Source organism: Corapipo altera, unplaced genomic scaffold (genome assembly GCF_003945725.1).
Source record: "Corapipo altera isolate COAL_440 unplaced genomic scaffold, ASM394572v1 0, whole genome shotgun sequence".
Lineage (NCBI taxonomy): Eukaryota > Metazoa > Chordata > Aves > Passeriformes > Pipridae > Corapipo > Corapipo altera.
The window spans coordinates 56,133,678-56,205,766 of record NW_020884872.1 but is presented as its reverse complement, the minus strand read 5'-3'; the positions used below and the strand labels follow the sequence as shown (position 1 = coordinate 56,205,766).

The following is a 72,089-nucleotide window of genomic DNA, read 5'->3' as shown; positions in this document are numbered from 1 at the left end:
CTCCTTCAAGTCCCAGCAGGCTTCTTCACCAGCTGCTAGTCTGAACATCCCCTCCATTGATGGTCCTTCCACAGATGATATAGTGAGGAGATCCTGCAGGAAACATGGGCAGGGCTGGGTGAGTGGTGGCTTGGTTGGTGACCTTTCTCAGAGACGCAAGCACGTCTGGATGGGGAGGCACGCTCTGCCTTTGCTGGGCTGAGATCTACTTGTTGCTCCAAGTAGATGCCGTTAGAGGAACACTCACAGTAAGGACTAGGTCTACACCTGTTAATCCTGGCTCTGCTAAGGGTTGTCTTCCTGGAGCTGCCTTCTAAAGAAGTGACACAGGTTGGACAAAATGACAGAGAATATAGTGATCAGGACAAAATCCCAGTTACTGGAATATTTAAGGCACAGGAAGGAGGAGGGATTGTGTCCTATAGTACTAATTCTAATTATTGCTCTTTGTGATGATTATCTAGGAAACAGGGAAACGTATGCATAAAAAACAGCAAAGAAATAAATTGACTGAAATTCTTTGACACTATAAATGGAATTAGTAAGCACTGCATTTGCTCCTGAGAATCTGGAGACATGAAACATGAGACAAAAACATTTGTTCTGTCCACGGAAAACATAGCTGGGATAGGGGCTGTTCTTGTCTCTGAACACAATTGCTGAACTATTTAACATCTGGCCTTTCTACTCCAGCAAGAGACTCTCTCAAAGCTCATCTTGTCTGCTTTTAGAGTCTTTTCTTTCATTCTTTCTTAAGCAGACTTGCATTTGCTCCTATATATTATTTAGTGAAAATACTATGCTTTTGTAACATACCTGTGGGTGAAACAGACTCTGTAGGCACAGTTTGCACCCTGTATTTGGAACAATTGGCATGAAGAAAGAAAATAGGCTGCAATACAGAGGGTATAAGCATGGAAAGCAATAAAAGGAATATAGAGTTTCCTGTATTTGCCCATGAATTACTGTATTCTATGCCATAGAAAACCTGAAGGAAATTATCAATAAAACTGTGCCCTAGTTGCATCCTTTTTTCTGGCTTTATTTCTTTTTTTCCCCTTCTCTTCTGGGTTCTTTTTTTTTTTTTTTTAGAAGCAGCCTTCTTCTGTAGCATGTGAGAGAGTGATGCAATCAAGACTCCATCGCATCATATTTCAAATACTCAGTTGCTCACTGAATGGTAGAATCTCCACTCTTGCTTCCTGTATCTATATTTTAGTTTACTTAAAATAAATTATATTAGTATGAAAGTCTGGTCAGATGAAACAGATTTGTGTCACAGCTACCTATCAACTCTTAGAGAAGATGAGCAGTAGCAAAGGCAGAAGAAACACGAAAAGATCAAGCAACAGTTCACTCGACCCACTGGTGTGTCTAAAAATACCAACTACGTTGATCTGAAAGTACAGTGCAATATGTGAAGGAAGATTTTCCCAAAATGGTGAACAAACAGAATAAGGAGCCACACACCAATATAACTTATTTTAAAAAATGAAGAACTTGGACAGAAGGATGACTGTCGGGCAACAGCACACACTTTAGGGTGTGCAAACAGTCCCCTGAAGGGCCAAAATCCAGTGCACATTTTTATTCCCATCTAGGGAGCTTCCTGCCATTTTTGTACTTATAGACTGGTTTTAGAGAAGACCACACGTGAAGGTACACTGTACGATTTATCACATGTGTGATGTTGCATGTCTACTGTTAGATTACTCTGCGACAAATGCTGTAAATAAGCCTTGGCTTTTGAGTTAACCTTGAGCCTGATGACAGTGATCTGGATGATGGGATCAAGTGTACCCTCATGAGATTTGCCGATGATGCCAAACTGAGCAGGGAAATGGGCATTTTGGAAGGGAAAGCCATCCTGCAGGAAGACCTGGACAGACTGGAAGGAAGAGTGGGTTAGCAGGAACGTCATGAAATTCAACAAAGACAAGTATAAGACCGTGCACCAGGGAAAGTATATTCCAGGAGTGCAGCACAGGCTGGGATCTACCTGGCTAGAGAGCAGTTCTGTGGAAAGGGACCTCAGGGTGCTGGTGGACAAGCAGGTCAATAGGATTGAGCAGTTGCTGCTGTGGCAATGGAAGCCATGATGAGGAGAATGTCACTCGTGGAAGTTCAAATGGAGACTCTATCTGGACTCCGTGCATCATCAACGGCATCACCGGCAGAGATAAAGAAGGCATTGTCCTGCTCTACTCAGCACTTGTCAGGCCACACCTGGAATACTGTGTTCAGTTTTGGTCCCTGCTACGCAAAATAGATGTGGACAGGCTGGAGAGGGCCCAGAGAAGGACCACTGAGGTGATCTGGGAAGCCTGACATGTGAGGAGAGGCTGAGAGAACCGGGTTTGTTCAGCCTTGAGAAAAGAAGGCTTAGTGGAGACATTATCACCATGTTTCAATATTTAAAGAATGGCTACAGAGAAGATAGAAAATCCTTTTTTACAAGGAGTCACATAGAAAAGATGAGGAGTCATGGGTACAATTTATTCTTCATGAAGTTTCTTTCGATTGTTCACAAGAGGACAGTTTTTCACAATGAGAACAATCAGCCATTGGAATAATCTCCCCAGGGAAGTGGTAGCTTTCCCCAGCATTGGACACTTTTAAGATTTGTCTGAACAGGGTGCTGAGCTTTTTTTAGACTGTGCTTTTGCCATGAAAGGTTGGGTTGGACCAGATGATCCTCAAGGTCCTTCCAACCTGGTATTCTATGACTCTTACAGTTCTAGCTACATGTCTTACATGTGCACAAGTTGCATAAAGCTCGTGGAGGCTCTTGTTGCCAGCCAGCTCTGTGGGTTAACTATGGGAGAGACATGTATCACAGAAATATCTTGCAAGACATAGTCTGTAGGACCCCTTGCAATCCCATGCAGGCTCTGTGGGCTGGACTCCTTGTTTGTTTTGTTTCTCATTCATCTTCCTTCCTTTAAAATGTGAAAACCTGACACATCTTGCCCCCAGAGGAAGAAATATACTTCTCGGTGACCACCACTAACCTGGTCACTGACCACAGTTCCTTCCACTTGCTGTGCTAAACTTCAGTTCCAGCAATGTTGGCTTGTGACAAGGAGCTGTCATGTGGAGATTGTTGCTGGGGAAACTGCACCTCCCACAGAGGCGCTGGAAGTTCCCCCATGGTCCCAGGGAAGCAGGGATGAATCACATTTCCTTCTCAAATAAAGGTGGCTAGAGGGCAGCTCTGCGTTAATGCTGTAATATGAGGTCTGTGGCTGTTTTTGGTTCTGCACACCTCTGAGCAGCCTTTTAGAGGCAAAACCCAACCAATAAGGAAGGTAACTACTGGCTTTGCTGGGACTCTGCTGGCCACTCTTGCACAGGCAAGTCTGGTAGCTGTTACATCAGCACATTTTTGCCTCTGGCGTGTAAAGTTTCAAGTGGTGCTGTCTTGCTAAACAGTTTTCCCTTCTTTTAAGACATGTACAGAAGAGGTTTTCTTCTTTCTGCAGCTCCCAGCCCAGATGCAGCCTCTCAGCCACAGAGGAATGACTTTGCTTCACTTACAAAAGTTAAAATGTAGTAAATACTTTGATGCAAAGAATTTTAAGGATTTTCATGCCAGGAAAGGCATTTTGATTAGCCATATTTCAATAAGACATTAAAAAAACCTGCTTGTGTGCATTTTTAAAAATTGCTGTTATTACCACTCACACAACAGGTAGTAAAGCTGATGATACAGAGATTTGTTTTGTACTTTTTAACATACGATTGGCAGAAAAATTGTCAGTTTTCTTATTGCTCTGGATGCTTTAAATCCACACCCTCAAACTGTGATTCAGCAAATTCCCAGAGAACCCTGGTCTGAAACCCGGGTTCCTCCTTGTCCTGTCCTGCCAGGGGTGGATTTCCCCTAGAGAAACCAATGAACAACAGCTCATTTATTTATGTATGTGGTGAGGAGGAAACTTGCTCCACTGTCTCTCCACCTCTTCCTGCAAAATGTTAGCTCTCTTTTGCACCAATCAGTTCAGGTCATGAATGAAAATGGAATTGAGCGGCAGCGGAGCTGGGGTATAGAAACTGCTGTTTTCAGCATCACTCCCTGGCTCTGCTCCACACCTCATAAATAATACCTCTCACTTAATTTTAGCTGCAGAGAAGCAAAAGCAAGCTGCCTGTGTCTTTCTTCAGCAAACCTAAGGTGCTCTTTCAGAGAGGCAGGACGGAGCACTCTGTTATTAACTGACATCATCGAGGAAATACACTTGCTTTTTATTTTTTTGGCTGCATTTTTTTTTTTTTTGTTTGCCACAGTTGCGGCAGTATCTTGATGGGGAAGCTGATCTCCAAAGGCTGGAAAAAAAGAGATGCTCAAGTTGTCATGCTGGGGCTCGACTTTGCTGGCAAATCCACCCTTCTCTACAAACTGAAGAGCGGCCAGGCTGTGGAGACCTGCCCGACAGTGGGCTTCAACGTGGAGTCTCTGCAAACACCCTGTGGCATATCCTTCACCCTCTGGGATGTTGGTGGACAAGAGAGCCTGCGGGTAAGCTGGCCTGACTACCTGGAGGACATCAACACCCTCGTCTTTGTGATCGACAGCACAGACGTGGCTCGGCTGTCCGAAGCGACGGCAGCACTGGAGGAAGCCCTGAGCCACCCCAGCATGGCTGGCATCCCTGTCCTCCTCCTGGCCAACAAGCAGGAGGTGCCGGGAGCACTGGCTCCTGCTGAGCTGGGGGAGATGCTGGGGCGAGGGCGGCTGGCAGGGCACCGCTGGATGCTCCGGGGGTGCAGTGCCCACACCGGCCAGGGCCTGCAAGAAGTCCTGGCTGTCCTGGGAGAGCTGCTGCGGGACCCAGAACCGAGCTCCCTATCCCAAGAACAGCCCATCACAAGGCTGGCGGAGAGGAGGGAAGCTCCAGGACAAACCTGAAACTCAAGCGGACCCTTCCCACTCATCACTGCCAGCAGCTTTGTCACAGAGGATTCCAGTCTTCATGGACACTCTAAAATGAGCAGACCTGTAGCTGGGACACACTGTGAAACACCCAGCTGCTCACCACTGAAAACCACCAGGAGAACGTCTGAGCAAAGCTCCCATCGAGGAGCAGGTTTGGCCTCATCTCTTGGACTCTCATCACTGGCTGCAGCTTGTCCCACTGTCACCATGTTCTGCTCATCCACTGCACGTGTGTGTCTGGAGCTTCAGCAGGGATGCTTTTTGCCAGAGCAATATAAATTATTTATATAAATTATAACAGAGACATGTACAAAAGAGGTTTTCTTCTTTCTGCAGCTCCCAGCCCAGATGCAGCCATCCAGATGGGGTAATTCCCACACCAGCGGAGCTTAAACATGTCCCATGCTGCTTCTTTCTCAACATGAATCACATGTTCATTGGCTGGGAAAGCAGGCAGACACTAAAAGGAATGGCTGGATGGGAGCAGCGTAAACTCAGGACTTCAAATGGCTAAACAGCTAATTGGCTTTAGTGTGGCATCTGTAGGTATAATCTTCAAACCATGGAAGCAAGTCAGGATTCAATGGTGTGTTGCGGTTTGAGGATGTGTATATATTAATTTGCATTTCTTATAATGTTTCCTTCTTTTTCCATTCATTATTTTTTGTCAAATACTGATTTCATGACAATGGTACCTCATTTTCCTATTATATTTAAATATAAAGACATCAGACCTGACTTTTAGATGCTTGCAAACATGTCTGCATGGCCAGTTAACCTCTAAATATCCTCATGGTAGCCTGAACAGCCAAGAAAAACCCTGTCTCTCAGACTTTTTGAAACTGCATGAGCCCACTCCATCTGCACTGGTTCATAACCATGGGCACCTATAGGCACAGGCAGGTTGGTAATCAAAGGTCTCTCCACACTGTGTTTTGCCTGGGGCAGATGAAAATGCCCCTGGCAGCTCACGACAGGACAGGGTCCTGCGTGGCACTGATGGTCTTTGTCCAATCCTGCTCAGCCTACCATTGGAAAAACCTGTAAAATGTGTGCCCTGTATCCAAAATTCTGTCATCCAGGATTAAAATTAAGATATTTCATAGTAGTCCCTGCCTTATTACAAAATGAATAGGGGAAGGGGATAGATAGACCACAAAATTTCCATTTCTGTTTCTATTCAGAAGTCAGCTGCTTTCAAGGAACAACATATTCAACCTAGAAACACCAAGGAGAAATACACGGTGAAACCCTCTTCTGTTCATACCAGAGCATTTAACAGTCGTTAAGGAATTAATCGTCCAGCTGTTACTGGTGCTATTATTAGCCACATTCCATTGAAGACAGCAGCTGGAATAGAGAGCTTAGACTGTCATGGAGAAATAGAATCAGACATTTATAGGAAGGTCTCAATAAAATAAATCCTTCCCAATGGAAAAAGTCACATTTTTTTAGCTGTGTTAGTGTAGAGTTATTATATGCAATAAAACAGTGCTCCAGTGTTGATCTGGCCTAAGCGATCATGTTCATGAGGATACTTGAGCAGCAGTGAATTGTATAATTAATTATATGACAAATCTCTCTGCATGGTAAGGAGGACAAAATCACGTCTTTAAATCTTTGCAGGTAGCATAAGCTGGTTGATCCACCTTGGGCTTGTTGTAGGTGGTTGTTTGCCTCTAACACACAAGGCTCCAATGCACAGTATGAGGCTGTCACAGCCAGAGCAGGCAGTTTTTGCCAGACAACACAGGTGCTAATACCTAGACAAAGGTGAACAAATTCAGGTCATCAGTGCAACCCAGTTGCCAATACATAAAAAAGCCACATCTTCTCAGAAACTCACGTGGCCCTTTTGAACACCAGTCCTAGAGGCACAATGCAAAAGGCTCTGTGTTGCATTGTCATGCCAAAAAAACCCTGTCCTTACTGAGTTTCTTGGTGTTTTGGTCTTGCATCGTACATGGTACAAAACAGAGAATTGTACCTTAGGCTGGGGGATCATCAATGGTTTAAATTCAACACACATTGAAAGGTCGTCCTGGTGATGTTTTACTCTTAAGTGGTTCTTAATGCCTGCATTTCACTCTACAGGATTGTCTGCCGGTGTTAAAAGAGGCACCAAAGGCTTCCTATCCCCCCATGAGTGCTTTTTAAGCACTTTAAAAAGGGAAAAAATAGGCTACTCTGGCAGCAAATACAGATAACCACCAGCTTTGATATATACCACCAATTAAAAATTACAATAGCAAAGTGGGAGGTGGGGAAGAAGGGGCGGTGGTGACCCTGAATTTGTCTGAAACTGATGAAGAAATATCCCAGTTACTGAAAGTGTTCTCACTTCCCCTGAAGCACTAATTTGGCAAAACAACCCATCTCACGGGGCATCATGTGATTTACTATCTTTGTTTTCTGGAATAAGGGTTTCCTAGACGCTTGGTCACATAACTCAGCCCATTTATGCCATTGTTTAGAGACTGTCAAAACAATGATGGGTCATAATTTCTGAAACAGCAACACAGAGTTTACTTCTAATTATTTGTCTTTTCTCCTGCATTGGAAACGTGTTAAAACAAGTCGATCTAAGGAGCACTGCATTGCTCTAATCAAAGGCTTGCAGGACGTTCACCCAACAGCACTTAAATGGTTCAGGGTCAAAACTCCTGCCTGGTTCAAAAGGAGCAGTATGGCGGTTTGCAGGAAGCAGCCAGCCAGAGGGAGGGAAGTTTGTTACTGCTTTTTCTTGGTAATCTTGCAGGAGACCCTCTGCCATATGGAGTGGTATTAATCCCTTAAACATCTGTCCTTATGGACTTCAGCCAGAAGAGCATCTTCAAACTTAATTTCCATCTTCCTGGATGTGTGATAAATGTCACAATCTCTGCACCAATTTCTAAAATAACACAGCTTCTCTCTGGGTAGCAGGCTAAAGAAAAATCCTCAGACTTTTATTTCAGGATCCTCACAAATTCGAAGTATCCTTAGGCTTATTCACCACAGAGCCCACTCTTGGTTGCTCAAGATTCTCTTTTAGCAGCTTTTCTAGGTGCTCAGTCTATCCACTTGCTATCCTTAACACTGTGTGTCTTAAAGCAAAGAGGAGAAGTTTGAAACAGCAAGCTTCTTCTATTTGCTTTTTTCTTTTTTTTATTTTTGAGCAGCATTTATTTCATGCTGTTTGTAAAGGAAAAAGGTTTCTTGGGAATAGTATGACTCCTGTTTTTTTTCCCTCATCACCTTTGTAATAACTTGCATTCTGTTTCTAGACTCTCTTAGTATCTTCCTACAGCTTCACCAGCAATCTTTAACTGTCCTGGTCAGTATTTAGTTGTTAATATGGTCTGCTTTTCCAGGAATCTGGTGGCCTTGGGCTAAATGTAGTGGCAAAAGTGGTCAACTCATAAGATAGCAGGGTTTGGAAAGGACATCTGGTCCAAAACTCTGCTTAAATCAGTTTGCTTGAGGCCTGGAGCAACAGTTTTGAATGTCTCCAAGATGGAGGTTCGACAGCACTTTTAGAGGTGCTCTTGTTTGTCTTAACCTTTACAGTAACACGACCAGAATCCATAACTGTGCATTAATCTTCCCAGACACCACTCCACTGGGATGAGCCATAGAGGTAAGCACCTACCCTTGCCTGCAGATGTCAGAGCAGCCTCCTTGCCCAAGGCAATCAGCTCCTCCGACCCTTGGACCTCCCATCCCTCCTCTGCTTTGCAGGGATCACTGCAGTGGGAATTACCTCCATGTCCTGCTGCTTTTTTCAAGGACACCCAGACACTTTAGTCATGTTTTACACTGTTTATGAAAGACCATAGCTAATTACTCAGATTTACTAAGATTTCTATAGGGCTGGTTTTTAAAGCAGCTTCAACAAGCCCTTTTCCAGACTATGAACCCAGCATAGATTTATTTTCTAATTTCTGTCAAGAAGTTTTCCATCCACCTCCAGTGAGAACAAAAGCAGCAAACTGGAAGAAAAACCCCAACCAACCTTAAAACCAGTACAGAAAGGATGAGTCACCTTTTCCCCTCCTCTTCACCAGTACAGGAAGGATGACTCACCTTTTCCCTGGTCAGTCCACAACTTCCATTTTTCAACCAGTCCATGACACAAAATGGTTTCTACTTATGCATTAGCAGATTTCTGTTCTTGGAGCCACTGCTTTGTCTTTGGATGGACCTACATGCCATTTGTCCTGCAGTTATTGATGGAACTTCCCTGATGGGTTTCAGTATTGCTGAAGGGCTGGAGATAAGAGGGGAACCATGAGATCCCAGGGCTGCAGGGCGAGGGCATGAGCGGTTGCCAATAAACTATTTAAAGAGGGAACAGGCAGCCACGGGGGTGCATGAGAGGGAGCTGTGACCGGCTGCAACATCAGGGGAGGAGTGTAGGGCAGCAGCCAGAGATCTGGGAAATGCCTGGGGGAAGAAAGGTCAATAAGAGTTTTTTAAAGGCCAAGAAGAGCTTTCTTTTCAAATACAATATGGAAAAAAAGATTCCAACCTCCCCTCCTTTTTTAGGACACAGGCTGTATAATGCAGTATAATGTCTTAATTTTTGCTTAATACACCTGACAGCTGTAAATTAACTACATCATCTTAAAGACAACCTGAAATACCCCCTATAAAGACTCATCACATGTAACTCACCAAGAAAAAACAAGGAGCAAACTGCATGTGATGCCACCTCTTAAAAAAAATCAATATTGTTGCCAAATGGTATTAAAAACCAGTCATGCAATAATGGTTAAGACAAATGACAAACTACAGTTCAAGACATTTCATCCTTCAAAGGGTTAATTAACTGGCCTCAGCCTAAGCTGTCCAGTACTTAATTTTTTCATGATGCATTTTTTTGAGTGGCAGCCCTGAACCTTCTGTCTGGATGTTGCTAAAAATGCCAGGTGAAGGCTGGCATTTGGATTAGGACCTCAGTGATGCATCCGTGGCTGGAAGTGCATCATTCCCCCATCCCGTACTTCTCACAATGTGACTTGTACAAAATTCCTGCCAAAAGGAAAAAAACCCCAAACAGATAAATTAACCAACTGCTATAAAAGCGATATCGATCCAGACCCGACAAGTGTGTCCCCCTCTGCCTTTGCCACTGCCGCCTCTCTCTGTGGTCAGACCAGAAAAACAAACCTCTGCTCCAAACCAATCTGGACACTTCTCACCTCCAAAGCTCTAATGCTTTAAACCAGACTGGCAACATTAACATCTTGTCTGATAATTGCTGTCAGAAACAATCTCACTGGAGCATCCAGAGCTGATGAACTGTTCTTAGATTCTCCCTTAGGCCTCAGATTTTTATTAGGTTTTTTTGGCCTGTGCTGGCTAACCACATTTGGATGTGGCAATGAGGGATTTTTTTTCAACAGGCCACAACCACTTGCACACAAAAACCCCTTGGTGATCAGCAGCTCTGCAGTAATGCTCCCCTCTGCCTCAGACATAGGAGCAGTGTTTGCTTTTTAACCGAACAGTGGTGTGGAGTTACAAAGCCATTGGTTTCTGCAGTGAGAGAACGAAGTCACATTGGCCCATATGAGGTTTGATAATGGAGGGAAAGGACTTTGGAAAGACGAAAGTGGAGGTTTCTTGGTGCAGAAGAATACCAGCTGAGAGCAGGGGCTCTCCTTTCCTGGGGGTGTACAATCAGGTGAGGGTCTGTTCTTGCTCATAAAGGCACACACTTTACATCTCATGATTTTCTGGCTGTTGACAGCACTTAACAGTAGTCCTTTTGTTTCATAATAGCATAAATGAAAATGAATGCTAAAAGTCCATCCCCTAACACAGGCAGTATTTCCAGAGACATGAGGTCTGTGGTACAAAGCTGGAGCAGGAATCCAGCACCTCATCAGTTGTAAGGTATCTGCACAGTGTGCCTCAGGGTGGAGATTTCTCAAGGATGGAGAAGTAGCTTCTTCCTGTTCCTCGGGAAATGGAGGCAAAACATGGCAGATCATTCCTGAGGATGCCTCATTTCTGCAAGATGGGGTGGACCCATCCCTAACAAAACAAGGGAAGATCAGCAAGGAAGAGCAGGTTTTGGGCTGCAATCATGGCAAAGAAGTCCCAAGTCTCCAGAGCCACCCTGGGAAGGATGAGCACAATGTCTGCCATGCTCCCAAGGAAAAGCAGCTCTGCAAAGGCAGTGCACAGGAACGACTGGGAGGATGGGGGACGTGTCCTGCTGGAGATGGCTGCAGGCAACCCCAGGGCTTCAGGTGATCCAAGCACCTTATCCTGTCAGGAAGGTTCCCCTAGGCTTTCTCCTTTAGAGAGACCTTTACTGTTCCATATTTCCTCCCTGGGAAGGAGCCCCTGTGAGTTACTTCAGTGAGATGCCACTCTATCTTCGATAGAAAAACAGCCTCAATATTTTTGCTGTTCTATTCCACACCCTACCTTCATTCCATATAAGAAATTTGCTCAAGTTGCAATCTCTCCCTCCCGCACCATCAGCAGAGGTAACAGATGACCTTGTTGTACCCTCCTCTTGCAGAGCTGAAGACCCATTAGCCACCTCCACTGCTGCATGGAGGCTCATGCACTGCTGGTGGCAGGAAAATTGCAGGAGAACAAGTCCCTAAAGCATTAAATCTCAGGGAAAGATGAGGGCCTTGGCTAGGCAGAGAGGTTGAAAATGTCACGGACTGGCTTCCCCTGCTCCACTGTAAGAAAAACGGAGTTCGAATGAGAAGGGGGAAGGGGGTCAATTAGCTTTACAAAAGGTCTGGCTGGCAAAGCCGAATTCCTAGCTAATGGCCCATTGAAGGCTGGAGTGGGGGGAGAGGAGTTTGGGATTTTTTGGGTAGCTGGCCCGGCTCACGGGGGCGGGGAGGGGGGGAGAAGTCAGTTTGCTGGGTTCTCTCTCTGGGACTGAGACGGGGTAGCTGTCTCTAGCTCGGACCTGCTGCGTTTTCATCAGTTTTTGTGCTCACTGGGAGAAAAAGGGAGGAGCCTTGAGACACCGTCATCTGAGGACAACAGCGAGTTCCGTGGGGGTGGACTGCTTTCCTTTCCCCCTTCTTCCATTGGGGGAAGGGTCCCCATTTTTTTCAGCTTCTCCCACGACCCGAGACCACCCCCCAGACCCCCCTCCCCACGCAGTAGCCACCAGAGCCCAACAGCATCCCCTGCAGGTCAACACAGAGAACTGCAGGCTCTGCACCTCCAGTGATCCAACAGCGCCCCCGCCAACCGTGATTAGAACTGCGCTAAAGACAGAGAAGACTTTTCCTTTTGTTTGAAGGGGACTTTTTGGGTACAGGACTATTGTCTAGGGGTTTTTTTGTGTGTTCTGTTACTGTTCTTGCCAACGTACATATATCTTTTAATAAAGGGTTGTTATTTCTTCTGTTTTTTTCCACACTTCCTCGATTAAAGCCCCTTAATTTTGAATTTACCATTGCTGAGGGAGAGGAGTTTGGTTTGTCTCGTAACTCATCCTCTTTAGCAAACATTCCAGTCTCTTCAAACTGAGACAGCCTGTCACTTTGATCAGCCGTTTGCTGAAATGCAGGCCCCTGACTGCCCAGTCCACAGCCACTATACTTCAGTAACACAGGAGCATCTCATGGTTTCTGCTGTCTTCCTCATGGGAGATGCATCCTAATTGAATTATTTCAGTCTTATTTTGGTGCTGGAATTTAATGGAACTTCTTGCCCCAGGAAAGAGCTTTTGACAACAAACTGGATGTGAATTTTGAGACTGCATGTTCTACCCATGGTGCCAGTACAAGTACTGCACTACAAGTCATGTCAGCCTTTTAAAAAGGAAAAAAGATAAAACAGCGCTATAAATAACACATCTGTTAAAAAAAAAAAGAAAAAGGAAAAAAAATACCCAAACTCTGAAGAACAGGGACAGTGCAGGAAATTTTGGCTGCAAAATAAAAGCTACACCCAAACCAGGCTGCTTTGGTAAAGTCATCAACTTCAGAGTCAAGAAAATTAAGAAGTTGGGTCAGACTGTGTGTTTTTTCATGTCTCGCCTGGATTTTGCTTTATTTATACCTAGTTTGGGCCACAGCATTGTGTATTCCCAGCACTGCACATCTCTGTATTCAGCAACAACCCAGCACTTCCAGTCTGATGGAAGATCATTCCTGAGGATGCCTCATTTCTGCAAGATGGGGTGGACCCATCCCTAACAAAACAAGGGAAGATCAGCAAGGAAGAGCACACACTCTGCAATGTAGCTTTAGGATAACAATCCTCCCAGAAACAGAAAGTATCAGTGTTCCATAAAAATTTAATTTTAAATTTTAAATGTTTAGAAGCAGTGAAAGTAATTTTTAAAAGCTACAGTGATTTTTCTGGGAGACTTGGTCATTCCAGGCTTGGTGACGCTCACCAGAGTCAGTTGCAGGAATGGTCAATGGGAAACTCGCCACGCCTCCACACTGGTTTAGCATTGCATGGATTGCAGCCATGGCAGGCTTTGTGTGAGGACAGCTTTTTTTCCCAAATGACCTGGAAGCAAAAAGAATGTGGTTTTCCCCTGCTATCCCACCCACATTCCTTGGCAGCAGTATCCTGCCTAACACTCACTTTGGCCTGGGCAAATACCCTCAGCAAGCAGAAGGGAGTGGGAATAAGGTGTTCTCTAACTGAGGGACCCGGCTGGGGAGCAGACTGCCAGAAAACCTTGGAGACACCAAGATTCCCACACTGCAGGGATTGCTGCAGAAATGTGTCTTGGTCTGTCCACAGCTCAACAACTGCTGCTGCTTGGGCTGAAATGCATTTTAACCTGCAACAGAGCTAGCAGAGCTCACCTGAAGCCCAGCAAAAGGTGTCAGAATAAAGGAATAAGCTGGGAGCACAAGGGTGCCCTGGCTGCTGGTCCCATCACAGGTAGCAGGGATGGGTATGGGTGGCTCTTGCAGTGTTTGACAAACCCTTCCTGCCCTAACATCTGCCCCTTCCCGTCTTTAAGGGCCAAATCTTTCTTCTGTTAAATTTAGACTAATACACAACTGAGGTCAGTGAAACTCCTGAAGAACTTAAAGAGTTTAAAAGTTGACTAAAATATCAAATACAGAGAAAACTGTGACTGCTACAAAAAGTGATTTCTTCCCTTTCCATCGGTTTTTAATATTTCAAGCACAGACCTCTGGTGGAGCTCCCCTAAAAACATCTCCCTGGATATCAATAGCCATGCAAAGCTCAGTGCAAACACTTGGCTCTGTGCTGCTTACAATGAGGTTGGGTTTAAAACCCCAGCAGTTCGATAGCAGGGGGAGAAGGAACACCCTCCTGCTGTAGAAGCAAGATGCCTCCTTGTTAAATACCCCCTTGGACTGGGCCTTTTTCTCAGCAAAGGGTTAAACATTTCAGTACAGAGCCCTGAAACTCTGAGATTACAGAGCTGGAAGTATTATCACTAATTGTCTGGCACATTCAGCTCCCTGTTAAGTGTTCACAAATGAGCCCTTTGGACAGAGATTTTTCCATGTTAAAGGCAGAATTTTAGCAGCAATTGAACTGTTTCAATTGGTGGGGGTTTAACTTTTTTTTTTAATTTTTACTTTTAATATTTTTTCTAAACCAATAAAGTCTAGGGCTGAGAGATCTGAAACATGACAGAGATTGAGGAATGCAAAAACTGGAAGGCCACTCATTTTTTTTGACAATTTTTTGAAATTTTCTACGTATTTGAATATGATAATGTGACAAGTCCAAACACTCCCCCTACACATATTTCGGCCCAACATTTATGTGCTGCTGTGCTTAAAATGACAAAACCTATGACCGTGCAAACAGTTCCTAAAGAACTAATGTCAAACACTCTCACAATTACAGGGGCAGGGCCAGACCTCACAGTGGTCATTCCTCCTGTAAGCTAGGGTCACCATGGCAAGGAGAACAGAAAGAATTTATCCCTTATTATTACAAAAAGTAGGCAGTATCTAGATTTCAGGGAGCCCTATCAGGATATAAAAGTATGAAATGCTGGGGAAAACAGCTGTGAACTGCATTGAACACAAGGGAACAGTGATGGGTCTAATCCCAGCGTAAGTGCTTTGGCTTCCTTCTCTAAGCATTTCCCTGCACAAACCCAGAACTGAACGTGCTGAGGCCACTGGCAAAATAATTCAATTTCATCCTCCTTTTTCATACAAAGAATCTTTTATGGTGGATCATCTGGCTCCATGATTTGGGGTTAAAAACAAACAAACAAAGCCATTAAAGATTATCAGCCTCCAAATAATTAAAATGCAGACATGAGCTCCCTTATGCTCCATTTTAGCACATTAAAAAAATCCAACCACCACAGTTTTCCACAGGACCCCACTTAAGAAACAGGATGGTTAATCCATTTTCCACATCTTTGTGTGTCCCTGGACCCTACTTAAATGTACTGAGCAAACCGAAAACTAACCTCCCCCTGCAGTTTGCCCACTGTGTCCAGGAAAGAGTTTTCCTGTAAGGTATCTAAATCCTTCACAAAACTTGCCATTTTTCCCCTCGAGTTGTGTGGTGACATTCACCTATTTTACTGCTGTATATGAAGACAGAGTGCAGTATAAAGGCTTCAACCTTTGTTTTAAAACAAAACAATCATGGTATTAATGTTCTTAGGTGTGATACACAAGGCTGTGATCTCCCCAACATATTTTCTCAAAACCAGGGTTGGAAAAAACCCAGCTCTTATGTTCCTTTATGAACTGAGATGCTGCTCAAGAAAGCTGTATCATGAATGCACTTAAAGAGAAAGTTGCTCCTTCCTGCAGCAGCAGCTGGAGATCTCTGGGTCCAAGCCAGCAGCACAGATAAGACCTGCCCATTACTGTTTCTCTGGCAGGATGATGTACACACAAACCAGAATCAGGAAAGCAGGAAGCTGCTCTAGTTTCTAACTCCGCATCCCAACAGGATGCAATTTTCCTGAGCAGCTTGAAGTAATGTCCTGCCCTGAAGCAGAGCTGAGCAGCCCAGGCAGCTCCAGCTCACGCTGCCCCTGCTCTCACCAAGTTGATGGTGGCAAACATGACAAACCTCTGCCGCAAAGTCTCCCAATGCTTTGCCTGTTGGAGCCCAGTTTTCTACCGATTGGGTTTTTTTTCCTTTTCTTCCTGAAAAGGGCTTCCTAATGGCCTGGCATAATTTGTTGTCCTACATATGTTTGAATAGAAGCATAATTATGCCACAAAAGGGAGTACTTTTTATGCAATGAAATAAAAGGAACACAATGCAATGGGGCTGATTTGGTGGAAATGACTACATTGAAAGACACTCAGAATCTAGAGGGTATTATAGATCAGAGCAGAATAACAAAGTGGACCTGAACTATCATTCAGTCCACTCAGATGAAAATAAAAAATGTAAAATCTGGATCTTCTTACTCATTTCTCTATTTAGGAGATAAAGCAAACAAAATGAAAATGTTTATATTTTTAGAAGTATGGTGGACACTAATATATCGTCAAGATTTTATTCTCTCTAAATAAGACATCTCTTAAAATAACACATTATTTATTCCAAGGTAATGTCTGTCAAGTTCCCTAGGTAAGACCTAATGGATGATTATCAGGTTGCGAAAACCCAACACAATTCAGTTTGTCAACTGAAAGCTTGAAGGAACCAAAGGGATTAAACAGCTTTTGGAAATCTCATGAAATCTTTGTCCTTTATATCCCCATGAAGAGCATTTGTAAAGATTTAAATGCAGCACTGGAAGCTCATTCCATCATTAACCTACCCATGGGGAGAAGCGTTTCTCAAGGCAACTGAGCCAAGTGACACAGAGAAAGGATGGCAAAGCCATAGCTGCACTCACAGGCACCTTTCAAGCAGTTCAAGAGGTTTCCCTCCACTGTGCTGTCCCATAATTAAAGCAGGACTCTACTAATTAGGAGGCTACTGGACAATGCAAGTCTCTGATGGCTCCAGTCTGTTCCCAAGCAGCACCCAGTGGGGTCAATGGTGCCTGGAATGAGGGATTGTGGCCATTCCTCCCAGCTGTGGAGAGCCATGGAAGGCAGCCTCCTGCCGAAGGCCAGTTTTGGTGCACAGTCCCTCCCAATGCACACTGGGCAGGAGTTGGGCCCACTTGTGCAGCATCTCAAGCTTAAAATTAGTGCAGAATCAGCAATCAGCCTAGCACCAGGAGCACAGAAAGGACATTTCTGGAGGTAGAAGATGACTGTGAAAGTTCCTTGACACTATGGTCCCCCTTCAAACCTTTGAACTGAAGTCACTATTCAACAGTTATGTGGATCTGCTGCAGCCCACTTACCAGGGCTTTCTGTACACACTTGGGAAACATCTTCATACAAAGCATAAAACTCCGTATCCACTTTCAGAGATGACTGCAGTAGCTTACTTTATTCATTCTTGTAATATACTTCAAACTTCGATGAGGAGTTCTGCTAACTAATCTAGTCAAAGACAAAAACTCCTAAGCCAATCCATGAAGACTAAGCAGTTCCATAACCTTCAAAATAAGTTCTTGAATTTTTTTTATAGTATTTGATAGCAGCTTTTTATTGGTTACAAAACCTAAGCCCATATACAAAATTAGGAACACATTTAGATGCCTCTTTGAAAGAACGTTTTAGTCTATTTTAACTGATAGTTTAAAAAAATAATAAAAACAATGCAATTTTAAACACTGTTCTGAAAACGTAAAAGTGCAGCAATATACTTTGTTTCCTTTATTAACTATGAAATGGTGCAATCCCAATCAAAAGCTGATAAGGTCACAGCAGAAAGAACTGAGCAAACAGTTCTCCGATGTTCACTTTTAATGTAATGCATTGAGTGCAAGAAAAGGATCAAATCTTTACAGTAGTGGAAAACTGTTTTTTCAGTATCAATTTGTACGTAATCTCTAGGATAATAGTGAGTGTAGGCTGAACCAGGTATCCATCAGTCTATATGGTGTACAGAAGACCAGACTGAATTAGAAGGGAGGAAATATTTGTCCACAATAACATCTGCTGGAACTCTAATTTCACAAAAACTTTGTGACCTTACCTAACTTTGACTTTTTATTGTTTAGTTTTTTTTAGCGAACACCACACAGTTTCAAGATTTTAGACTATAGTGTGTGAATAGGATGCAGTTACCATATGAAGCTTCAACTCAACTTTTGGGAAAAGAAAAAAGGCACAATGAACTTCAACTCAATTTTATGTGCACAAGAGTTGAAAAATCCGAGCCACCTTAAAGAGAAATTGATTCTAAAATTTATAAAACCTATAAATAATCAGAGGCCAAACCACTATATTAAAACAGATTATCTAGCAAGTAAAAATCTTGCAGTTTAAACATACGCTTGTATCCAGTTGAGATACAAGACAACTCACTCTTTAAAGTGGCTCCACCTTGGCAGATATATATTTAATGAATGCACACCTGCTATGTGTTGTTCATCAGTGGAAAAACAGCTGATCCACAAAGCTCTGATGGCATCTGTCCTTATCTTCATCACAGTAAATACAACCCACATCCAATAACTAAATTAGTTTAGATTTTTCTATCCCTTCACATCAATGCATTGGGAAATTACACCCAGTAAACAACAGCAACAAAACCAGTTTGTGTGATAGCTTACAGAATTTCAAAATTACTGATCTTCACCCCAGCAATACCAAAATCCCTTTGAAAGTGACTGGGTCAGGCGATTTTCCAAAAGCAATGACTTCACATACCTTATATAAAGTTATTTAATGTGCGCTGCACATCAGGTTTATGCTGAATAACGGCAGCTTCCAGACAGCCTCACACATCAACCAGTTTGTATGTTTTTAATCACATGAATAAGATTTGAGACTAACTTCTGAATTACTCTTCCAATACTCCAAGAATGAAGCTTTTATGACGCTTCTAAGTAGTTGCTGGTTTGTTGCCAACCACATCATCATAAGCACTGGTTACTAAGTAAAAAATAGTTTAAGACTAAATTACAGTAAACATGAAAGCTCCACAGTTTAAACCCAATATAAATCAACCATATCCAATTATCAATTTAAAACAAAAGATATTGACTACTGAAAGTTGAAAGCAAGATTCTTTTTAACTATTACATTTTTGGACAGAATTTTTTTTTCTACAGTCTGGGACTCTTGCTTTCAGCTTAAACAGAAGTTCAAGTCCATAACAGGTTGTAGCTCAGGTAAAATACCATGCACAGCATTTGATTACTTCAAAACAGCAGGAACACACAGGCTGAAGTGAGTGGTCAAATAGGGCTCGCTGTTCTCAAAAATTAGGTATAATGGCAAAAGCTTTACCAGTCCAAATCAACAGTTCATTCTCCAACCCTGGTTTCTGAGGCAGTTAATGAACACACATCAATTACTGATAGCTGAAGTAGTTTTTCTGTTTGTTTTAAACTTAAGTGTTTAATCAATTGCCAAGTGTTGTGTTTTTATAAGTTACTTTTATTTCAGTTTCACCAATGAAATTCATTTGGCTTGCATTTTTGAATCTATTCTTCCACATAAAGTATATGTTTGTGGAGGATGATGATGGAGGCTCAGAGCAAACTGGGCCCCTGTAAAGTCTTCCAAAATGTATGCATCATACCAAAGTGTCTTGATCCACAGCGCACCATTTTCCAAAGAAGCTACTTTTCCGTGGAAAGCCAATGTGCCACCACTATGGAATATTCTTAACAAAACTGCAGATTGCGGTTGTCAGCATGTGGCACCAGGAAAAAGGCAAAAAAAGGTAGTTGGGACTGTTAAAAAGAATTCTGAAACAGTTTAAGAGATCATGCATATGCATTTACAGTCCATGTGATAGTGATGTTTGGCAACTGCAAAGTGACCGATACATGGCTTGCTTTAGAAGCATCAAAACGAAGAGGCATGTGTGTCTTGGAGCCTTTTGTTTCTTCACTTGGTAGCCATCTGGTGGTGCTTCGTACTGGTGTGGGACAAGAGAAGCTGCACTTTTTCTGAACTTAAAAATTAAATTCTTTTGTTTGAAGGTTGGCCGTTGGGTCAAAGTTGTAAGTACCTCCTTGAGTGGCTTCAGGAATGAGACTGGGGTCTTCATCGATCTACAAAATACAACAACAAAAACACATGAGAGGCCGATTCCCTGTACAATTTGGTACATGTCAAAGAGATTCACAAATGTTCATATTTTCTTTTTTATTTTTAATAGTATTGCAATAAAATTAGATAATTTTTTCCAATTCAATTCCTCAAATATATTTTAAAAGAACAAACATCAGGTCTGTTCTAGTACCATTAGGGAAATAGAAAATTGTAATAGTGTGGGACCATGGTGCTGTTTGGTCAAAGCAGTTGCTATTTTAGCTGTGCAGTTTAATTTTCAGTGTCAATTTTTAGCACTTCTGGAGTTGTCTAACCACTAGTTGTGAATTCCAAAATTAGTTTTGTACTTTCTCCCATTTTCTTTCAACATGAAAATATTTTTTTATCAGCAGCTGATAGAAATACTTATATAAAGCTTAAAAGAGTTCTTAGTATCTCCTATCAGAATCCGAAGGATTTAGAATTCCTCATTTCAGAGCAGTTTTATATAGCTCTCATAAAGGCAATGTGAATTTGGTTTTAAACCAAAAACACTTCATTGCTCTAGGGGATACAGAGTGAAAGGCATCAGTAGCCAACTTCACCCAGCTTCCTCAGAGCTGCTAAAATGTATGTATTTAATGCCTCAAGGAACAGCAAATAACATATTCAGTAGCATCAATATGCACAACTTCAAGCCCTACCCATCCTCCTCCAAATCACCAGCTTTTCTCTGAGCCTCATTTGAGACCCTGTGTCATTCTGAAACAGGTAAGAGCCCCTGTGTGGGGGGTCCAAATAGCTTTCTGAGACAGGGCCTTGCAGTAGAGTGGACATCAGAACTGACTCACCTAAAATCTTTTGTTTCTCTTTCTTTTGGGTGACAATACCTAAACTGAGGGGAAGAGATTAAAGCCTTTGGTGGCAGCAACAATCTGCAGGAGGAAGCATGGGATGTCATGCCCACGTGAAGATTGAATCCAGTTTCAGAATGCTTTGCAAAATGTTTGTGAATTGATAATTAGCACTTCTGTCTTGTGCAGAGATACTAAAAAGTAACACTGCCTAAGTTCACCTGCCTTTAACACAAGAAACTGAAGTCAGGAAGCTGTTAGTGCCAGTCCTAAAGTACATGTGTGCCACTTTACAGGGCTCAGCAAAGGAGCAGATGGAATTAACAATGAAGGGACATTGAGCAGCCAGTAACATCTAATGAGAATACAGAAGATCCCGAAGTCCATGGGCAGTCCATCTTAACACTACCAAGCAGGGTAACATAATCAGTCTCTTGTCTTCCTAGGGCAGTTTGGAGATTTCTCTCCTCTTCCCTCTCTTCCCCTCCCCTTTCCTCTTCTCTTTTTCTTTTTACCAATCCTCAAACAAAGGTTATTTTCCTACTCAGAGCTACTGCCCGAAAATTTGCCTGGTTTCATGCTTTGACTTTTGTCTCCCAAGCATGGAATTTCTACAGTTTTGAGTTTCAGAAGCTCCAGAAAACACAGTAATGGTATAAATGATAATCTGAAGGAAAGTCTTGCTCTTGAGTAAAGGAAGCATATTCAGCCAATCAGGCATAGATTTAGATGTGTTAATGTAAAAAGTAAATGCACAAAAGAGAGTACTATCCTCAATGAGGTGTTTTTCCACAAACACCAACTAGACTATGCTCTTCAGTTAGATATAGAAGTCTCAGCATCATTATGGAGACTTTAGGACACTGCTCAGAGAATCATTAGAGGCATAGTGAACTTTTCATGTATCTTAACTTCTGCTAAGTAACTTCCCAATCATATGCTGGGCTCATGAACTGAAAACTATTGAGTCCTAAAGTTAGAGCTGGCATCTGGAGAGTTCAAATTAAGAGAAGAACTGAAGACATAGTTCTGCTAGGTTGCAGAACTACAGGCACCCTGGATGGCCCGGAAAAGATAATTTGTCTTCAAATTGCCTGTTGAAGTGCTTCTCAGGGACTCGCAAGCAGCCAGTAGCAGGAAGAGCTAGAACCAAAGGGTCAAAATACCTAATCTGGGTGAAACAAAATACTGAGTGGTCTAGATCCATCAGCTGCAGAAAGTGTTAACAGTTTTGATGACTCTTTTCAATGAAGAATCCAGACTGAGCAAATACAGAGCTGAAATACAGAAACTATCTTGAAGTAAGGATCTGCTGCCCCTTCCAAAGACTGATGTGTGAGAAAGTAAAAAAGGAGAGACAGAGAACTGTTTAGATTCTAATCACAAGTAATTATATGTCAATTTACAGGTCAGTGTGACAAAATTAGGTCAGTGTCATCAATTTATTAGGCAAAACTAGAGTAGTCCTCTCGATCTTGCTGAAGAAAAGTCCTGGTATAGAGAAACTCTTCAAAGACTTTCAATTGAGGGAAACTGTACTGAACACGGAGAAGGAAAACTGACTTTCCAGATAACGTATGTTCATGACAATTGTAACTGAGGAACAATGACAATGCACTTAAAAAAGCTAACAGCACAGTGTATATACTCTTCCATCTTTAACATACTTACATCATCACCAGAGAAATACTGATCTATGATTTCAAATGCTAGTTTATAAATGTCTTCATTCTCATGCTGTTGCAAGGCTTCGATTTTCTCTAACCCTGAATAAAAGAAAAAGGAGAAGAGTTTTATAAGTTTAAACCAGAGTTACTGACTACTTAGAAGAAAATAAGAAAAATAATGAAACATTACTACTGAAACACGCTTGAATAGATGTAGCTCATTTGAAAATATCTACACAGCAGCTATTTTTGTCTCTGAGAGGAAAGAAAAGTAGTTTGTGAACTTTAGATCCCATGGAATCCTCCATTTTATGAACAACAGATAATGGAATTCTCTCTTTTTAGATAAAACTATATTTTTTAAGACTTCTATATACTACACAGCTTTTGGTTTAGTCATTGTGCCTTCTATGCATCACCAAAAGGAAGTGGCTAAATTCGTATGTTGTCTATAAGTTTCAAACATCAAGGTGATAAAGCCTCATACTCAGAGAAGCTAAAACACTAGTCCTATTTTCAAACTGGACGTGGAATAACACAAGGGAAAAGCTTCCAGTGTATTACATTCTTCAATATCTCTTTACTATAATACATTAATTAGCATGTGTTACAACTTGGATTACAATATCAAAAAGACTCCTCATCTGGCTTTGATCTGTTGATGAAGTTATGATCCTAAAACTGCTTCCAAGGAAATGAACTAGAACCAGAACTGTGTGTTTTACCACAGGACAAAGTATGTGCAATTATCAAATGAAAAAAATGAAGAAGTGCAATTCTTATTTAAGCCTAAAAACCTACAATATACCTAAGCTACAGAAAACTCCTTTAAGAATTGACCATCTTTAACACATGACCATCTCCAAACCAAACTAAACAGAAAAAAAAGTAATTTTTCTCATTTCAAAAGTCTGCTTGTTTACTCAAATAGCCTGTGGTAAATAATGCTGCAGTAAACATCAACAGCAGTGAGGGGAAGGCAGACTATCCACCAAATCAAATTTTTTAAAAGCTTAATAAGGTCTTACCTCCACACTCTTCTATAATTTCAGCTATTGTGCTAGCCTCATCACCAGCCATTATCAGGATGTTTTTCAGGCCATCCAGCACCACTTGTACCACTTGAGAATCCTTTACTGAGAGTAGATTGCAGAACGGTGGGATTACATTTTGCTGTACAAGGTATTCAACCTTAATAATTAAAAAACAAAAAGTGCTTTCAAGATTGTGCTTCTTACAAATGGCTGCATGTGCAACATTTTAGTGACAACTTGAAATCCCACTACACATACCTGATCTTTTCTCCCACTTATTGTCAAATTGCTAATTGCCCAAGCAGCTTCCTTTTGTGTTCCAAAGTCCCCCTGAAAAATAAAATTATTAGCTCATTAAAATTAGCATGGAAACATCTGTCAAACTTATTAAAAATCACAAACTCCTCATGTCAGATTTATAAAAAGAGGATGACAACTTGCATAGCTGATAGTTTGACTGACCTTAGCCAGCTGGTGTATGATCATAGGGATTAGCCCAGCATCTATTACAGCCTGAACTTGTTGCTGGTTTCCTGCTGTGATATTGGAAAGGAACCAAACTGCTTCCTACAATAGGAGAAAACAAAAAAATCAAAAACTAAATTCTAAAAACTAATTCTAAAAACTAGTGATCAGATTAAAAAAAAGAACCCAATCAAACCAAACCATCTCAAAACCTAAAATCATACCAATCATTAAACAGGCTTCTTCCCCAGTAGCACTTTTGGCACACAAACTTTTATTGCACCATGAAAGCCAAACATGCAGGGAATCAATGTAATAGTGATATGTTTAATTCACAGGGCCAGATTCTTTTTTACATAAGGAGTGTCTCCATACATCAGAAGCAATACTGACTTAAACCTTATATCCTCTTTGAACTGCTGGAGTCACAGACACGCTTTAAACTTTCAATCAGTTTTGGAAAGAAAATAGAAAAACTGGTAAAGCCTCATAAAAAAAGGACTTATCCTGTAATCCGACTACTGACAGCTCAGTAGTAGCTTTCTGTCATGATACAAGGAGACTAACTCCGCATCCCATTTTCTTCCTGAAACATGAAGTGATGCTCACAAAGCTCATGTCCTGTGACTTTGCTCATTACTTACTCCTTCTGGAGGTTCATTCACATAGCTAAAATCTATGTCATGGAAGTTAAAAAATTCCTAGTTACAAAGGGGGATACTTGTCAAAGCAATCCAGTACATCTCAAAGAGGCTCCAATCTTAAATAACAGTCAAACAGATGTGTCAAGCAGCCAATCATGAATCAGTGCAGGAAAAAAACATAATGGGTTTCCACTTTTTTAAAGATGTGTATCTTGCTTTTATTTGTATTTGCCCTCACAATATACACTTGAAACAAAATTCAAAGCACTTCTAGACTCCTCTTACATAAAAAAAATTTCTTGGCATTCAGAAGAGCTCTTCATCATTCTTTTGTGAGCGCTAGAAGTGCAGGAAAAATAAATCACATCAGTTTGACTGTCATAGATGACTTCTTCAGAGCTCTTCACAGTTCTTCAGGGCCTGAAGAAACAGATTCCTCACAAACAGATTTCACCTCAATAGTACATACACTAAGTGGGGGAATCATGCAAGCTCAAACAAAAAGCCTCCTCCTCAGCCAGGCCCATCTTTGCAGTGGAAGATGGTACAATGAGTAAGAAAAAGGCAAATAACATGAAATATAGCTTTGGAAAAAAGGACCCTGATCACTTTGTTTCATCAAACTCTCCCTATTCCATCCAATCTTTGCAGCAGTGAAGCTCCTCCTGCCAAAAGGAAGGAGAGGAAATTCAGGGGCAATTTTCAGAAAAGTACAGAGGTATATCATCCTCCTTCCTTGAAGGTGAAGATGGACAAGAGAAGAAACTTCACTATGAAAAGGTGGAGTGGAAAAACTGGATCAGTCTCACGCAACTCACTAGACTCAACCAAAAGTAACAGCCTTTATTTACGAAAAATGGTAATTGAAGTTATCCAGTTACTCACTTTGTGAATGAAAGGAAAAAGTATCACACTCCAAAGCAAAAACCATCAGTCCTCCCAGAAAGTATGAGGCATCAACACCAATGCATGGATACTCACTATGGATGTTTGGTTTCAGCCCTAATTAAGCACCAGCCTCAAAGGCCGCATCTTTATACAAAATTGCTCTCATGCTGGAAGTAGTAGTTGTAAGAAATTCTTCCGTAATATTGCACATGCTACTGCTTTATTTCTTAAACAAAACTATTAAGTTAGGAAGAAACAAATCATACCTTGTTTATCTTCTCTTTTGGATGCGTCAGGAGATTTGGGAAATAAGACAAAACATCACAATTGAGAACAACTTGTGTCTGTTCATCAGTACCAGTTACTATGTTGCCTACTGCTCTCAGTGCTGCTGTCTGAATATCCAAAGTGGGAAGGAAAAAAAATTGCATGTTAAAGACATCGCTGTTACTTAAGCTAAAACAAAGATAATTTTAAGATGTCTCTTTATAAAAACACTTTGCAAAATGCAATTTAGCACTTCATCCTGTGAGCTACATCACAAAAATGGGTACTGTTCCATCAAAAGAGAAACACACAGTACATCACCAAATAAATGCAGTGCAGCTCAACTCAAAAAGTGTATAGATTAGAAATTAAAAGATTATTAAAACAACAGACAATCCATCAAGTATCTGATCTGTGTCACAACTACAGTAATGGCTGCTAGGCTCTGATTATGTCTGCCAACGTTGCTTTCTTCTCCATTCTTCTTCCACTAGGGCATTCAAAACATCTCGACTACTTTTCTGAGTCTCAGCTGACTTTCAGAAGTGGACTTTGTATCTTTATGTATTGGTCAGTAAATGCTTTACAAGTGACAGAATACTGGAGAGACTCCTTTTCATCAAGTGAACCAGTCTGACAAATTTCAACACAGCCAAGTCTCATCCAAAGTACAAACTAAACAAACACATAAAATGCACAGATACACAAACCTCCCCATTACAGCATCTGGTTTATAAAAACCAAGCACACATTAACTTTTAGTTTCCCTTTGTCTTAAAATTAATGAAACTAGCTCAGTCAACTTACCTTTCATAGCTAATTAAAAATTTACTTCACCAAAAGGACTCAGCATCTGCAAATATTTTAACATCCAAAAGGTCCTAAAATACTAGTTAACTTCCATGAGCTATTCAGACAGAATATGCAGTACCATGTACGCAGCAACAGAAAGAGTGCATATAACTTGAATTCTGGAAAAGTTTAAATCTGTTGTCATTAAATATTTTAGGCCTAAAGGAAGGCACTCCTTGTAATCACACAATTAATGTTTAACCTGCCACTTTACTTAAAACTGTATCAGAACTGTTTTGCCTGAGTTTTCTTTCATTTTAATAATCTTTTTTTCCCCAGTGTAGGTAACACTTTTTGTTCAGTTTTACCTGCACAAAATGTAACTATAAATGCTTATCTCAGTAACTCCACTAATAAATGCTCTAAGGCACATATTTTAGCAAATAGCTTACAAAAGACTATCCAAGAGCAAATGAACCAGACTTACTTGAACTTTAACCTCTTGATGACTCAGAAGGGGAACTAGAAAAGGTACAACTCCAGAATCAATCACCATTTGTATCTGTTCATTTCCACCATCTGTTAGGTAGGACAAAGCCCAAACAGTGTCCACAAGAATCTACAAATTGGAGAGAACATGGTTTACACATTGAACAGAAAAATCCATATAATGGAAACTTAATTTAGTGAACATTCCATGTATTTGAGAGTGGGGAGAAAAAGCATGCAATTTAGTTAAGAAAAACTTAAACATGATTATGATGAGACCTAATCAGTAAAATGTTAGATTACGTACAACTATAAAAAATAGGGTCATTTGTTCCATCATAGTAACTTCTACATGTCCTCTCAAATTCCTTTTTAATTAAATAGCACATTTTGGTGCACAAAGTGACAGCATACATCATCTCACAAAGGTAAGCTGTTGGCTTGATTTGCATTTACCAGGTAGACAACGAGCTCAGATAAGTAGTTGTGCTAGTAACTTTCTGAAGAAAATACCAACCCAGCCTCCTTAGCACTGCTATAATTTGTTAGCTGTGCTATCTTTTGATTACGGAATTTATAATTTCCTTAGTCTCTAACCCATCTGTCTACACCTCAGCATTTTTGATCCACTGCAGTTCTCAACTGAAACTGCACACTGTTCTGGATACAAGCCTTTTTCTGCTGTCATATTAAGAATAAAATCCACAGCAAAGGAAAGGAGTTCTTATACCAACTAAAGGACTAGCAAATATTTTAAGGTAGCAACTACTCAAGTGTTCAAGCAAAGCAAAACCCACAGAGAAATGCCTATCCTGCAGGGCAATTTGAGTATCCTAAAGAAAGCAAAGACCAAGTCATGGATGACTTGATAAGGATGATTTGAAAGCCCTTGAAAAAAGAAAGGTACAAAAGTACAGTCATTGAAAGGTAGTATCTGAAGCAGAAACAAAGCCAGCAGAAAGAGGGATATCACATCACATAGAGATGATGTTAGGAACTGCAGGAAGAGATATCTAGACCCCACAAAGGACATTATCTGTTGAGGTACTTAGATCTGGTCTACTTTTAAAATACCCACTTAAAATTTCCAGCTATGTAGACAGCTGAGTACTGCAGTACTGAAAACATAGGAAGGACTTCACAGTCCTGACCCACAGGCTGCTTCCAACCAGCTCCAGATGCCAGCCAGCACAGACCTAATGCTCTCTTGATGCAGCCTGCTGCTGCCCTCATCTCCTATGCTGCAGGGACAGCAGAATGTGCTGCAGTGGAGCCAGTATCGCAGCAGAAGCAGTGAGAGATGGTGCCTCACCAGTTTGCTGCCCCACAGCCCTGTTGGTGACGAGAGCAGCAGCCGCCAGAAGTGCTCACAGGACTGTGGGCTGACCTACCTGCATCACTGACTCATCTCCAAAGATAGGTTTGCTGCTCCAGTACAGAGAGGCTGGGACCAGACTGGTACCTCCAAACTAGCACCTGACTCTCAGGATCAAAATGACGGACACCCTAATTGAGATCAGTCAAAACCTGGAATCACAGATTCTCATATCTACTTCAATAAGCTCTCATACAATCATTGCTTGCAAAAGCTTTCAGATTTGGCAGGGGAAAACTGCCTACAGGTTTGAAGTACATTTGGCTTTGCTATGTATTTCCATTCAGGTTTGTCCAAGTTACGCATTGAAATGTCACCATGTGCTGTCTCCCACTCATTACACTGGGAAAACCCTGGCAAAATCCCAGATTAAACTGTGCAAATATTTCATGGAGCCAAGCCCACTTCACCATTAAAAGAGCAGCAGAAACACCACTACTACAGCATGGAAGTAACGAATGACAGTTCCACCAACCTTATGCTTTATCCCCAAGACCCACCACAAGGGTTCACTTCCTTCTTCCCTAAATTAAAGGATCACTGTAGAGATTACAAAGGCCTGACAGGAGAAGAAGAGCAGCTTGGTATCCTTAGTTACAGAGATCTTTGTTTCTGAAATCCCAATGTATGGCTTTAGGAAGTAAGTCTACACTTCCAAGGACCTTACTTGGAAACATATAGGTAAACCCATGGAGCAGGAATGTGGGAAGTACTGGAGGTTTAGTATTATAAACATGAAGGTTGTCAAAGGTGCCAGAAAACAATAGTTTATTGCTGTTTATTTAAATGTGTTTTCACATGTTATTTCTTTAGTGAAACAGGTAGCGAAGTCAGGCACCCAAGTGGTTACAAAATTCAGGTTTACACTTACACTCACAATATTTGATTGATATGTGGAATTAAATGTATTTTTTTTACACATGCATTATATATCCTCTATGCAAAATTTTAAATTGGGGCAGTATTAAAGTGAAGCTGATGGTAAAGCTGGCACTTTCATTTTCCCGAGCTCAATTCTGCAAGATAGTAATTTTTTAACATATTTCTAATGTAAAGGATGCAAAAATCCCAACTTTTAGAAAAGGTTATTTCAGAAATGTATTTGCACTTTCTTTTTTGTGCTCTGAGAGACTAGTTATATTAGTCTTCATATTTGTGTATTTACTAATTATTAATAAATTAATGCACAAAACCAAGTTTGCTACTTAAACACAATCCTTAAACACAATTTCTTTTCTAGAGAAAACAGAATTTAAATATTGAAAACTTTAGAAAGTACTTACGTTTATATCTGTATGATAAATGAGAACACACAATGCTGGCAAAATCTGTAAAGAAGTTCATCAGTCATTACAAAAGAATAAAACTAGTGGTACAATCAAGAATCCAAGTACTGCAGTCACAACCTAGCTTGAGTCTGTATTAGCATATTGTATTCACACACTTCCCAGCAGCTGGTCACTCCCTCAAAGTATGGACAAAAATATGTGCACTGTATTTAAAATTTGTAAAAATATGAGACAGGACTATATTTCAGACACACAGAGTGCAGACTGTATTTTGAGGGAAAACAAGCAAACAGAGATAAGATAGACGTCTCCTATTTTGAAAGCTCTGTTACCACACATATAATAAAAATCATTAGCCTAGTATCAATACACACAACCTGTTGGATTAAAGTTTTATTTTTATAATCGCATGTGGAGAAAATATAAAACTGAATTGTGATAAGACTGCTTAGAACAGAGTTTTTTATTTAGTAAAGTAGCATGTGTAAAAGCTTCTCTGTTCCTTGTTTCACTTTAAAAATGTCACTAAAATTTAGTTAACAGTATCATACATCACATGGCTTCAAAAACTTTACCTACACTTTGGAATTAATCTTAAAGTGAAGAACTTTATGTACATTACAACCATAGTTCCAGTCAAATAGCACCATTTTACTAACTGTGTCTGTTCTATAAACACAGCATTTGCTCTGTTCACCAGTTTAAAAGGATTTTCAGATGCTTCTCATCTCAGGCTGGGACTTGGCATTGACTGCCAAGTCAATTGACAGCTACACAAACTACACAAACACAAACTACACTACATTCATTAGTTTACTTACATTTGCTCTTACTGAAAATTACATTTGGATACTTTTATATACAGAATCGTATTCGTAGCCTTTTTTTAAATAAAAACATGAAATGCTGAATATGTTAACACTTTCTACTGTGTTAATTTTTTGTTGTGTCCATTTTAATGTATAGCTCATCAGTCTTCAGTCTTGCTCAGTTTCAGATATTACAAATACCTTTATTAGAGCCTTAGTAAGAATCACCAAATGGGTCATTTAACAACTGATAAGTGGCACAAGACATGTGCACAGTGATAAAAAAACATGCATAAATTCATACAATTGGTCTCTAGCCCAGAGTATAAAAAAATCATCTGTCTTGTAATTCTTTATTTACCTCCTGAACTGTCTCCATAGGCGGTGGAGGATCCTTATTCCTGCAGAGATTTACAATGACCCATGTGACGTTCCGAAGGAAGGTGATGGGAATGGAGGGATTGATGAAGGACAGAAGAGGTTTGACAACTCCCAGTGATATGACATAATCTCTACATTGAGGACCATCACCTACAGAAATGAAAATTGTTGTAAAAGAAATTACATTAAAAATGGAAAATCTTGAAATGTATGCAATGACATGTTGGGATACTGAAATTCTATGTTTCCTCACCAGTAGTGTAATACTAAAATGTGCCGCTTAATTAAATATACATACGTACAGTTATGTATGTATATTTTAGGAGACACAAAATTTATCCTGTCAATATCTTGCATAGCAAGTGATACTATTATTTAGAAAAAAAAAATAGGAGGTACATATCTGATTCTGGCCACATTACATATTAAAAAAAATTATATCAAGCCACAGAATTTAGAGGAAACATAGTCTCATATGATAATGCCAATGTTTAAAAAGTCAAATTCTAAAATGAAACGCTCCCTGAATTCAAATCATTAAAACAACAAGAGTTACCTATAATATTTCCAAGAGCCCAGACAGCTTGCTCACAAACATTCTGGTGTGGTGAATGAAGTAGTCTCAAGAAGAGGGGTACTGCATCTGTAGAATGCAAAGATTGGATTTGTCTTATACTGAAACATGGTATATGCACAGCACTTTCAATGATTTATACAAAACACTTTCTGCACTGTGCTTTATTCATGTTTCTATTATGATGGACGTATAAAACATTTCTATATATATCTAGAGAAAGGAAAAAAACAGACTTGAGAACAGGCAACTATTAAAAGACTATGCTCCCCACATTTAAATATTTCCCCATATTTGTCAAAGTGATATGCAAGACCCTCAAGTATGCAGGTGTGAGGTTTCTTGTCCTGGTCATTCAGATTTTTCCAGGTATCCAAGACTGTAGCAGAATGACATGCCTACTTGTGCAAACCTGCTTCATATCCTGACTTTAAGAAAACAGCTTCCTCCCCAGAGGTAGCTATAGTTAGTTTCCATATGCAGTGAAGATTTACATCCATCTGCCAGTACTAAGACACATTTTAATTTGCTCTTATATAACGCCGGCAACATACCAGATTAAACAAGTGGTACTGATTTTAGATATCATTCTCTGTGGAATTAAATACATTTAGTAGAGCTAAGAAACCATCCCTCTACTAGTCCCATGCATTACTTTCCTTCACACAACCCATACCATTTGAAAGACAGTAATTCTTGCAGCAATTTAAATCTATATATGATAATACTCATACTATAGTCTTTCTAAGTAAAATAGGTCTATTTATAAACTGTTAAAAAGTTTTTTTTCTTGCAAAAATAGCTTCAGAAATTTTAAAAAATTGCAATAGGATCTGTGAGCAACTGTGAATCAATATTCTGTTGATCATGTAACAGGTGATAATGAGCCAAAAAACCCTGATGTATTTTCCTGAAAAATACAGAGTAATGAAGAATAAAGACAACCTAAAATTCCTTCTCCACTCTAGATGAGTAATACACCAATTGCTTCTAACTGTCAAGCTAGGAGGGACAGCAGCACACTGTTGCTTAAGAACACTCACTCTTCTTGTAACAATCATCCCACTTCCATTAGCTCAAGTGGAATATTTTAGCTTCCTTCTCAGCAATTAACAAGATTACACCTCAGTCATACGTGCATTCAACATATTTCAGAGAGGAGAGTCAACTATGTAGTTTATATTAAGATTGCAATCCTGGTGTGCCTTCAAAACTAGGAATGAAGTTACTTCGTATCGTCACTCAGGCAGGAGGACAACCTGAGAAAGTGTGAGTTGCAGGTTATCTGATCTACTGCTCCCAAAAAAATTAATTACTCCCGCTCTAAATTAGCTCCTACCAAGAGCTAGTCCTTGTATATAGTACTTCTCTTTTGTTGGGCCTTCCAACTTCCATCTGTCCTTCTTGATTGCAGAAGGTTGCCTCTTCTGTATTTAGGCTGCACCAGCCTCTTCTGTAGCTGCAAGGATCTATTGCTTTGTTTCCTCAAACCATCCCTTATCTAAAGGAAGAAGAGCTGGGAAACTGTTTTCCCTTACTCATCTCCCAGCAAAAGCTGGGAAGACTAAACTTCCATTTTCTCTTCGTGAGTAAAGCTGAAAATGCTTCTTGCTTCTTTAAAATTATTCTATTACATTTTGTTCTTTTCAAGCATTAACTAAACAGATTTTGGGAAATACATATCTCAGCTTGAACTTCTAGTAATTGTTCAGGTAACAACAATGCTTTCAGCTCTGCTGTACATATTTTTATTCTACTTTAACTTTTTTCTTTAGATTTTTTCCAGATTTTTTCCTGCAAAGTTAATATTATAAAGAGCCTTTCTGTTAGATTCATTCATTCAAACAGGATAACATTGTGGGACATGACAAAGAAGAAAACAATGAACAAAGTTGAGAAGGAAGAAAACACCTGGGAGTAGATTTTCAAAGATATTTAGACACCAGAAAAGCAATCACATCAGGAATTTTTGAAACAAACTCAAGATATTGATTTTCTTAAAGAGGCTTTGGATTGTTATCCAGAGTTCATCTTGATAAGCATTTTTATTCTACTGCTTCAATATCTTAACTGTACAGAATCTAACAACTAATGAGATATTTGATTAGCTATGAAAACATACAAACCAGCATTTTGATTTGAAAGGTAGGCTCATACACTTAAATAAAACCCCAAATAACTAAGTTACTGTTTTTCAATAAAAAATGGGAATATGAATAAGCCCAGATAATTTATTATATATTTGCTTATCTACAGTCTCCTGTTTAATAACAAAACATTGTAGTTAGCATAAAGGTGATTGCTTTCAGATAAGTGTGCTGATACATAAAAGCTATATATACAGTAATGAAAAATTTATTTGATTAATATATCTTCAATTATCTTTAGAGTTTCTTTCCTATCTCTTTTCAGTTTCTTTCTCATTGTCTGACTAAGAAAGAAACAAAGGCAGCACAACAAATGCTGTGTGTACAGGATATATTAATCATGCAGTCAAGGAAAGGATGGTAATTTTTTAACTGTTTATTTAAATGTGCAACCTTACATAACTGTATGTATTTAATAAATTTAATAAGATTTATGAACATACCTTTAAGGTAGAAAGAATTACTTCCTAACTTAAGTTTTAGCCACAGAGCAATTAATGGTACATGATTTCAGAAATCAAACCAAGAATTAGAAAGGACTAACATTTTGTCATATTCATTATATCATCTGTCATTCTCTATCTTCTTTATGGGAAAATCAAGTCTGGGATCCTTAATATTAATTGTTAGTGACAAACAGATTAGTGTTTAAGAGCAAATGTAGAAATTTGTAGAAAAAGATGACAGACATGTATTTAATATTTTAATGGCTTTACAACAAATAGCATTTGTTGTCCAAATACTCCCTTTTCACCACAGTATCCACCACCCTCAAAAAACCCCCAAACTGTAATACTTACTAGACTGTACAACAGCTTGAGTCTGTGCAGAAGTGCCTGATGCTATGTTAGTCAGTGCCCATGCAGCTTCAAATTGTAATGAAGGACTGTAATGAAATAATTTTATAGTAGTAAGTTGAAACATGATCTAAAGACTATTTTATGTTTCATTTCAGTATTACTAGCTGAATCCACTCTGAGATATACATTAAAGCAGTGCCACTGGGTTAAAATTTTAAAAAAACCCTCTAAACCTGGATATTTCAGGGAAAAGGCTGTAAGAAAAAAAGAGATCTTGCATTCTATGACCTTTTGTAAACCATTCATCGTTCTGAATTAATATTAGTAATAAAAAAAATCCAACCAAATTTGATACTTCTAACATTACATCCTAGATCAAGTGCAAGCTGGTATACTGGGATACAGAAATTTTTCTGCTCCATCACAGACAGAAGAAAAATCTAGCACCTGTATTAAAAGACAGCATCATACCTGTATTAAATCTTACTTATTAAATGCACGTAAAATTAGTTACAAATATCATGAAAGCTGGTGTAACATCTCTTCCAAGATCTCTCTCAACTGTTGTCTATACCAACAGCAATTTACTAGAACAGGTTGCATGAAAACTGTTGTTCAAGCAAATGCTAAAGGTTAAGAGTTCTGGAAGCTATGAAAAAGTTTACAGCTTATGGTCATTGGCATAACAGCAAGTCTGGCTTTAGGAGGAGCAGAGAATACTTATTGTTAAGTGACTGATTTTCGTTTCCATAATTTTTCTGTCTTTATCAATCATGTTTTACATATAGTCATAGTACTTGCTTATTACACCTGCTTTGTGTATTAATTTCCAAAAGATGTTAAGGTTTTATTGGGAATGGGACTAGAAAATAATTAGACAGGAGGTAAAAACAAGTCGTACCTGTCAGCAGTTACCCATAATCCTTTACATTCTAGGATCAAATGCATTAAAATTCTAGTTCTAGGTTGGTGTTTTGGTTTTTTTTCCTCTTGTGGTAAGGTTTCAGTATAACATAACGACAGCTTTAATGATTTATTTGAAGTCTTTTCAGAGCTTAACTCTAACTGATATTATACAGCAATTACAATTAAAAAAACTGCTTAAGAAAGTATTGAGTTCAATTTTGAAAGACTTATTAAACATATACAAAGGTAAAACATGCAAAAACTAGTAGAAAAATCAAATTCAAAGCATTTTCAGAGCACTGAACCATCTACTTCTAGAGTAGACAGGCATTTTAAAAATGCTATCCTGACTTGAACATTATCGCCAGCTGCCTTCTAAGCAACTGTTTTTGTTAAACAAGCTAGAAAAAAAGGTACTTGTGCTTCATATTTTTGCAGTAACCAAAATATACCAAAAATACCAAACTGCATTTTTGAAGTTTCTAGCCCTTACGGCTGCAGAAATAACATTGAGATTGAAAATATTATAAATACATTAAAATGAAAATATTATAAATACATTTATGGCAGCCTGAGACCAGAGACAGGCTAAAATATTTACCTCAACTGTGTTAATCTCCATGTATCTGAATAAGGGGTTCATGCTTTGTGGAATATGGCATTTTTCTTACATGTCATTAAATTCTTGCAACTACATGCTCAATGTTCTCTACCTTCTTTACTGAAGCTCTTATCTTCCAATAAAGAATGATAGCACAGAGCATGTTGTACCATCACATAAGAGAGCAGCAGAGAGCCAGAAGGAAAACCCATCTTGCAATGAGAAGGAAAGAAACTAGAAACTTAAGCTAATAATGAGTGTATTCTGGAAAAGAAAGGCCCCTGTTCACAACCAGGCATGTTCTCTGCCTTCACACAAATATACACAACAAGACAACAAGTCTGAGGTAGGTTTCTTGAAAACAGTTAGTAAAAGACTGCAATATTCAAAACCAATGAGAAATGCAGTAAGGTTTTCTCCATTAGCTGGATATGCTCAAACATGCCCTAGAAAATAAAATGACATTTCAGTGGCAGAATAAATATCCCTGGAGAACTTATGATGTATCATCATGGAATGTGATCCACTGTGTCAGATTTTATGGTGCTGTGAATCCTCAGTTTCATTTCAACTAATGACATATTTTTTGGATGTAAGTTTCCAGTAAAGGCAAACATTTTTAAAAGAATACTTACTTATCGTCCCTTTCTAGGCATTTTACCAGAATTGGTAAAATTCCAGATTTTATTAAGTCATCAATAGGTGGATTTCTGTCACTGGATAAGAGTTTTCTGTGAAATTAAGAGTAAAAGTAAAGTAAGTAACTTTCATAATGAAAAATGTGTAGAAATCATGTTCCTCTATCTATTTATTTTTACCTTGCAGCTTGGACAGCACTCAGTTGGATCACTGGGTTGTCACTTGTGGCATTCTGAAAAAAAACCCAACAGTAAAAACTAAAATGCACAGAACACACATTTCTAGTTAAAAGAAAAAGTTAAATGTAACATACCTGCAGTATAGCTTCTAGTGTTACGTTTTGCTTGAAAAGAAAAAAATGTGTTTTAGTAATTTTACTGCTAAATTATAGGCTTTTTAAACATTTAATACAATCAAATTCATTTTAACAGTGAATCTGTTCATAAATTTGCTTTCAAATAACTGCAAGATAACAGAATACATTGTTTGGAGACATTACCAAAGTTTTAAAATAATTCCAGAATCAAGGAACTTACTGCTTTGAAGTCAGCATCAACATCAGAATCTTCTAAACTTTCTTCTTGAGGAACATTTCTTTTTTTCAAAAGATGTTCATCTCTTTTGTTCTGTAAAGGAACGACAGAAAATAAAGCCACTTTTAATGCTTATTAGTACAGGGTGGTGGTATATAATGGACCCTTTCAACATATAAGTATAGATAAAATTGCCTTTTTCTAATGGCATCTGTAACTGCAAATAGAATTCGCAGTATTTCAGCTGTAAGAATATGGCAGCCTGATAACCACAGACAGACGTATGACAATCCATGACATTTGAATTAATAAAAACTTATGGTTTAGGGATCAGTTTTCTAACAAGACATTTACAGTACTCATAGCTCTGCATGACATTAACATTTAGACACACACAACAGAAATTCCTTTCCAGCGTAAGATTAGTTTTCAGCTAAACCTGCTTGAAAGCTCCCTGGATACATCTATTTGCATCTTGTGTATAAAGTAGCATCCTCCATGTACACTGGCACTTGCAATATTTCCCAGTCACACACCCTCCAGTCTTAGCTACTTTAAGGAATTACAGAAGAAAAAAATTATCTTTTCAGTGATAAAGTACCCATTTAACATTTCTAATTTAACAAATTTGAAGACATAAACCCCTAATTTAAAAAGAAAGAAAACAAATCATCAATTGTTTACACTTTTTTACAAATTTAAAGTGTATTAAAAGTATTACAACAAAAGTATGAAACTGTCTCTTCTAAATTTTAGACTTTTATTTGATACGTCTAGATGTACAAAGAGAGAAGGGGCAATGGAAGATGATGACACAGAGCATGTATATCTGAAAACACCTTTTTCTGGTTAGTTTTGTTTTTTTAATAAGCCCACGAAGATTTCTTTTTTTAATGAAGCAAAATGTTAAAAAAGAATAACAACCAACTATAAGAAAGAATATATAACCAGTTATAATAAGAAATCTATTATACTAGCAAGGAAAGGCAGGCTTTTCAGTCTCCAATGATCTGATAACCAAACTACTGACTAAAGAGATTTTATTATATCACACCTTGTAGCGTATAAAAAAAGCCTTTAAACAGAGTGATGTGTTGAAGGCTCCCCATTATTTTATGTTAAAAAATCCCAACAGCCTCAGGTCTAAAATTTCTGAGACTTGCTCACTTTTTAAACATCTCAAAAAGAACTTAAAACAACTTCTCCAGTCTCAGTCTGAAAGGCTCTCAAGCAAATTTTTTTTTTCAGACAAGAGAATGCTAAAACAATAACCAAGCACCAGAATAATCCTTTAATGCAGAAGACAACATGCTGCAGAACTTAGTATTGTTTAATTTTTGTCAAGTCTAAGTATAGAAACTAGATCCTCAGAGTGCACAAGACCACCTAGACTGGCAGTGGCAGCCTCTCCAGAGCTGTACAGTAACAGCTGCATACATGGAACACATCCACACAAAGAAGCACCGCAGGTATTTTATTGACAAGTGATTCTGGAGAGAAGGAAGATGGAAATGAGCAGGCAGTTGAATGCTGAGAAAGTAGTGTTACACAGACAAACTCCATCAGGCAGGTACAGATTGACAGATAGATTCAGTAAAGACCTATAACCTGATTTTCCCACACCAGGTACTTGGCACTGCCCTTTTAAGCAAAGAGCAAACATTGTTGAACCCTCACCAATCTGACTGTGCTCAAGTCCAACTCCTTTCCCCACCTTTGTCTCAACCATAGCCTACACTGTGGCAACTGCATGGATTGGACCCAGTCTCCAGAGTCCCTCTCCACGATCACGTCACCTTTTCTCCCTAATGCACAGCTACTATACACATCCACCTGCAGAGGAAGCAGTTCCTTCCTGCCTCATGTGAATGGTTTCTCCTATGGAATCAGCTGTGCTGTTATGGTAAAACAAGCCAACACTGGGAGAAGGGACTGAAGCTGGAAGAAGGTCCTGATATCTTCAGTCATCTCTCCTCTTCCTACCCAGAGATAAAATCATAGATCATGATGGTGAGCAAGCCCACACAGGCATGAATGTACAGGGAGACAGGTTTAGTTATACAGGCAGCAAGCACAGGTCCAGCAGACATTCCTTGTTTTCAGAAAAGGTGCAGCCTGAAGGAATTGGTGTTTTAGTGCAGAACTATTGCCACTGTCTGCTGGAGCAAGTTAAATGTTTCACATTAAATCATTTACTGGGAAGGGTAAAGTTTCCTTGACATTAGCAGAAGACTACTGCGGTATAAGGCAGGGGTTTTCCGGTTCTGTTCCTTCTAAAATATTTGGCTGGATTTTCTACATTTCATGTTCAGAAAATACAGGGATAGAGTATTGCAGGGTTATTCTAAAATGTGTTTGGTTTAAGCATTGTTATCCATGTCTTTACTGAACACTTTCAGAGATGGTGATTTTGCCGCTTCCCTGGGCAGCCTGTTCTAATTCCTGAAATCCTTTCAGTGAAGAAATTTTTCCTAATATCCAATCTAAACTTCCACTGGTGCAACTTGAGGTCATTTCCTCTTGTCCTATTGCTCCTTACTTACTTTAGAGAAGAGATTAACCCCCATCTCACTACAACCTCCTTTCAGGTAGTTGTAAAGAGCAATAAGGTCCCACCTGAGCCTTCTTTTCACCAGGCTAAACATCCCCAGTTCCCTCAAACTGCTCCTCATAAGACTTGTACTCCAGACTCTTCCCCAGCTCCACTGCCCTTCTCTGGACATGCTCCGGCACACTAATGTCTTTCTTATAGTCAGGTGCCCAGAACTGAACACGGTACTCAAGGTGCAGCCTCACCAGTGCTGAAGAACAGAATGGTTGGGGTTGGAAGGGACCTTTAAAGATCACCTAGTTCAACACCTTCCCCCCTCCAATACAACATAGAGAATACAGTTGGAATAAAGCAAAAATCTCACTGTGGGCAACTGAACAGCATCCTCACAGAACAGCAGGAATGAGCTGCTTGGTCTTCAGAAGTCAAACAGTTGGAAAATCACCGTCCACAAACATGGGGCAGTAAGTCTAGAGCACACCAGTGGCCAAAGCCCTGAATTATTCCATTCCACTTCACCCGAAGAACTTCAGAAAGACTACTTCATGCTTAGTCACAATGAGCACATTTCTCTACAAGTACTGTTAGCTGAAATAGTTTACTTGAGTAGTATTTAGAGGGGCATGCACAAACTCTCTCTGCCTGTGGCCACAGAATAGGTGATGAACACTTTCTTACCATTCTTATGACTCCCTAGAAATCTTTCAGGGACTTGGGCAAAGAAGAAAGGAGGACAAGTTGTAAATGAACACATAGGTTCAGAGAGCAGTAACAGAACAGTAAGTGGCTTGTCTCCTTTAAGCAATTGTCTATGAGTACATCGATGCACCAGCCATCTCCAAACTGCACCCCTCACAAGAATGCTGTTCACCTGGAGGAGAGTCCCTGGAGTCCCCAGATGAACAGACACTTAAGGACTCTTCTCCTCATGGCAACAGCATGCAGAGAGGTGATATAAAACGGAGCTCCAACTAACTGTTCTGCAGCTTTCAGGAATGGAGATACCCCACTGGGAGGCCACCAATGGTGAAGACTGGAACAAAGGAACAATGTTTCAAATTCTGGCCCATCAAACATATATAACCTAGGTTTAAACCCCACTATGGATCAAGGTCTCTTGACAAGAGCAAAACTGCATCAAATAAATTAGAAATCTTAGCATGGCAAGACAGAGTAACAATGCAAAGCCTCTCATTCATAGCTGCATGCTAAATATTGTTATAATATATAAGCTGAGCTAACCCAGAGCCTAGTTATCTCCCATTCTACCAAGCCTTCTATGCCTGCATACACAACTTATTCCTTTGGCAACATAAGTATACCTAAGAGAATGCTTCCTAATGTTAATACTAACCAAAATAAGTATGAGAACAAATATTGAGGAGCTTCCACAGTAGCCTGAAGCAGAGAGGTTTTTGAGAAACACTCAACATTTCTACTCTTATTAGCCCTTCTTATGAAGTCAAGGTGTTCATGGAACCTTCGAGTTCTAAAAAGCATCTTTAAGGCTATCTGAAACAAGTCTGTCCATTTGCAAAAGTGTCCAATCCCCAGACAGCCGAACTCCTGCATACAGGAGTTATGAATCTCCCTTTCATAAGGTAAAAGAAGGTGATTCGCAGCTTGTCATGACCTTAAAAGGCTTGCATTTTGTCATATTATGGCAAACTCAAAAAGTTTTTGCCTAAATCATAGCACCAGCCTCTTCTGCAGGCTCCCATGGTGAAAGCGAAGACAAATGAGCATAGCTGGATATGGTTGTCTTGTTCAAAGCCTGGTGAAACAGCCCTTTCAAAGGCAGAGGCATCAGACTGAAATCCCTGATGAAGGGTAAGACCTTGTCACCAAAAAAATTAAGCAGGTCTCCTTCAAAAGGGAAGATCCTTAACACTGCCTGAAACATGTAGAGTAAGTGTGAAAGTTAATAAACAGCAGCTGACTGCTGGTTATAAGCATGCCAACAGTCTGGTAGAGATGCCACCACAGCAGCCTACAAAGGTTTCCATACAAACAAAAGATATGGGGACATACATGCCGGCCAAAAATGCCAAATTCTTAGAAACAACAGTAATGATACGATGAGTGTACTTTCTGTTCACTTTAATGACAGATGCCCATCATCTGCTTCACTGACAGTGGGATGGTCAGACTGCACGAACACTAAATATGCCAGTCCTGCAGATCCCGGTACCCCTTTTGTTTATCTTCTTGGAAGATGGCCACAGGATTAAAAAAAAGTTTACCAATGCAAGCAAATTTCAGATGTTCAAAAACACAATTAATGGAAGAAGAAACTTGTGGTCAGAGTATGTTCAACAAGCTCTGTGCTGCATTGCACTTAGTACTATGGGACATGGCCAAAAGGATACTCTAATGGAACTGTGGAAGGTGTAAAATATGAATTAACACACACATTTTTCAGCATTTGACTTATGGGAAAGTTCTATGAGAGTGTCAAGTCAGTTGGGAGGCTTCAAGATCAAAAGGGAAAAGAAATAAACAAGAAAATCTTGGCCTTCAGGTAACAAACACCATTACAAAATGCTTTTTCAGGTGAGAGAAAGCTTTAGGAACTCAGCAGCCAGTAGGAATTCTTTTGGTATGAAAGTTAAGATACTCAAGTCTGAGGACAAAAAACAGAACTTCGAGAGCATCTCAACATTAGGAACTGGAGTTCCTTATGCTAGCCAGCATTAGCTATACTCACAAATGACAATAAGTAGCTCTTTCCCCTGCAATTACATCCAAAAAAAGACTAAGGGATCACACCAGTGATGGAGGTAGACTCAGGTTGTCTGGACATCCCCCTTAAGCTACCACTGTGACAGGCTGAGCTGAACTTCTAGGTTTCACTTAGACATAATCTCCAGTTTTGGTTTTGGAGGGTGAGAGTACCTGCCACAGCCTATCATGAAGAAAAAGGAAATGCCTACCACTCCAACCTCATCATGTTAAAAGGATGCTCTGAAAACCTCTACTGGATATCCTCCTCTTAATGAAAGTTTTCACAGGTGGGTTATCTAGCCTGAGTGAACTTCTAGTAACACCTCTTGGATATGAATCTGGGGAAAGATTGAACTTATTTAATGGTTGGGAAAGGACCATTAGTTGGCTCTACTTACTGTCTCAGAACTCATTAACACTTGGAGAGATTAAAAAATAAAACCTATAAAACTGTAAAAAGACTGAACAGGTCAATCTGATGATCTTACTATCTATGGATATTAAAATTATATCCTACTGCTTAATGAACTAGGTCACCTGCATCCAAAGGCAGTCAGATTCTGAGCCTCTTCTTCAGATAAAGCACATAGCTACAGATATACAGTTAGAAGACAAAGGCAACTTTTCTACATTTGAGTTATGTTAACTCACCTTTGTGATCACAGAGAGCAATGACAACATTCTTGTCTGGGTATTGCACATCTGTCTCAGAAGAGGAGCAGGTTGACTAAAAAGAAGTACACACACAGGTGCACACCAGTGTGTGGCCCAACAGCCCTAAGCACGGACTGAAAAGACTGAAGCCTCTTAAAGTTAGGGAAAACCAAGTTCTTTATCAAAATGGATTCAAGCAACCCTCCAAAGAATTTTTTCACAGCCCTTTTCAACTAAGCCTTTAGAAGAATACATTAGGAATGTAATTTTCCTCTTAGGGTTTTTTTTTTTTTAATGAATCAGTCAGGGCAGAGTAAATGCAAGTTCTTTTCCAAGAATTAGTGCTGCTAACACCGGTTAGGGAAGCTTCCAGAAGACCACACTAATAGTGTTTCAGTATCCCTGTAATTGTAGCTCTTGTTTGAATTGGTAGACTAAAATATCTAATTTGCAATGAATGAAAAGCTATACATACACATTGAACTGGAAAAGATATGTAACCAATGCAAGTTTCACTATCCTGAAACTAAAAATGTGGACTTTTTGCTTTTGCATTCTCAGAGTTCCTGAGGATCAAAAAAAGGTTTTTCCCACTCTAGTGCTCCCAGCAACATGAAGACAGACTCCTTTCTTCAAGGTTTACTACTCTATTTAGGAACTATCATGGACATATGCAATCTTATTTAAGAAAGATCAGAGAAAGAGCAAATACAATATGCCAGGGAAAGAGGTAAAAAAAAGACATATGCCCATACCTCCTTAATCCACCACTTGTTTAGCAAATAATTGCTTTGCCTCGCACCAAATTTAATTGGCAATTAGAGCTTCATGAACTCATGTCCATGAGTTCTCAGAGGCAGCTGAGTTTGCCAAGAAAGCCAAAAATAAACCTTGTCAGAGATTGTGGAAGTTCTTAAGATTCCAGTTAGTTAGCATGACAGTATCCTGTGTTTCTGCTGAGGTTAGGAGTGCTAAGGCTTCCTTTGAAGGGTGGCATCTAAATCAATGACTTGACTAAGGATCACCTCACTTTAAACACAAATGTCCCAAGTCAAACTTCATCCTCAGGGAGAGCCAAGTACTCAGAAACAAAGGATCTCCCATAGCAGTGGAATTACAGGCTTCATTTACACATGGAACCTTAAGGTGAATCCTAATAGTTACTCATCCACTCTACTCCCCTTTAGACTGAAACCAATATTCTAAGCCAATTAATTCCAGGGTCCCTGTTGCTAACAGAGCAGCCTTCAGGTTTCTGTGATGATGAAACTAAGTGATAAACACTCTTTAGACTTCACCAAGACACTACACAGAGTTAAAATTCTAACTCCTGATACAGTTTCCATCACCAACACTGACATTGTCATCTTGTCTGTCAGGAAAGAAGAGATGGCCACTGTTTAAGCTCTTAGGCCCATTGCTGTACAAACAATATAGCCAGAGAGAAAGACTATCTTTCTAGAAATGTAGTAGATCCATTCCCAAAATGCACAGAATGCAAGGGCAATACGGAAACAGTAAAAGGGCACCTGACCATCAGGAGTGTCATCTGTCAGGCTCATGATGCCAACCCATGCCTCAACCTGAAATCTGCCAGACTACTGCTACCCTTTTATGTCAGGATAGCTTTGTTAATTCAATTCCTAAACAAATAATAAGTAATTGGGAAAAGAAAATAGGAACAAAAAAAAGTAAAGTTTCCTCCTTAATAAGAGCTGTGGTGTGAAGACAGTGAATAGAGATAACATATTCCTGAAACACAGAATGCGTTGCCAATGCACTTTGATGTCTGTAATCCCAAGAGAATAAACACCTCACACTGATGCATTGTTTACTACTGTTCAAAGCTGTGATTTTTTTATTTATTCCCTCTTACAAAACAGAGATGGTAAGCAACTTCATCAGATTCATTTGTTTAATATTTATATCCACATTGATTCAACAGACAAATGTGTGGTGCTTCAACCCTACAGATCAAGAATATACTCAATTTCCTTCAAAGGCAGGTGTACATGCAGCATCTGGACAGCAGGGATAAAGAGAAGATATCCCTTTGTTTTGAAGAGGCACTGGTGGATTACTAAGGTCACGCCAACATGTATGTCCTGAATTTGGCATACTCGTGCTAGTAAGCTCTGTAAGCTGTAAAGATAAGACTGAAGCAATGAACTTAATAAAATATATCCCTTTACAGTTCAGTCTCAATTCTATATGAGAAGCAATGGCCTCTCACCTGCCACAGAGTTCCCACAGCAAAGCAGTTGCCCACCAGCACCAGTTCAGTTGCTGCAAACCAACAACTTGGACACATGCTAAATTTCTTATTAAAGCAGATTTCTTCTGGTCTCTACAGTAGATGTTCAGCAAACACTCCAGAAGAACACCACTTCCTGCATTTAAAAGTGCTGCAGCTGCTGTTCACTCTTGATTTACAGTCTGACCTACATCCAGTGCTCAGGCTTCTCCTCTAAATGTGTAACTGATCTTTGCATGTGCAGTTTTCAGTGAGAAGTCACTAGCAGCTCATAGGCTTCCTCCTCCTCATTTTCACTTGCATATTACGGGAATATGGAGGATTCCTTCCACACAGAACAATCCTTTGCCTTAAGCGTACGACTTGCTCCCACCATGCATCTGTAATAAAATGGCCTGAAATTGTGACCTGTTACAAAAACCAATTATGAGAATTAAATTAAAATTCTCACTTTGCACTGCAAAGCTCTCTCCAAAGTACAATCCAAAGATTGTACTGGAATGCTCTCATTCCATCTCAATTTAACAAGATGTATGAGGATATGTTGCATTAGCAAAGCCCTCTGTTACAGCATTGTTTTGCTAACAGCCATAGGCCGCCCAAGTGCTATGAGTGACTCTTCCCAGTATAGATTTCACAGTTATACAGCAAGTTTAACACTAGTTCTGAACTAGTCTTCAACATGTCAGAATAAACTTCCAGTACTGATAATTTCCCAGTTATCTGGGTCAAATTAGATTTCTTTGACTAATTCCTATAGTCTCAGGATGAATCTTATAAATAGTAATTTTTTTCTATTGTAATAAGATACAGAAGTTTTTCTATAAGACCTGAAAAACAAAAAGAAAGGATCCCAGGAAAATACTAGCACAAGATTTTTTGATAGCTCCTACACAATCAGGTGATAAGTGCAGACAAAACTTCTCAAAAACAAGTCAAGCTGATTTCTATCAACATAACTTCTATTTACAAACCCCCCACTTTGATTTTAGCAATGATTTTGTCTTCTCTCTCAGTTTGCAAATAATGAAAATAAAAGTTATGGAATTGGGTGGGTGTGCACTCCTAACAAGCATAATTCAAACTGTCAACTATTCAACTGGCAAACTGGAGATATGTATCAAATGGGAGACCAAATGGAGTATGGGCTTTATTTAGACTATTCAAACCACACACTTCCATTAAGTCATCACTGAAAATATTAGAAAACATGGGTGATACCAAGCTGGAGAGGCTCTGAAGCACACTGGGGAACAGAATAGTAAACTCTGAAAAAAGCAGATACAATTCAGAAGACAAGAATCAATCACGTAAACAAAATTAAATCTGTATTTTTTTAACTATACAAACAGAACAAACAACTATGTTTGCTTTGTGGTACTCTACGAAGCGTACAAAAGATATAACAGATCACAGACTGTGTGCCTGTCAACAACATACTCAATATAAAGAGGAATACTGTATTAAGAATTGTTTTTTGCTATTCCATTTAAACCTCAGGTGCAGCCTGTATGCTTTCAGAATTCCACCCTTCCAGAAAAATACAGGCAATTTGGATCTGAGAAGCAGCAACAAATCAAATCTAGGAAACAGATGAAGAAAAGGATGAAGAACTGAAGTTGTCTCCACAGGATAAAGCTAGAGGGGTCAGTATCAGTCCTCAAATACTCTGATGGTACCCAAAGGCAGATAGAAGTTTACCCTTCTCTCAGCTTGTGAAAAGGTCCTTCAGCAGCAAGCCATGAAGGTTGTTGAAGAGTTATGAATGAAGAGGGTGTAACAAATGCTCTATTTAGGCAGAGCAGTAAACTAGATCAGTTCTCATACACATGATCTTCCCACCTATGCTGGCATTTACCCAATATGCCCAAAATCTGACTCCAAAATTAACTCCTCTAGAGCACGGAAGCAGTAATTTCCAGAAAACAAAATAAAAGATAAATCTCACTTTCTAAATGCTAAAACTCTCCCTTTTCCTATTTGGAGAGTTTAAACATTTGAATAGCTGACAGTTCCACTCTAAGAATATGAGAACTGGTACAGAAACAGAATATGGATTGTTTCCAGGTGATACACTGGAGTAAAGCAGTACTGTTCTGCTGTACTGAGCTTCGTGAATTGGAGAAGAAAACTAAATTAGAATCTGCATAGTAATAAAAAAATTTACAACTTTTCTATATGTTTGGCATTATAAAGCAAAGCTTATGGTAAATTTTTTACCTAAGACACCAGAGTACTATTAGCAAAGTAATACAGTGGATAAAACAAAAGCAGACTCACCTTCCGCAATTCAATTGTAACTTCGTTTCTGTGTCTTCTCATAGTCTGTAAATAAAAAAAAAAAAAAAACAATTTGTATGTCAAGAAAGTAGTATTCTGTTTTGGAATCAGCTGTTTCTACGTCAAAAGTGCAGTTAATCATCAAAAGATATGGAAAACTGTGCATAATTTATAAGTCACTCTTTCCTAGGAAGATGTTGAAGTTGTTTTGTGTGACGTTTCGCTTGGGTTGGGGATTTTTTGTTGTTTGTTTGGGGGTTTTTTGTTGGTTTTTTTGGTGTTTTTTTTTTTTAAGATTATTCACTTCACACAGAAAGCTGCATCCTAAACCACAATAAGTATCCCTAAGGCAGAAAATATTGACTTCCCCACAGAGTTTCACTGGAATGACTCTCCAGATGTTTATAAATGCAGACCAAAAGCAGCATTAAATCCAGGTTAGACATAGGATCACAACCTAAACACATAACCTATGCCAGTATCTGGCCAAAATCAGCTATGAGTGACAGAAGTGGACTGAGCTCAATGCAAACAAGACAGATCAGGCTTGTGGCAAAAGGAAACAAAGTAGTACAGTGGTACTAAGTCTATTTAGGATCTATAGCCTAAACACTGTAAAGGAAAACAAGCCTGTAAACACCTCAGCTCCTTAAAGATATTGGGCACTCGAATGCATTCCTGACAATGCTACTACAGCTCTTAGCTAAGAAAGATCAAAAGATTGAAAAAGGATTTTAGTGTACTGAAGGCAATCTCCCAGGGCTCATTTAACAATCAGCGGAAAAGACATATACCATCAGAATGCAATTCAGAGAAAATTAGGGCTAGATGACCACTGGCAGCCCAGAAAAGATCACCCCCACTAGCTAAAATTAGCCTTTTAAAACACTTTCCATGTCCTGTCCTTGCTACTGACCTCCACTGTCGCTACCATGTTCCTTTTGGGTTAGGGCAAATAACTCCCTGAGCAAAAAAGTACCAGTGAAGACAAACAGTGAAGACCAGCACTCCCATCAGCCACCTAAGGAAATACCAAACATGCTAAAGCTCAAACACAGGTAAAAGAAATGAGCAGACTTCACACCTTGAACCTACACAGGACATAGCTGCAGTACTTAAAGCATTATCTTAGTTTCACTGTTCTCAAGTAGTTTGCATAGTAATACTCATTTCATGGAATCATAGAATGGTTTGGGTTGGAAGGGACCTTAAAAATCATCCAGTTCCAGCCCCCCTGCCATCAGCAGGGATACCACTCACTTGATCGGGTTGCTCAGAGCCCCATCCAACCTAGCATTGAATGCTTCCAGGGATGGGGCATCCATAACCTCTCCAGCAACCTGTTCCAGCGTCTCACCACCCTCTGAGTAAAGAATTTCTTTCTAACATCTAATTTAAACCTACCCTCTTTTAGTTTAAAACCACTGCCCCTTGTCCTGTCACTATCTGCCTGTAGAAAAAGTCCCTCTCCCTCCTTTTCATAAGCCCCCTTAAGGTACTGGAAGGCTGCAACAAGGTCTCCTTCTCCATGCTGAAATTCATTATCTTGGCTTGACTTGAGAGGAAGGCTTGTCTTCCTACCCACTGCTTGATTAACCAGTTCACTCATGTAAACACAGACACAATTCTCCTTTTACATCTACGAGCATGAACTATACTACTTACTACAAAGTCCTCATTACGGTAAGAGGACACTAGCATTACAGTATCAACCACAACTACGCTTATTTCCCCCCCTCATTATCTTGGTAAACTATTTGATACTTGTGACCACCTGAGCCTGCTGCAAAAACTCAGCATGATAAGGACTGGATAGCTGGGGAATCGAAGGGCATTGGGTAGGTAGGTCATGAACAAATTAAGAACCCAAAAAGTCATCGGATGCAACTAGGAAAACCAGTCATTCAAGTTTGTTGTTCTCTTAGAATTTAATATTTGAATAATCATAATAACTGTGTCAAATTTAAGGGTATATACAGCTTAAAGTTTTTCAACACTTCTGCCCCATGACAGCAGCCTTCCAGTACCTAAAGGGACCTACAAGACAGCTAGAGAGGGACTTTTTACCACAGCATGGAGCGATAGGACAAGGGCGGATGGCTTTAAACTGAAAGAGGGCAGGTTTAGATTAGATACTAGGAGAAATTTTTACTGTGAGGGTGGTGAGGCACTGGAACAGGCTTGCCAGAAAAGCTGTGGATGTTCCAGCCCTGTGTTTAAGGCCAAGTTGGATGGGGCTTTGAGCAACCTGGTCTTGTGGAAGGTGGCAGGGGGGGGTTGGAACTAGATGGTCTTTAAGGTCCCTTCCAACCCAAACCATTCTATGATTCCATGACTCTGCATTTCAATTAAAAAAATGTAGTTAGACAAGGCTGTAATATCTCCTTTTCTTGATCATTCTGTGTTCTAGACACCAAGGTTTTTACCGAACTTTTCACTAGCAACGCTGCCACACCTCCCCCAAAAATCTAATATTTTATTCCTACTTAACTTTTAAGGAGTACCCCACCACATGCCAAATCAGTCAACTTGAGTATCCATTAGAATTTTTCTGCCCAAAATCCAATATTTTATGCGCCAAATCTGAACTCTCAGTGATTTAACTGATGAAAGGCACAATCTACTTTTAGATTTGCTCCCGAATTACAATTTATTCACTTATCTATGTGAAAATACTCCGGAATACTTATATTGAGCAAAAATATAAATCAGACCAAACCTGGAGTTCTTTAGGGGACAACCATAACATTTACCACCTACAACTCTTCTGGAAGCAAGGTAGATTTCAGAAACACTATATGCTGCGCTTAACAGCTCAGCAGCTTAATATTTTTGGTTTAGGAAAAAAACCAAACACAGTGCAGTCCCAGGCATTACTACTCATTTCATCAGTTTCCTCTAAAACCTTCCCTAATGATGCTTTGACTAAATACAGTTACTCAGAATCATCCATCCACAAAGGCTCTACTGGGAAGACTTTAAGCTTCTTTCCAAAGGCAAATAATTTACTCGGATTTTTCCATTAGGGCATTATCTTTGTTTCATACCTCCATTACTTCAGCCCCACTGATCCTACCCTATAACAGTTCTGTCTCAACACCTTTTTAACAAATTTTTATCAAGCTGACCTTCAAAGTATTTGACTACTCCATTATGGTTTTTACATTTAATGTGCAAGAATCTCCCATCATTTCCTCAGCTAGAGAGCTACTACTCTTTAGAAAGATTCTTCAAAAAAGTTTATCACCTCTGTAGGCATTTTGCTGACCAGTACTACACATTTTCTGTGCTTTTATACTCTTAAGGCAATCTCCATACTACCTGGGTTTTATCCTTTTAGCTGTTCTTTTGTATTTCCTTTTAAACTTACTGTAAGTGTTTTCTCTTTTAAAGCAGCTCTGGTACATTTTCTTTTTACCTTCCTCCTTTCAAAGGCAGAGTAAGCAGTACTCACCAGTAAGTCCAGAGCTGCCTCTCCATTGAAAGAGCAAGTAGGTTGATAACTGGGATATCACTGAGCCTTAACTCCACAGAACTGATGAGTGTTATCTGTCCCCCACTAAACCAAGACTCCCAGTCCTACAGAGGCTCCAGCTGGCACATCATCCTTAAAAAAATCAGTTTGTCAGGGTCACCAGGATCGTTCAAGAATCAGCGATACAATGCTAGGGCTAGAGTCTTCCTACATATATATGGAACTGAAGTTCTCTAAAAGCCTTTGGTGCACTCTGGCAGTTAAATTTGGTTGCCATGGTTGGATCACGATCATTGCTCTCCGCTAGATGTACGCTGACACTACTTCTAATCTGACACTTTGTGTCCCTGAGGTATGAGATGACCATCGTGTATCCATGTATTTAAGACCATGGACTCCACTCATACTTGTCAATTGTGGCAGTCATAGACTGTACATGAAAACCACATGTATGCACTTGACATTGGCCTGACTTAGTTTTATTCATACTACTTAATGGGTATTTGTTCAGACTGTTTCCCACCTTGATTTTCTCCTTTTTATCCACAGGAACTGATACACCAGTGATTCGGGACTCTGAATGTCCACAACTTAGCCATCCTTGCCTTGAAAAACCAAACCCTTCAGACCAAAAACATGCTTCAACTTCATTTGATTACAATATACTTTATATTCTTGCTGGACTGTTGGAAGCTTTATTTTAAAACTTGCAGACCAATAGGCACAATTTCTAATCTTATTTGTTGGGGGTAGGTAGGAGGGGCAGGCAAAGCCCAGATTTTATTCCCCAGAAAACAGACTTAAGTGATTCAGTTAATTTTTTTGTCCTGATTTGGCATTTCTTAGAAGGTAAGTATTTCAAGTTGTGTTTCAGATGAACCATTTCAGAAATACAGCAGGTCATCAGCACCTTCCTACAGCCTCCGAAGAAGTACATATACTATAATTCAACAGCATATAAAAGAAGCAGTCTTAAGAACCACTGCCAGCCTCCCTTCAAGGAATCACTACTGCTGTAAGCAGAATACCATACTTTTATACTGCCTGCAAGCCCCAGAAGGTAGGGAACCGATAGGCATTTACAGAAGATTTATACAGTAGTAGAAAAGTTAAACATTTTCCCCAGCTAAGACAGGTCAGATAAAACAGAGAAGAGGCAAAATTATTCTGCAACTTAACCCCATGATTTCATTACCAGCTTTCAAGCTGGGAGGACATCATCTGTTGAAGTCTGTACATACAACACCATCGAAGCCCAGCAAGAGGTTACCAATGGATCTAATACAGGGTTTGACGTCCACAGCATCTGACTACAGTCACTTCTCAGCATAATGTACACAAACAAGTAACTTCATGGAACACTGAAACAGCACATCTCAACACTAATCTCCAAGACAAAACTGAACTTTTTCACTGAATAAAAAAATACAGATTCCAAATATCAGAAAGAGAAAACATGGCACTGGCAAAATCCTACAAATCACAAAAATGATGACAGCTAAAGAATCCGAACCGTGAGGTCATTCCTAAACACAAAGGTATTAATGCACCATACACAAAATGCAAATAGTAAAAATGAGTAACAGCATGTTACTATTACCATTATGTTACTCAGTCAGCATGTACTATTAAGGAACAAGAACATACAACAAACATAAAACACTTATCAAGCTGTGCTACAACATTACATCTCAACTGTTACACAACTCAGACTTAAGTTTAGAAGGCTTTTGCAACAAGTGATTTCTCCCCCCTGTTCACCATCTGTAAAGAACAATTACTTACTGGTGTGTTTGACAGGTGACACAACCACAGTAATGCACCAAGTACTCTAAGTCTTGTTAGAAGTCAAAAATAGATGTTGAGCAGTATTTCTAAGTTCAAGTTCCTCAGTATTTTGTTATTTTTTAAAATAAACCATAGGAAAACCTAGAAGATCTATTAGATGTTGTTAGATAAATTAGTGTTCTCACTTCTACCATGAATTTCTGGATATTCTTCCAAGACCAGACACAAAGAGCTACATAACAAGAATCTCTCCCTAACACCTTCCACTTGAAGGAAAAATAATTTCTAGTTCCCTCAAAGTATCAAATCTGAAATTAATTTCATATGTCAATGAAGAAAATTACTGCACATATTAGGACTGCTGTGTTAAGAGCTGAAAGGGAACTTTGTTTCATGGTGATACTGTCATAGTTTGAAAACACAAAATGCTAAGATGACAGAGATTTAAGAGACACCAGACCTTGGGGGGGGGGATTAATCAAAGAATGTCACAGTCCCTGTAAAACTGCCTTTGACACACTCAATGGGCAGAAGCAACACAGAATACAGCCATCCTCATCGGATCAGTGTTTCAGCTTTGGAATCTTTCTCTCAACAAGAAGTTAACAAGAAAGTCAAAGTTCAGTTTTAGCCACCTGTAGAGAAGGGAAAACGTTTTCCTGATTTCTCAGTTGATATTTGGTTTATGTCAGAACACAAAACTATATAGAACTCTTGAAGTAAAAAAGCAATGACCTGTGAAATTCTAAATTATCAGCATAACAGTACCCCATACTGCCGGGGGTAGTAATTCAAAGAATTATTTTTCAGTGACTTAACATTTGGGACCCTCTTGCTCTCCCACACATACTTCACAAGTACCATCCACAAAACCATACACAGAGGTGCACAGGATGCTCACTACGTGTCAAAGAGCAAGTAGCACTGCTGTAACTCTGCCACTTGATACCTTAAGATGGACCATAAAGACCTTTCTGGCAAACAAAAAACTAAAAAGATTACTGTAAAGTTTTGAATAACATTGAGATTCTAAGAAAATAATTACATCTAACAAGCTTCTTGATCCTTTGTTTAACATAAAAAACATTTAACTGCATAATACATTCAACTACCTGAAAAGGCAACCCATATAGCTTCTGCAAACTAAAAAAAAATAAAATAAAAAATTCAAGGAAGCCCCAAACCAATCAGCTGTACCTGTACATGAGAACAAGACAACATTTTCAAAAATCCTCTGTAGCAAATACATACGACCCCAAACCCTACTAAAGCTATACAAGGCTAAAAAAAAACAAAAACAAAACAAAACTCAAAAGGACAAAAATCACACCTGAGACAAAGCAATCAGAACAATCTTCCATTTATGAAAGAATTATTTAACACACTGTTACTACTCCAAGCAAGCTCAATCCCATTCACAATGAAATATCAGAACTAGTATGTTAACTTGAAATTAATACTTCATATCTAAAAATCAATCTCAATTGATTATAAACACAAAATCCCTCAAGTATACCACTTTCAGAGACAAAAAATTCTGGATACTTGATAAGATTACTTCATCCCCAGTTACAGTACAAATCAAAAAACCAAAACTATTTAAATGTGTGGATGACACAACTAGTGAAAAGCTCAAGTCATTACATTTCACTTGGTATGCTGGACTAAAGATTTCTTAAACAAAATTAAAAATTAAGTTTCGTGTACAAGGTGTTTAATAATGTACATTCCCATCACAGAAAAAAAATAATATCACTTGCTGTTGCAGCATTTGATGACTTTTAATAATTTTAACTACTTTCAGCTATACCAACTGTGTCAGAAGGACGACTAAAGCATAACTAGCATTTAGAGATGAAAAATCTACCTACCATTGTAACAGTGAGATAGGGAGCTCAGCATGGTGCTCATCCTGACTGGACACCACATTAAGTGGGATACCTCATGAGTGTCATGTTTTAATCACTACGTTCATACCACTTCCATTACAACAGGAGCAAGTCCACAAAACATCAGAGATGGAGAGGCAGGAAACAGATGTTTTTATCCAGCCAGCATCTCAATGCTGTCAGTTGTCCCACAGCCAGCTAGCTGGCCACCTCTGCCCTCCAGCACATGTCAGCTACCAGCCAGCCCAAGGAAGTGGGAAGGCCAAGTTCACCTTGACAAGACGAACACCACAGCCCAGTGTCAGTTTTGGCTACTCTGTGGACATAAAATCTGTATTTTCAGGAACTTGGGTAAGACATGCCTTTAGTTCCTTTGAATGTTCAGCGATTAAATGGAGAGGAAAGAATGAATTCACTGACGGATTCTAATTTCTCTGCATCTACAAATCTCATTAAAAGATAACTGGTCATTTAAGTTCTTTATTTCTGCTCTCGCCTCTCAACATTACAGGAACAGATCCTGGGAAATCAGAAGATACATGCTTAGAGGAAAGAGCTACTCTGAATACATAGCTGGGAGAGTAAAGCAGCCTGATTAAACATACAGGGTACCCAAAGAGCTTAGTATTTGCAAGTCAATTCCAGACTCCTTCCACCTGCCCAACTGAAAGGAAAAAGACTGGCCCAGTTCCAACAGCTGGATTGGATTTAACTAATGCCTTCCCACTTGCATTGCAACTATACTCCCTCGAGTATAGTTTATATACTTTACGACATAGGTGCAAGTGCAAGACATGAAAGGTAGTGTTTGCATTGATGAAGTAAATACCATTCCTCTGTAGAAACTGCTTTATTAGCCTTTTTTCCTTATTCCTTCTCTGACACCTTTTAACAAGCATGAAATACTGCAGTGCACATCAAAACGCAGAAGCCTCAGGAGCTGGGCTGGTTTTGGGTAGAAAAGAAAATTCAAATGCTTGTTTGTATACAATGGCTGAGACGATTAAGGTTGTCAGCTGCCTATCTTTAGTTAACATTAGAAGCTAAATATTCCTTATTTGCATGGGTATATAATTAGTATGTGTAAAGTTGAGGCTTAAACTGATGATATTGTTCTACTTGTTCTGATACAGCTTGCTCCAGCCAAAAAAAAAAAAAGAGACAAAGGGACACTGACAGAAGGTGACAGTGCTGTTCTACCTCTTCTCACTTTCAAAGTGCATAATAGCTTACTCCAAGAATTACAAGTATATCTCAATGCAGAAAGGAAGAATTCTGGAACTACTTAATCAAAATTCTGGGACAGCATCACAATGGTCTAAATGCAACTACCTAGTCACAATTGCAAGAATTAAAAACAATGATGCTGTGCAGACCAATCCCCTCTATTTCTTTTGGGCATGAAAAAAGATTTGACATCCGTGCCAAACTAAACCAAATATTTAGTCCAAATTAACCCTTCCAGCCAGGCTTATCCCTTTAGTTACAAGCACCATGGATTATTACCCAGCTTTGCCCTCCCAATGTATGTTCTAGGCAGACTCTCCTTCCCCATGCCCAATTTTGAGACTTAGCTAATTACCAAGTACTCCCATAAGCTCTTAATTGTCCTTCTAAGAAAAAACGTGATTTTTTTTTTCCAGTGGTATAGACTACACAGTTAGAACAACTCCACTTCTGGCTTTGTTATCACAGCTCCATATTAAATTATGCTGACCCAGTTAAAAATGCAGGCAGGGGGCATGGATTCCACAGTACAAGCAACAGATCTACCAAAGCAGTCACACAAACTTACAACGTGTCTGTACACTGATCTGATACTCCAAGACAGTTTTATTTCATTTGATTATTATTTGACCTGAAAGGTATTTAATCCTCTTTTAGGGAAAGACTATTATTTTGCAGAAGGTTTTAAAACTTAGTTAAAATTCACTGTGTGCTGCAGAAACTTAATATTATGAAGTTTCCTTTTGGCTTGTAACCTTTAACACAGCACTAGGTACATTAGGAGTGGAGTGCAGTATTTATGCTACTGTATTTTATACCATAATCTGTCTGGGACTCATGTGCCTCAGGGTTAATAAAGACCACTGAAGGAAAACTAGGGTTTTTTGCAGTTGGAGCTGCCACACTTATTTTTTTTAATCCTCAGTTTAAGGTCCCTAAAATTAAGACCAGCTGCTTTTTGTTAACCAGTCTGTGGCAAGATAATTCAAATATCTGAACCTGGCTAGCCTCAGCAAACTGGATGAGTGAGATATCTACCGTAAGTCTTTTACTTGGTGGGTAATGACTCACTGAAGTCAGACACTCATGCCAACATGGAAAGCCACAAGCCTCCAATTATCACTGCTCATGATGCTGACTTGCCTGAAAGCCCTATGGAAGCAGACAAAGGTGCCCATCCACATTGTCCACTTCTACTATTTCAAAAAATCTTGGCAGAAAAGCAATTGTTGTGTTTATTTCTCACTAGCTCTTTTGTAAGCATATTCTTTGAAGTCCCAATATCCTCTCTGCATTTGTTTAATCTCCATACTGAGCTACTACCAGCAAAGAAGTGAGACGTGAGCACCCATGTTTTAACTCCCATATACCAATTACCCAGTTTACAAGTACAGACATATCAAACAATCCTCCGGAGGCTGGACTTGAAGCAAGTTGGTTGGCGGCATTCAACACTAATTGCACCAATAGTGAAGGACACAAAGCAGTCTGGAATACAATCAACATGTTTTCTACTGGTTTTATATAGAATAAAAGAGCTGGAATTCTCTATTTGACATCAAAACTCAGCTGGGGGAAGGAAGACAGAATCTAGATTTCCAGTTACTGCTATTGTGTGAATCAAGGACATGGTATGTAGTGAAAAGTTTTACAGCATTTCCATTCAGATGTAGACCTTAAAACACTGCTAACCCCATCTTTACTGATATCAGACCCAAGGCTGCAACACACCCATATGGGCTCCCCCTGAAGTTAAACTGAAGTTTCCAGGTAATCCCACAGCATCCCAAGCTAAACTCACCACCGCACAAAACCAACAGGCAGGCAGCAAGAATCACCAACTAATTCAAAGAGGGTGGTCCTAACAGGGTAAGGAACCTGTCCATCATCATCACCATGGCACACCATCCATGTAGTATTCCAAAGAGCACTGGCAATGCAGTCACTGGTATCTTCACTTTGACAAGGGTTCACTTGAAAAACTTAGCGGTGCAGTTCAGTCATTTCCGCTGCAGCCAAAAAGAAACTACCGGTCTGAAGGACACCTATATTAAGTTTTTCTTCTTCTCCTGTATCTTTTGTAAAGAGAAGGGCATACTGAATTTTACAATGCCTTATCTGAATACTGAGATATGCCATATAAGCACCAAAGAAAGTGGATAACCAAGACAGTCTAATTACAAGTCATTCCTATTCCTACTTCTTTTAGGAAGTTAGAAGATTAAGGCTTCTTGACACACTAAATTGGTACACGGATTTGAAACCTGGTAGTTTTATGTTGCAGGAATATGCTTTTGCTGGTACACAAATTTCTAAAAAGATACTTGTAGATGTTTCAGAGTTTCCTGGAAACAGAAGCTTAGCCTGTCATTGAGGGAGAACAAGTGAAGCACTTACACCGTCTCCTTGATCTCTCCTAAGACACAACACCTCTGTCCTCTCCTAGAATTTCTAAGCAAGCATCCCTCCCATTCCCTTATTGAGGAGGGAAAGTACAAGATTTGTCTATTCAAGCAGAACACCTCACTGTCATTGCAAAAGAGCAGGAGTCCCTTTCCTCCTCCACAGTCTAGAAGACCAGAAGAGTCTGAAGAAGAGTCTAAAAGATCAACTCAGAGGCACAGGTTCTTTTTTTTTTTACTAACGGATGTTACCAGAAACCAAATCTACCACTTAACGCCATTTTTCACAGACAAGATACCACATTCACTTGTGTACAGGACATGAAAACAGCGGAGCAAAATTACTACTTTTCACGATAACTAGGTGCAAACAACAGACCAAAATTTTGATCTTCAGATCAACATAAAGACTTTAATAAATTCTTTCAAATCTAATAGCTTTTATAAATTGCAGACAACCACTTTCAAGGAACTAATTACAAATTTAAGTGTTTGGTCAGAAAAGCCTCACAGATTGCTGGGGCAAATGCCAGAAGACAGACATTCTTAGGCTTGCCAAATATTTATACTAGTTTCCCTTAGGAAGAAAAAAAAATACAAGAAAACCTACTATGCTAAGTACTGGCCAGATACCTTCTTGTGCAATCTATGTTTGAACAAAGACACTCTCTCTTCAGACACTTAAACAGTCTTCAACTGTAATATCAAAGTACCTCAATCATTCTATGAATCTGTGACGTGTTTATAAGCACCTCCCCAAAGTGAGGAAAACAGTTCTGTTATTCCATCTATAAAATGGGAAAACAATTGCAATTTGCATACATTCAAACGGCGCCATGAAAAAACCAGCAAATCAAGTCCCTAGGGAGTTAGGCTATATTCAACCACAGCAAGCTTTTTTGGTATAATATTACATGGCTCAAATGAAATCAGATTTTCTTTGGTGTTTTTTGAAAGATATAATCAAAAGGCAAAAGAAGATTAAACATGTGCTAGCTGCCTAATTAAATCTATGAAGAGATCATCCTGCTCAAGATGCAAGAGAAAACAACAAACCCAGCTGACAACCCAGGAAAAAGACGAAGCATTAGGAATTAGCAAATACACTCCAGCAACATCCCACAATCTTATGAACCCTGTCAGTTACCCCTCTGATTTAATCATTTCAGTATCAGGAATTCCACATGCTTCTACCTCACTTTTCAATGTGACATGAGCACTGATTCCGCGTTTCTATCATTTGAACATTTCGGGTACCATACTTTTCTCCCTGAGGATACACCTTCAGTTTCTCAAAATTCCAATTTATACGTGCTAAATAACAAAAGCACTGGCTAGCCTTAAGAACTCGCTTAGATTACCAAAAGTGGTCCAGTTTCGATGAACAAGAACCAAAACAAAATCCCTTTGAACCTCACCGCTAAACGAAGCCAGTAAAACACAGGTTACACGGAGCACTGAGGTACAGTGAGCCATACCCCTGCTGGCAAGGGACATGGGAAAGGAGTACTGCCATATCCAACTAAGGATGCTCAAAGGTGCTGGCACATTGATTGCATGTGTCAGAGCTCCTTAAATATCTCTTCTTGTCTGGAAGGTTGCTCCACACTGCTGTTCAATTGGTGATATGAACACTACACATTACCAGCCAACATTCTTCTTGCATGCCAGACAAACAGCGGTTAACAGGATCCTGCTGCTCGTAGTAGGGTTCTCTCATTTCAGGATTCTCTCCTGGAAAGTCCTCTCTATATCTGGCTGCAAGTCAGATTTTCATTGCAGAGAAATCACTACCACTAACTTCGCAACTAATGTTTTGTGTGCATCAAAAGTGAGAGACCCTGATGTCAGAAAGCTGCATGCAAAGACAGTATCTGCTTTAGGGTGACTTTAGCTTACCTGAGAGAGATGTGACAGTGTGTCTCTGCACAATTTCATCAACTTTCTGACTTACACTGTAGTTAACTAGGAAAAGGCAAGGACTAGGACATTCTGAGAACTGCAAACCTGAAACCTGACGCTGCACCTGGTCAGGAATCCCCTACTACATCTCTGAAAACCTGGCCACTAGCCACCCTAGCACCCTGTCTGACCACTTTCTCCTCTTGTAGTGGAGCTTGAATACTCCATAAAATACATCTCCATCAAGGCTAGTAAGTCTTGAAAGGAAGCTAGTACTCCAAGTTGATTTTTCAAATCCCTTATTCTGTCACCACCTCCAAAGTCCACCTGTTACTGGATTTGACAATAACCGAGGTTAAAAAAGCACAAGAAGAGGTCCTCAGATGATAAGACTTAACAGCATATGAGGGAAATGAGTAAATCAGTAACAGGTGTTTGAACAAGGAAGATAGTAACTTGTCTTCTGTTCTGCAGCCATTCGTACAGTATATATTTCTATTCTGTACTTGCTGTATTAACACACAAAAACTAAGTGTAACATTTGCTTAACGTGAGAAAGGAGACAAGTGTCAGGTGACTCAGGAGAAACAATACGGATGGAGCCTCCCCAGCAGATTAAATGGTGTTAATCTGACTGTGAAGGGACAGCAATCCAACAGTTAAATACCACTAGAGAAGATATACCTTCTGCCCTTCACACTGACCTCTTTGAGCCACCACTGGTCTTCTCCAGAGGTGAAGGGCTGGCTCAGGAAGCTAAGGAAGCAGGAAATTAAAGAAACATGAAGAGCTTTGCAACCAGTTCACTCCAAGGCACAGACAAATGGTTCTGATGCAGGAAGAAACTAGTGCTTTTGACTACCTATGTCAAATTTTGTGAAATGGAATACAAAGCCCAGTTTCTGCTAGTACAAAAGTAATCAGGAGTACTGCTGCCAATTCACTATCAGAACTTCACAGCGCCAGGTATTTTGGAAACAACTGACAATCTCTACTCCTGGAAAAGATACAGGTTTTACATTTCTTTTTCATTTCAAGTTAGTTCAGTCAACAATTTGTCTTTACTACTTGATGACATGCCCCATCTTCAACTACTTCACTGCCTCTTCTAGCCTAATGCTGTAAATTAGATGCCTCATTCCACTTCTAATCCCACAATAAATACAAATCTGATCACTTACTGGTAGCTGGCACATCCTCCTAATTGCTGTCTTTTCATAAAACACAGTTTCAGAGGACAAAACGTCCTGCTTGGATTTGTGCTGGAACTGTACAAATATTATGAAAGCCTCAAAGAACTTAGGCAAAAAATAGTTTAAGAGCTCTTTAAAAGTAGTACGACAGTTACACTGCTACCAACTTTGACATTCTACAAATTAAAAATCAATCCTTTGATAAAAGAATTTTTAGAGATACCAGTGCCACTGCTGTAGGTGTTAAAAATACACAAGAATGAAGAAAACCAAATTCTGTAATTACAGGAAGATTATCAGAGGCTTGGTATATCACAACAGCAAACAGCAATAATTGGGCCTCAATACAGCCAGCACAGATCCCAATCAGCTTATGAAGATTACGTTCATCATGAGATGTCATCTCCAAATTGCACTCTCTACAGGTATATTTGAAATAAACAATGACTTCCTAATGTATCTGTGTATTTGAACCTTTTAAAATGCAAGGGATTCAATTGAATTTGGACCTTGAAAACATTGGACAGTACATCTAAGTGGACTTAGCAGGTGGGTTTTTTCTGCCAAGAGTCACAAACATTGTACCATTTACCTGCAGACTAAAGTTTGGAAAATTCTGGAGCAAGAGCAACCAAAGAGGCTTCCCACATCTGTATCTCACTTCCTACCCACATAATTCTTTCCAAGGTACAAATGCACATCTCTCTTCTCCCAAGAGTATATACAATGGTCTTAAAGGGTAATAAAGAAGCTACAGGAGTTAGAAACTCTGCACGAGAGTATTGGATCTTGTATTACATCCAGTTCCCAACAGGAAGCTACCTGACACCTTGAGTTTTCACTTAACCTACTGAGACTCAAGAAGCCAATGAGCCTATTAAGACAGCAGGTCCACAGTACCCTAAAACTAAATCAGCTGTTACAGCCCAACTTCTTCCCAGTATCCATTCCTGCGTCAGCAAAGTGAAACAGAGCTGATCTATCTGTAAAAGTGAGCTCTTGAAAGAAACTGGATCGTCACAAAGTAGCTGGGAATAACAGGATTTCTGGGACTGCTACAACCTTTATTTGTTTCATGAAGTGTTGGAGGAGTACAGGGAGACAGCAAAAACACTAGTTAGCGCAGAACAGCATGAAGGAATGAGCTGGCAGCAGCATGCTGGCTCATTCACTAACACTGCGCAGCTACGGCACCTCCACTGCAAAAAGCCTTTGACACTTGACGGGTACGTGGCTTTAAGTCAACCTGTACCTTTTCTCAGAGGCCCAGAGACTGTACAGATTTGGCCTCCCCAGAAAGACGTTCCTCCACTTGCAAAAAATGTCACAGTGAATTCAAAAATGCGAATGAATTCAAGCATCCTCAAGAACCAGATCCTCGCTGTTAGCAAAGCAGGAACAGTAAATACACTGAGGCTGCTAGAGCTGATGATGCAGATCTGGGCTAAGCCCCGTTTCTACCTCTCCCTCATTTGGGGTCAGAATGCTAAAGGTACAGAATAAAAATGTATCCTTCAAATTTCCTGGTCTCAGAGGTGATACAGACCGCAAGCTGACACAATTGCCCCTAAAAAACTGTAACTGGGGAAAAGACATCAGTGGCCAGGACCTCTGAAGCTTAAAATCAAATAGGGCAGGAGTAGGTGAAAGATGACAGAGTGGTTATGTTTCCTCTTGGTAACTAGCCCTCAACAAATTTCAGAAGGATAACCCTACAGCCTAAGCAACAGAACTTCAAGGACTTGTGTTCTTATGACTAGGGATACGACAAGTATACAAAAGGGATATTTTAATCCCAGTCACTAAAGTGTTTTTAGGTTATAACGCACTAACTCCTTACTAGGTTTGGGGAGTTTTTTGGTTGGTTTGTTTTCTTTTACATGAGTGTACATGAAGTTTTACTTTTGATCTATTGTGCATTTTGCATACATGATCACAGTCTCATTATATCACACACAAAACCCCCAGCAAGTCATGCAGACAGCCCTACAAATTATAACACCTCTGTTCATCAAGAATTTTTCCTCAGTTTCAGTCAGGGATGCTGACTAATCCTGACAAAAGAAATGGGCTGCGTTGTTTGATCCATCACCTTAAACATCAGAACTGTGAGTCAACAAATGGGTGCCTGCTATTGTAATAAAGAATAAGCAACACTTCTAATACAAGATGATGGAGGAGTAAAAAAGGCTAACAACGATGTTACTAGGGAAAGAATAAAAGCTGAAGAACCGCAAAAATCAGAAGGTTCAAATTAGGTTTTCTAAAAGCTAGGCTAGCTTAGATATCAACATAAACAAACAGACACAGCAGTTACAAGGGGTGTTACAAATTAAGTGATCGCAACTGTTTAATCTTGTCCTGTAAAGCCTCAACTGTACTGGAAAGATCAGTGCTGTCCACTTAGGAAAAACCACCGAGACTTAAGACTACATGCCCATGACCAACACAGAAAAGCCTTCTCTTTGAATGTGCAGCACTTAAAAAATCTCTTTCACATATCTGGAGAATACAGAGTTGAGAAGGTTGTGAGGAGAAAACTGGCAGTTACTTGTCCAGATGAAGCCATGAGTGTCTTGGCTCCTTACTGATCAGCTCTGCAGGTTCTGGTTAACTTTGCTGCTAATCACATGTCAGTACCTATAAAAACAGAAGAGTCTCACTAATAATAGCAAGAACAGAAACTCTCATTAAGTGAGGAATACTTAATTTCTGGCATTTGATTTTGCTATTACCTCTTTTGGGGGCTAAATACTTTTTGGAAGTATTAATACCTCAAAATCAGAATTCCAGTTCTATACAGACAACTCTACCCTCCTAAAAGAGGAAGCCAACAAAGAGGTATGAAACTTCCACTCAAACCTGAAGCTGGAAAAAGGAGAGTGAACCTGTGCAGGTCAAGGATTCAGAAGCTTTGACTTCTGCTCAGCGGATCTGTTTCTTGGCTCTTAGAAAAGCACAATGAGAAGTTGCATAGGATACTGAGGTCTGTCATAACATAAAACTAAAGTACTTACTCATGTTTTGTTTCCCTTAAAGTTGCATTAACAAAAAGCAAAGACAATTATATGGCCCAGCAAACCCAGTAATAAAATATGAGTTAACTACAAATTAAAGGAGTAAGTATTTTGGTCTGCCAGAAGAGTCTGTACCCAGAGGGGATCAATAATGACTTACAAGTATTTAACAGAAGTCAAAGGAAGATTACTAAAGAATGTGTTCAAGCCAAATGAGTTCAAAGGCAGTGACTGTTTCCAAGCAGGTGACTCAAGTGTCACTGTTTTCAAACTGAAGTTGAGAGCATATAGCTTTGAGTATTTTAAATTTTCCAGAGGATAAAATCTAGATATCAGACCATGATTTATTATGCCATCATTCTAACCACTTCATTTCCTTTGGTGGAATTTGACAAAATGTGAAGATGCAGATCAATGCCAATGATAGCACTGATGCCTCCTGATTTCTGAAGTTAAGTACAGAAAATTGGAGGCAGGATCTCTATGTAAATCTCTTTACTGCAGCACAGGGAGCAAAGCAAGTGTATTCAATTGCTGACAGTTGGGAATCAGGTATATTTGATTTAGAAAATAAACACTTTGTGGAGAACTGATAACTTCCACTACACAGAGACAAACTGTCCAATCAGCAGGTCAGTCTGTGTATCAGTAGCTCAAGAGAAGCACAGTAACTGATGGCAATTATATAGCACTGCTGTACTCCTTCATTCTCCACTCTAAACTTAACTTACATTGTTTTACTTTTAGAGACTTAAGTTAGATAAAAGTTTACTCAGAAGAGTACTTCAAACATGAACTTTTAAGGAAGTACCTTGATCAGAAAAGAGTCAAAAAGGAGGTGGAGCAGAAAAATGCAGACATTTAATACAAACAAAGTTGTACTGAAAGATGCTGACACACATCCAATCTTTTATGGACTAAATGAACCTAAATTTTATTCTAGCATATCTTCACGGGTATACAGCTTTTAAATACTTCTGCATTTTAGCTGTTTGTTAACGCCAAAAGAAAGATGCTTCCTAGATTTTAACCCTTTTTAAAAAGCATGGATGAAAGCTTTAACCATATTAACACTACTGGAGCTATCTACCCATCTTAGGCTCCAGCCACAAAAAGGAAGTCAGTCAGCACAGTGGAAGACAACCCTAGGGGATATACTTCTCCATAACAGCAAATATGCTACTCCAAAATAATTACTCCCCTTCAGGGGGAAATGAGAGCTAAGCTACCTTAGCTGGTCTGGTGTAAGTAATTTCAGTAAAGCTTAGGCAGTCCTCCTTCCTCCCCATGGAGGCAGATATTTAACTCCCCTAGTCTCAGGCCTGATATAATATAAGCAACCAAGGATGACAGATCAGTTCACACCAGGCACGAACATACCTAACCTTTCCCTGTTTAGAGCTGTGATGGATTCAGGCCAGTGACTGAGAAAGCAACAACAAAGCCGGTAACCAATACGGGGAGATGAGACAAGGACAAAATGAATGAGGAGCAGCAGGAAGAGTCTCACTGGATGAGAAGGAGGAAAAGAAATCCACCACAACTCCTCCTTGCCCTGAGAGCCAACTGCTCAACAGAAGGACTGGCAATTTTTAGTTACTTTCTAACATTTACTAATGTTAGCCAGAAGTGTTGAAGTTATCATACTCTTTACACGCAATATTTTCTGTAAGAGATTCACTGTCACCAAGTCAAACAAAAATTAAAGACTACTTTACACTATGAATGTCATCTTAAAGACACTGCTGCTGCTAAGCCTGACCTGCATAAAATTGTCTCCACCCAAACAATAGCAGCAGAAGTGTGAATTCTGCTAACATACAAAATGTGCTTTCAGAGGACTACAATTCCAGTCCCACTGATTATAAAAGTGAAGTGATAAAATCAACAGAAGCATGAAAAACAGCCTCAGGTGAAGCCAAAGTAATTTGGCACATTTTTAGGTTTTCACTGTAGCGAATCCTAATCCGATTTCAATCCTAGCCTGATTTGAGAGCTCCCTCCCTCTTCCTTTCCTATTACAGAAACTTAAACACGAGATTTGGGATTTCCTCCCTTTTCAACTGTGACTAGAACTGAAGATGTCTCCGGTAATAACACGCAGATTCGGAAGACCTCTGGAATACCTTCAGGGAATAAGCTTCCAATAACCCTGCGCCTCTCAAATTTGGGTGAGCAAACTACTACCCCATCAGCCTTACCGAGCACCACACTCCTTCCCGATTTAGACGGAGACGCCCAGCAAACCATTACCGATGTGCCTACCGGCATTTCAAAATAAAAGAAATAAAAATTAAAACTAAAAAAGGGGCCGACTCGAGGCAGCACAGGGAGCAGACTCGGCCGGCGCAGCACGCCGTAATACGGCTCACCAGAGCGTGGGAGCGGTCCCCGGCACCAGCACAGGCCTCCGTGCGCGGCGGCGGCACCGCGGGGCGCGGGAGCGCGGGCAGGGCAGCCCCGAGCCCCGGCGGAAGGGCCGCCACCGCCCCGGGGGGCGGCACAAAAGGCGGCCGCACCATTGTCCGAGGCCCCAGCCGAGCCCCGAGCGAGTGGCGGGACCGGCAGGCCGCCGGGGCGGGCGCGGGAAGCGCCGCGGGAGGAGCGGGTGCCGCATCCCGGGCCCCGGCAAGCCGGGCTGGCGGCGGAGGGGCCCACGGGCGGCCCAGCCGCGCCAACCCTTCCCCCCGCCCCCGCCTCCCGCCGGCCGCGCCCGCCCGCCCGCATGACGGAGAAGAAAAAAAAAAAAAACCCCTCGGGCGCTCCCCCCGCCACCGCCTCCCCGCGGCGAGCGCGGCCCGGCCCGGCCCCTCCTCTGGCGGCCGCCGGCGGAGGCGGAGGCCGGGCCGGGTCCCGCCGGCCCCACACGCACCTCCGCGTCGCGGCCCTTGTTCTTGAAGCTCTTGATGCGGTGGCTCTCCAGGCCGGCGGCGGCGTTCTCGGCCATGGCGGCTTCCCGGCGGCGACTCCCGGCGGCTCCTGCGAGGCGGCTCCGGCAGCTCCCGGCGGCGGCTCGCGCGAGGGGCGGAGGGAAGCGGGACGCGCTCCGTGACGAGCGCGCGGGGGGGGCACTGGCGCGCGCGCGCGCCGTTGCTGAGTGACTGGGGCGGGGGGCGCGGACGCACGTGACGCGAAGGGCGGGCGGACGCCGTCCAATCGCGGCGCTGCCTCGCCGCCCTGGCCCCGCCCCCTCCCGGCCTGGGCCCCTCCCCTCCCCGCACAGCCCCGCGCGGCATTCTGGGGCGTGTAGGCCCGGCGGGGGCGGCCTCGCACGTGGAGCGGGCGCTCCGGCCGCGGGGCTCCGGCTCGACGCCGGGCGCTGTGGGGCTCTGGGAGAACCCCGGGGGCGGCGGGGAGGGCCTGGTGGTGCTACGCATACAGAATCAGAGAATCGCAGAATGGGTAAGGTCAGAAGGGACCACGGTGAGTCATCTGGTCCGACCTCCCTGCTCAAGCAGGGTCGTCCTAAAGCACTTGGCACAGGATTGCATCAAGCCGGTTCTTGAATATCTATAGTGAGGGAGACTCCACAGCCTCTCTGGGCAACTTGTTCCAGTGTATGGTCATGTGCACAGCAAAGTTCTTCCTCATGTTCAGGTGGAGCTTCCTGTGCATCAGTTTCTGCCTGTTGCCTCTTGTCCTATTGCCTGTATCTTTGGCACCACCGAGAAGAGCCTGGTTCCATCCTCTTAACACTCTCCCTTCAGGTACTTATAAGCATTGATGGTGTCTCCTCTCAGTCATCTCTTCTCAAGGCTGAACAGGCTCAACTCCCTCAGCCTTTCCTCATAAGAAAGATGCTCCAGTCCCTTAATTATCTTTTTTTGCCAGCCACTGGACCTGCTCCAGGAGCTCCATGTCTCTTTCATATCCACAACACAGCACTCCAGATGTGGCCTCAACAGGGCTGAGTAGAGAGGCAGGATCACCTCCCTTTAACTGCTGGCTGTGCTCTTCATAATTTATCCCAGAATTCCATTGGCTGTTTTGGCCACAAAGGCACGCTACTGGCTCATGTACATACACTCCTCCGTGGCCTCGTGCTTCTGAGGGAGCCAGCACCCAGCCTACCCCATCAGGGTCATCCCTGACAGCAGGGCTGTGGCTGTTAGCTGTCTCCCCAAACGCACTCTGCAGTGACCCTGCTGGCAGAGCTCATGCGCAAAGGGCCTCAGGCAGCTCTGCCAGCCAAGGCTGTGTCAAGGGTCTGCTCCGCACCTCCCTTTGCTCCCAATGACTACCCTCACGTTGCTGTATGCAGCCTAGGAAATGCTGCACAGCAAGCACATAAAAAATCCCGGTGTCCCCTTTGGTGAGGCTGCTGTGCAAGCAAGCCCTACCTGAAAAAAGCAAATGCAAAGCTTTGCCAACATGGCCTTCATACAACATGTGCATGTGGCATAATGCATAGCACAAAGAGCCTCTGCCAGCCCAACAAATCTTCCCCACACTGTCAGAATTACTGCACCATCACTCCCTAAGTTCTTGGTGCAGCTGTGGGGGTGGTTGGACAGACTGCAAACAGACTCAGGACCTCCAGATCAACGGCAGCCTGAGCACAGCAGCTTGGGTCAAACACAGTGCCTTGAAGTCACTGCTGGAATTTCCAGGCTAGAAAAGAGGATGTGTGTGGGTGATGTAGTTGTAGACAGTGGTAAGCATTGATCTAACACTTCCCATAATGCAGAGTGTTATTTCTTTGGAAGAAAAGTATCCAAGAAAACCAAGATCCCAAAATAAACAAAATATATAACGTTCAAATTTAGCTCATCTTATACCACATCAGGTTCTGCAACAGACCCTTATGGCTATATATAAGCTTTTCACAGACCTCTTTCAGAGACTCTCCCTCTAATTGACAGCTCAGCTTTTTAATTGCCTTCCCCCAACCCCTCTTCATATCATTCAGATGACTTTAACTTGTAACTTACAGTTCTGGCAAAACAAGGCTTGCAGCCTGATGGAGATGAGTAAAAATCTAGAAGACTAATGCTCTTCTTCACTGTCATTCAGCTGCGAGCCAAATGTTCTTATCTAAGGGATCAATATAGCATTTCCATCCCTCTTGTTTCCAAGTAGTCTGGGCTCCCAATGCACATTCCTGTGTGTCTTTTCCCAGCAGCTTATCGGGGTGTGCTGCACCACTGTTGCTAGCAATGGAAGAGAAGAAGGAGCCAGTAGCATGCAAAGCCTAAATGGCATGACCCATGTGACCCAGTGTTTGTCAAGACCACTAATGTCAGAGATGGTTTCTAGGCTCTGGCACTTGCTGTTTTGAAGCAGAATTGGCCCCAGCTGTCCAGCTGTCTTCAAGAGAGCTGCTAAAGCAGATTCAGCAGCTGAGAACTTTGTTTTACCCACCAAGGGAGCTGGCCGTAGCTTCCAGCTGGGGCTTACTCAGGCCATTAAAGCAATACCAATATGATCCCTGCTAGACAGGGGTGCTGCAGTTATCCTCTGGAGGAGTTGCTCACCAGCACCATGAACAAAAGAGTGTTGTTCATCACCACCTAATGTAATCTGAGAGGTAAAAGGAAACCTGCAACTAAAAAATCGACTGTCTCCAGACTGGGACAACTCAATTTACCAGTCCATAAATATATACCCATTCCACTAGGTAGGATTTATAGACTCTGTGGTCTTTTCTTTCCCATTCCTTCCTATCCATGATATAATCCTTTCAGTTTCTATAGTGCATTTCATTAGTCTTAGTAGACACTCAGGAACTGAACACCTCTTAGGCAGAGCTATGTGGAAGTTTGCTTGGTTTTACTGCCTGAATAAAGCTTCTTGGTGGAGCTCTTTACTTGATAATTAAAGTTGCATGTACTCAGGGACACAATATTTTGATGCAGTTAAGCAAATACTACTCTTTGGCACTGTAATTAATAGACACTAATAAAATACAAGTACTTTGCTTCTTTGAAAACAGAACAAACCATGTGGTTCAGGGTGGCCATTCTTCTTCACCATATGAGTTTCATATCAATGTGTTCTTGTTGCCATGACCTGCAAGACATGCATCAGGGCCACAAGCACATTTAATAGGATTTACTGACCCTGAGCAGCCCCCCCCATGCCATTTCAGCCTCCTGCCCCAGCGTTGCTGCAATGGTGCCAGTCTCCAGCTCCACTGCAGCCCTGGCTCAAATATGCAGGCTGATGTAATGGCTGAGCTGAAACGAGCCCTGGGTGATGGGAAAGAGTGAAGGGGAGCAAGAGAGGGTGATTAAGGCCAGCGAGGTCTGTGGGTGTCTTTACTGCCCTGACAACATAAACTTTGTAGCTTAAAGAGCTATGGGGAGGAAAGATCTTTTGTAATTCAAAGATGTGGGACAATAAGAACTTTTCATGTGTCCCATTACTGAACAGAGTTGAGCAGTGCTTGTTTCTGGGATGACCTGTTGGCTTCAGCAAACTGGAATATTGCTGTATTTTGGGAAGTGCACATGGTCAGCTCAGGAGTCCATCCTGCAGTTCCAGAGTCAGAGGTTTGCAGTCAGTGATTTTGTCTGTATCCACCAGTCTGAATCCACAGCTTCAAGAAAACCAGCATGTAAAATAAATATAATGAACCTGAGTCATGTTCTTGCTGGCAGTCTCTCCAAGAAGGATTGGGGAGATTTAGGTGCAGTGCTTTAAGATGCAGTCCCACCCTGCTAATGGATGTTATAAGGGAAGGCAGGAGAAACAAATGAAACGTGTCAGCTCCTCAGTCTCTGTTCATAGCCATGAGCAGCTGAAACAAAGACCTGTGGGGTGGAGGAGGTGTGGATGCCTCCCCAGCAGAGGAGTGGGGTGACTGGCAAGGTGCTATCATCTTAAACCACTGCTGCTGACTTGGCTGCAAACCACCTGTCAAGAACAGTCTGTAAAATCATGCAACCTGTAATCACAGAAAGGTGCAAGGATTGCTACGTAAGCTTGAGTTGTTACCTAAACCATTCATGGGTCTTGTGTCTTGCTTGCCCATCTCAAAATGAGATACCTATGCATTTCTGTTTTGGGATGCACAACAGCTGTAACCACGTGTTAGCATTGACACGGCAGAGCGAGAGAAAGCCTGTTTTCCTACAAAATTATCGGCTGCTCATGTGCTCTCTAACTCTCAGCAGATGTTAACTTTCATGCCTTGCTTTCCAGTATCTGTTAGAGACAGCATGACTGGCGCAGGCTCAGACACTTGTGTGGCTGGAGTCCCTGCCCTGGTCATCTGTAGCTGTCCCCACTGTATTTATGGCTCTACAACAACTGGCTAAGCAGTGCCAGGTGTTGCTCTCTTACAAAAAGGGGTGAGTAACACATAAAGTAAATTAAAGCAATGCCTTAACACTCATTTTCCCTTAAGATACAGGTATTTTTTCGGTGAGACCAATAATGCACATTTGCAGTCCTCTCCATCACTGAAGTAAAGAATTTGTCTTTATGGGAAAAGGGTCATGTTTTTACCTCATCGTAGCTAAGGCTTAGTAATGAATGTGAAGTAAAACCTGGTAAAGACTCCAGCTTTGTGAGAGGCTACCAAGAAATGTCATGTGAGCTGAGAGGTAACATGCATGGAAATAGAAGCCCATGGTAAGTTGCTGTGTACAAAGATCCACACCCCCAGCTCAGGAAACCCCTAATCTGAAA

General features: G+C 40.6%; 2 protein-coding genes and 1 long non-coding RNA gene across 3 annotated transcripts in view; 2 read left to right on the top strand and 1 right to left on the bottom strand.

The window, feature by feature from the left end:
* LOC113949703 overlaps positions 1–1,261 on the top strand; it is a 2,541-nt gene extending 1,280 nt beyond the window's left edge. Inside the window, exon 3 of the long non-coding RNA XR_003528529.1 lies at positions 1,093–1,261. This is a non-coding gene — a long non-coding RNA (uncharacterized LOC113949703). The remainder of the gene's footprint in view (positions 1–1,092) is intronic.
* A 2,470-nt stretch (positions 1,262–3,731) lies between these two features.
* On the top strand, positions 3,732–6,173 carry ARL11 (ADP ribosylation factor like GTPase 11). The gene has a single exon (XM_027648615.1). It carries the CDS (start codon positions 4,304–4,306, stop codon positions 4,907–4,909), a length of 606 nt encoding a protein of 201 aa, XP_027504416.1. The 5' UTR covers positions 3,732–4,303; the 3' UTR covers positions 4,910–6,173.
* An 11,248-nt stretch (positions 6,174–17,421) lies between these two features.
* Positions 17,422–67,513, bottom strand: KPNA3 (karyopherin subunit alpha 3). The gene is made up of 17 exons (XM_027648601.1): positions 67,330–67,513; positions 47,565–47,609; positions 37,105–37,194; positions 36,882–36,911; positions 36,748–36,800; positions 36,565–36,660; positions 34,423–34,508; positions 31,458–31,544; positions 30,882–31,051; positions 29,706–29,750; positions 27,046–27,177; positions 25,766–25,894; positions 23,965–24,069; positions 23,761–23,832; positions 23,497–23,659; positions 22,473–22,567; positions 17,422–19,967 (listed from the first exon to the last, which is right to left on the bottom strand). The coding sequence occupies exons 1-17, from the start codon at positions 67,402–67,404 to the stop codon at positions 19,869–19,871; spliced, it is 1,572 nt and encodes a 523-aa protein (XP_027504402.1). The 5' UTR covers positions 67,405–67,513; the 3' UTR covers positions 17,422–19,868.
* Between the last annotated feature and the right edge of the window lie 4,576 nt (positions 67,514–72,089).

Bases quoted from the DNA above. Each gene is read 5' to 3' on its own strand.
- ARL11 (XM_027648615.1), top strand. From the start codon at position 4,304: ATGGGGAAGCTGATCTCCAAAGGCTGGAAAAAAAGAGATGCTCAAGTT.
- KPNA3 (XM_027648601.1), bottom strand. From the start codon at position 67,404: ATGGCCGAGAACGCCGCCGCCGGCCTGGAGAGCCACCGCATCAAGAGC. The intron at 47,610-67,329 runs GTGCGTGTGGGG...TTTTATTTACAG, and splicing joins ACAAGGGCCGCGACGCGGAG to ACTATGAGAAGACACAGAAA. The intron at 22,568-23,496 runs GTAAGACCTTAT...TCTTTTATTCAG, and splicing joins AATTATAGAAGAGTGTGGAG to GGTTAGAGAAAATCGAAGCC.